At 43.7% G+C, this 70,545-nt stretch overlaps 4 protein-coding genes across 10 annotated transcripts; 1 reads left to right on the forward strand and 3 right to left on the reverse strand.

The window, feature by feature from the left end:
• The first annotated feature begins 14,621 nt into the window (after window positions 1–14,621).
• On the forward strand, window positions 14,622–27,691 carry si:dkey-166k12.1 (solute carrier family 22 member 13). 3 transcript variants are annotated; one of them, XM_055876496.1, is made up of 10 exons: window positions 14,626–15,855; window positions 16,086–16,189; window positions 17,762–17,916; window positions 18,282–18,450; window positions 20,376–20,490; window positions 20,569–20,669; window positions 21,699–21,910; window positions 23,152–23,260; window positions 23,345–23,557; window positions 23,878–27,691. In XM_055876496.1, the coding sequence occupies exons 1-10, from the start codon at window positions 15,478–15,480 to the stop codon at window positions 23,969–23,971; spliced, it is 1,650 nt and encodes a 549-aa protein (XP_055732471.1). In that variant the 5' UTR covers window positions 14,626–15,477; the 3' UTR covers window positions 23,972–27,691. The 3 variants fall into 3 exon arrangements, with proteins under 3 accessions (XP_055732473.1, XP_055732472.1, XP_055732471.1); XM_055876498.1 differs by lacking the exon at window positions 23,878–27,691 and having other exon boundaries at window positions 14,622–15,855; window positions 23,349–23,442; XM_055876497.1 differs by lacking the exon at window positions 17,762–17,916 and having other exon boundaries at window positions 14,625–15,809.
• Window positions 27,530–36,640, reverse strand: LOC129819861 (digestive cysteine proteinase 1-like). 2 transcript variants are annotated; one of them, XM_055876495.1, is made up of 11 exons: window positions 36,529–36,640; window positions 34,391–34,450; window positions 34,110–34,202; window positions 33,431–33,603; window positions 33,091–33,352; window positions 32,804–32,999; window positions 32,476–32,669; window positions 32,151–32,242; window positions 28,672–28,833; window positions 28,307–28,496; window positions 27,530–28,012 (listed from the first exon to the last, which is right to left on the reverse strand). In XM_055876495.1, exons 1-11 carry the CDS (start codon window positions 36,551–36,553, stop codon window positions 27,825–27,827), a joined length of 1,635 nt encoding a protein of 544 aa, XP_055732470.1. In that variant the 5' UTR covers window positions 36,554–36,640; the 3' UTR covers window positions 27,530–27,824. The 2 variants fall into 2 exon arrangements, with proteins under 2 accessions (XP_055732470.1, XP_055732469.1); XM_055876494.1 differs by lacking the exon at window positions 36,529–36,640 and adding an exon at window positions 35,612–35,768.
• Window positions 36,641–37,552: 912 nt separating this feature from the next.
• Window positions 37,553–48,018, reverse strand: sytl1 (synaptotagmin-like 1). Of its 3 annotated transcripts, none has more exons than XM_055876501.1 (15): window positions 47,661–48,018; window positions 47,025–47,467; window positions 45,795–45,943; window positions 45,609–45,720; window positions 43,021–43,084; window positions 42,896–42,929; window positions 42,701–42,756; window positions 42,472–42,573; window positions 39,223–39,389; window positions 39,002–39,104; window positions 38,687–38,848; window positions 38,408–38,486; window positions 38,187–38,286; window positions 37,824–38,029; window positions 37,553–37,754 (listed from the first exon to the last, which is right to left on the reverse strand). In XM_055876501.1, the coding sequence occupies exons 2-15, from the start codon at window positions 47,141–47,143 to the stop codon at window positions 37,612–37,614; spliced, it is 1,596 nt and encodes a 531-aa protein (XP_055732476.1). In that variant the 5' UTR covers window positions 47,144–47,467; window positions 47,661–48,018; the 3' UTR covers window positions 37,553–37,611. The 3 variants fall into 3 exon arrangements, with proteins under 3 accessions (XP_055732476.1, XP_055732475.1, XP_055732474.1); XM_055876500.1 differs by having other exon boundaries at window positions 47,025–47,147; window positions 47,335–48,018; XM_055876499.1 differs by having other exon boundaries at window positions 47,025–47,147; window positions 47,661–47,892.
• A 2,238-nt stretch (window positions 48,019–50,256) lies between these two features.
• cd164l2 (CD164 sialomucin-like 2) lies at window positions 50,257–66,260 on the reverse strand. Of its 2 annotated transcripts, XM_055876503.1 has the most exons (5): window positions 65,809–66,260; window positions 61,784–61,870; window positions 61,535–61,612; window positions 61,273–61,305; window positions 58,990–60,582 (listed from the first exon to the last, which is right to left on the reverse strand). In XM_055876503.1, the coding sequence occupies exons 1-5, from the start codon at window positions 65,894–65,896 to the stop codon at window positions 60,428–60,430; spliced, it is 441 nt and encodes a 146-aa protein (XP_055732478.1). In that variant the 5' UTR covers window positions 65,897–66,260; the 3' UTR covers window positions 58,990–60,427. The 2 variants fall into 2 exon arrangements, 1 of the variants encoding a protein (XP_055732478.1); XR_008754130.1 differs by lacking the exons at window positions 58,990–60,582; window positions 61,273–61,305; window positions 61,784–61,870; window positions 65,809–66,260 and adding an exon at window positions 50,257–51,136 and having other exon boundaries at window positions 61,535–61,699.
• Window positions 66,261–70,545: the final 4,285 nt, after the last annotated feature.

The following is a 70,545-nucleotide window of genomic DNA, read 5'->3' on the forward strand; positions in this document are numbered from 1 at the left end:
CAGAAGATACTTTATAAATCAGTAGACCACTAGAACATGCTGATAGTGCACTTGGCCTCCTGCCAACCAAACATGCAATGGACAGACCATGGGCACATAGTCCCAGATGGTCCCAGATCTGTTTGTGCTGTCTTCTCAACTCCTATGGTCATTGTCACACAGCGTGAGGAGTTGGCAAGACAGCACAAACAGATCTGGGACCAGGTTAGTACAGTACTTTGCTGATGTACTAGAATATCCATGTCTGCCTACCACTCTATTTCAGACTGCAGATGGAGAGAGTAGAGAGGTGAGCAGAGGTTTCATCTGAACAGCTGGCTACAGTCACACCACACACACACACACACACACACACACACACACACACACACACACACACACACACACACACACACACACACACACACACACACACACACACACACACACACACACACACACACTCACTCACACCTCGCAGCATGTAACATTCTCATTAAAAACGACATCACATCCCTCAAGTCATATCATTCAACTAACTAACAATCAATCAATTCAGAAGTCAATCACTCAGTACATTTCAGGCAATGTCATTCCAAACATGTTACATTTCATCTATTATTCACTGGTTCCTATTTCCTCTAGGTGATATATGTTCTAATGTAATTAATGCAGCAGCTGGCAGTGACGTCGTCACCATAAAGTCTCAGTAATGTTTTTACTATACTAGGCTCTGTAATGTTGTTATTATTTGTATTTATTTTATTTATTTCACCTTTATTTAACCAGGTAGGCCAGTTGAGAACAAGTTCTCATTTGAAACTGCGACCTGGCCAAGATAAAGCATAGCAATTCGACACATACAACAACACAGAGTTACACATGGAATAAACAAAACATACAGTTAATAACACAGTAGAAAAAAGAAAACAAAAAAGTCTATATACAGTGAGTGCAAATGAGGTAAGATAAGGGAGGTAAGGCAATAAATAGGCCATGGTGGCGAAGTAATTACAATATAGCAATTAAACACTGGAATGGTATATGTGCAAAATATGAATGTGCAAGTAGAGATACTAGGGTGCAGAACAGCAAGATAAATAAATAAATACAGTATGGGGATGAGGTAGATAGATGGGCTGTTTACAGATGGGCTATGTACATGTGCAGTGATATGTGAGCTGCTCTGACAGCTGGTGCTTAAAGCTAGTGAGGGAGATAGAAGTCTCCAGCTTCAGTGATCTTTCCAGTTCGTTCCAGTCATTGGCAGCAGAGAACTGGAAGGAAAGGCGACCAAAGGAGGAATTGGCTTTGGGGGTGACCAGTGAGATATACCTGCTGGAGCGCGTGCTACGAGTGGGTGCTGCTATGGTGACCAGTGAGCTGAGATAAGGCGGGGCTTTACCTAGCAGAGACTTGTAGAGAACCTGTAGCCAGTGGGTTTGAAGCGAGGGTCAACCAACAAGAGCGTACAGGTCGCAGTGGTGGGTAGTGTATGGGGCTTTGGTGACAAAACGGATGGCACTGTGATAGACTGCATCCAATTTGTTGAGTAGAGTGTTGGAGGCTATTTTATAGATGACATCGCCGAAGTCGAGGATCGGTAGGATGGTCAGTTTTACGAGGGTATGTTTGGCAGCATGAGTGAAGGATGCTTTGTTGCGAAATAGGAAGCCGATTCTAGATTTAATTTTGGATTGGAGATGCTTAATGTGAGTCTGGAAGGAGAGTTTACAGTCTAGCCAGACACCTAGGTATTTGTAGTTGTCCACGTATTCTAAGTCAGAGCCGTCCAGAGTAGTGATGCTGGATGGGCAGGCAGGTGTGGGCAGTGATCGATTGAATAGCACGCATTTAGTTTTACTTGCATTTAAGAGCAGTTGGAGGCCACGGAAGGAGAGTTGTATGGCATTGAAGCTCGTCTGGAGGTTAGTTAACACAGTGTCCAAAGAGGGGCCATAAGTATACAGAATGGTGTCATCTGCGTAGAGGTGGATCAGAGAATCACCAGCAGCAAGAGCGACATCATTGATGTATACAGAGAAGAGAGTCGGCCCGAGAATTGAACCCTGTGGAACCCCCATAGAGACTGCCAGAGGTCTGGACAACAGGCCCTCCGATTTGACACACTGAACTCTATCAGAGAAGTAGTTGGTTAACCAAGCGAGGCGATCATTTGAGAAACCAAGGCTGTCGAGTCTGCCAATAAGAATGTGGTAATTGACAGAGTCGAAAGCCTTGGCCAGGTCGATGAATAGAGCTGCACTGTAATGTCTCTTATCGATGGCGGTTATGATGTCGTTTAGGACCTTGAGTGTGGCTGAGGTGCACCCATGACCAGCTATGAAACCAGATTGCATAGCGGAGAAGGTACGGTGGGATTCGAAATGGTCAGTAATCTGTTTGTTAACTCGAAAACTTTAGAAAGACAGGGTAGGATAGATATAGGTCTGTAGCAGTTTGAGTCTAGAGTGTCACCCCCTTTGAAGAGGGGGATGACCGCGGCAGCTTTCCAATCTTTCGGAATCTCAGACGATGCGAAAGAGAGGTTGAACAGGCTAGTAATAGGGGTTGCAACAATTGAAGAGTGAAGAGGAGGAGGAGGAGGAGGAGGAGGAAAGCCGTTACAGAACCACCCACCTATATACGACCAAGCAGCTTGGGGGAGCGCAACAAAAGAACCAGGACTCGTGGACATGGGAGGAGATATTGGATGGTAAGGGACCCTGGGCTCAACCAGGAGAATATCGCCGCCCCAAAGCTGAGCTGGAGGCAGCGAAAGCAGAGAGGCGGCGATATGAGGAGCTAGTTCGGAGGCAGGAAAAGGATCTGGGCTACACTACGTGGGAGAAGATCGACAGGTGGGCGATCAACCCAGTGCGAGTGCCGGAGCCCGCCTGGGATTCTCTGGCGCAGTGCGAGGAGGGATACCGGCGTATGGAGGCAGCACGACGAAGCGGTAGGAAGCCTGTGAGAAAACCCCAAAAATGTCTTGGGGGGTGGGGGGCTTAAAGGGAGAGTGGCGAAGTCAGGTAGGAAACCTGCGCCTACTCCCTGTACTTACCGTGGAGAGCGAGAGTACGGGCAGACACCGTGTTACGCAGTAGAGCGCACGGTGTCTCCTGTACGTGTGCATAGCCCGGTGCGGGTTATTCCACCTCCCCGCACTGGCAGGGCTAGATTTTGTATTGAGCCGGATGTCATGAAGCCGGCCCTACATATCTGGCCACCAGTGCGTCTCCTCGGGCCGGCTTACATGGCACCAGCCTTACGCATGGTGTCCCCGGTTCGCCTACATAGCCCGGTGCGGGTTATTCCACCTCTCCGCACTGGTCGGGCAACGGGGAGCATTCAACCAGGTAAGGTTGGGCAGGCTCAATGCTCAAGGGAGCCAGTACGCCTACACGGTCCGGTAGTTCCGGCGCCACCTTCCTGTCCCAGCCCAGTACCACCAGTGCCTACACCACGCACCAGGCTTCCAGTGCGTTTCCAGAGCCCTGTTCCTCCTCCACGTACTCTCCCTATGGTGCGTGTCTCCGGCCCAGTGCCTCCAGTTCCGGCACCACGCACTAAGCCACCTGTGCGTCTCCAGAGCCCTGTACGCACTGTTCCTTCTCCCCGCACTCGCCCTGATGTGCGTGCCCTCAACCCAGTACCTCCAGTTCCGGTACCACGCACCAGGCCTATAGTGCGCATTGAGAGTCCAGTGTGCCCTGTTGTTGTTCCCCGCACTAGCCTGAAGGTGCGTTTCCTTAGCCTGGTGCCTCCAGTTCCGGCACCACGCACCAGGGCTACAGTGCGCCTCATCCGGCCAGAGCCATCCGTCTCCCCAGCGCCATCTGAGCCATCCGTCTGCCCAGTGCCGTCTGAGCCATCCGTCTGTCCCGAGCCATTAGAGCCGCCCGTCTGTCCCGAGCCGTTAGAGCCGTTAGTCAGTCAGGAGCCGCTAGAGCCATTTGTCAGTCAGGATCTGCCGGAGCCGCCAACCAGACAGGATCTGCCAGAGCCGCCAACCAGACAGGATCTGCCAGAGCCGCCAACCAGACAGGATCTGCCAGAGCCGCCAACCAGACAGGATCTGCCAGAGCCGCCAACCAGACAGGATCTGCGAGAGCCGCCAACCAGCCATGAGCGTCCAGAGCCGTCAGCCAGCCATGAGCGTCCAGAGCCGTCAGCCAGCCATGAGCGTCCAGAGCCGTCAGCCAGCCATGAGCGTCCAGAGCCGTCAGCCAGCCATGAGCGTCCAGAGCCGTCAGCCAGCCATGAGCGTCCAGAGCCGTCAGCCAGCCATGAGCGTCCAGAGCCGTCAGCCACCCATGAGCGTCCAGAGCCGTCAGCCAGCCATGAGCGTCCAGAGCCGTCAGCCAGCCATGAGCGTCCAGAGCCGTCAGCCAGCCATGAGCGTCCAGAGCCGTCAGCCAGTCATGAGCTGTCCCTCAGCCCAGAGCGGCTATTTATCCAGAACTGCCCCTCAGTCCAGAGCTGTCTCTCTGTCCGGAGCTGCCCTTCAGTCCGGAGTTGCCCCTCTATCCTGAGCTACCTCTCTATCCTGAGCTACCACTCTATCCTGAGCTATCCCTCTGTCCTGAGCTATCCCTCTGTCCTGAGCTATCCCTCTGTCCTGAGCTACCTCTCTATCCTGGTGCTGCCCCTTGTATCGATGTTACCCAAAAAATTAAGTGGGTGGAATAGGAGGGTGGTCAGTCGTAGGGGGAAACGTAAGCTGGGATTGACTATGGTGGGGTGGGGACCTCGCCCAGAGCCTGAGCCACCACCGTGGTCAGATGCCCACCCAGACCCTCCCCTAAACTTTGTGCTGGTGCGCCCGGAGTTCGCACCTTAAGGGGGGGGTTATGTCACGTTCCTGACCTGTTTCTGTTAGTTTTTTATGTGGTAGTTGGTCAGGACGTGAGTTTGGGTGGGCAGTCTATGTTTTCTGTTTCTATGTTTGTTTAAGGGTTGCCTGGTATGGCTCTCAATTAGAGGCAGGTGTTTGGCGTTTCCTCTAATTGAGAGTCATATTAAGGTAGGTGTTTTCACACTGTTTGTTGTGGGTGGTTGTCTCCTGTGTCTGTGTATGTCGTTGCCCCACACGGGACTGTTAGTCGGTTTGTTTGTATGTTCGTTCTTTTATGTAGTCAGTTTTCCCTGTTCATGCGTTCTTCGTGTTTCATGTAAGTTCGTCGTCCAGGTCTGTCTACATCGTTTATTTGTTTTGTAATTATCCAAGTGTATTTCGTTTCGTCTTCGTCTTGTAAAATAAATCATCATGTCATATCACAACGCTGCGTTTTGGTCAAATCCCTGAAAAAAGAAAGCCGTTACAGTAATTCTGTTACTATAAAGGCTCTCTAATGTAATTACCATAAAGGCTCTGTAATGTTGTCACTATGAAGGGCTCTGTAATGTTGTTAATATAAAGGCTCTGAAATGTTGTCACAATAAAGGCACTGAAAAGTTGTCACTATAAAGGCTCTATAATGTTGTTACACAAAGGTTCTGTCATGTCATTACTGTAAAGGCTCAGTTACGTTATTACCATAAAGGCTCTGTAATGTTGTCACCATAAAAGCTCTGTAACATTGTTACATAAAGGCTATGTGATGCCTCCCGGGTGGCGCAGTGGTGCGCCACCAGAGTCTCTGGGATCGCGCCCAGGCTCTGTCGCAGCCGGCCGCGACCGGGAGGTCCGCGGGGCAACGCACAATTGGCCTAGCGTCGTCCGGGTTAGGGAGGGTTTGGCCGGTAGGGATATCCTTGTCTCATCGCGCTCCAGCGACTCCTGTGGCGGGATGGGCGCAGTGCGCGCTAACCAAGGGGGCCAGGTGCACGGTGTTTCCTCCGACACATTGGTGCGGCTGGCTTCCGGGTTGGAGGCGCGCTGTGTTAACGAAGCAGTGCGGCTTGGTTGGGTTGTGCTTCGGAGGACACGTGGCTTTCGACCTTCGTCTCTCCCGAGCCCGTACGGGAGTTGTAGCGATGAGACAAGATAGTAATTACTAGCGATTGGATACAACGAAGATTGGGGCGGGGAAAAAAATAATAATAAATTAATTAAATTTAAAAAAAGGCTATGTGATGAGGTTACAGAAACGCTATGTAACATTGTTACATAAAGGCTATGTGATGAGGTTACAGAAAGGCTATGTAACATTGTTACATAAAGGCTATGTGATGAGGTTACAGAAAGGCTATGTAACATTGATACATGAAGGCTATGTGATGAGGTTACAGAAAGGCTATGTAACATTGATACATAAACGCTATGTGATATTGTTAATATAAAGGCTCTCTAATGTTGTTACTATAAAGGCTCAGCAATGTTGTTACTATAAAGGCTCAGCAATGTTGTTACATAAAGGCTCTTTAATGTTGTTACTATAAAGGCTCCGTAATGTTGTTAACATAAAGGGCACTGCAGTGTTGTTACATAAAGGCTCTGTAATGTTGTCAACATAAATGTTCTGTAATGTTGTCACTATAAAGGCTCTGTAATGGTGTTATCATAAAGGCTCTGTAATGGTGTTATCATAAAGGCTCTGTAATGGTGTTATCATAAAGGCTCTGTAATGTTGCTACTATAAAGGGCTCTGTATTGTTGTCACTATGAAGGGCTCTGTAATGTTGTTACTATACAGGATTCTCTAATGTTGTCAACATAAATGTTCTGTAATGTTGTCACTATAAAGGCTCTGTAATGTTGTCACTATAAAGGCTCTGAAATGTTGTCACTATAAAGGCCATGTAATGTTGTCACTATAAAGGCTCTGAAATGTTGTCACTATAAAGGCCATGTAATGTTGTCACTATAAAGGCTCTGAAATGTTTTCACTATTAAGGCTCTGTAATGTTGTTACACAAAGGTTCTGTAATGTTGTCACCATCAAGGCTCTGTAACACTGTTAATATAAAGGCTCTGTAACGTTGTTATTATAAAGGCTCTGTAATGGCTTTACTATAAAGGCTCTTAAATGTTGTCATTATAAAAGCTCTGTAATGGTGTTACCATAAAGGCCCTGTAACGTTGTCGCTATAAAGGGCTCTGTAATGTTGTCACTATGAAGGGCTCTGTAATGTTGTCACTATGAAGGGCTCTGTAATGTTGTCACTATGAAGGGCTCTGTAATGTTGTCACTATGAAGGGCTCTGTCTTGTTGTTACTATAAAGTATCAGTAATGTTGTCACTATAAAGGGCTCTGAAACATTGTTTCTATAAAGGCTCTGTAATGCTGTATCTATAAAGGCTCTGTAAAATTGTTACTATAAAGACTCTGTAATGTTGTTACTATAAAGGCTCTGTAAAATTGTTACTATAAAGGCTCTGTAAAATTGTTACTATAAAGGCTCTCTAATGTTGTTACTATAAAGGCTCTCCAGTGTTGTTACTATAAAGGCTCTCTAATGTTGTTACTATAAAGGCTCTGTGATGTTGTTAATATAAAGGCTCTCCAGTGTTGTTACTATAAAGGCTCTCTAATGTTGTTACTATAAAGGCTCTCCAGTGTTGTTACTATAAAGGCTCTCTAATGTTGTTACTATAAAGGCTCTCCAGTGTTGTTACTATAAAGGCTCTCCAATGTCATTACTATAAAGGCTCTGTAATGGCTTTACTATAAAGGCTCTTAAATGTTGTCATTATAAATACTTGGAAATGTTGTTACTATAAAAGCTCTGTAATGGTGTTACCATAAAGGCTCTTTAATGTTGTCATCATAAAGGGCTCTGTAATGTTGTCACCATAAAGGCTCTGCAATGTTGTTACTATACAAGGCCCTGTAATGTTGTTACTATAATGGGCTCTGTAATGTTGTTACTATACAAGGCCCTGTAATGTTGTTACTTACTATAAAGGCTCTGTATTGTTGTTACTTACTATAAAGGCTCTGTATTGTTGTTACTATAAAGGGCTCTGTAATGTTGTTACTATAAAGTCTATGTAATAATGTTACTATAAAGGCTCTGCAATGTTGTTACTATACAAGGCTCTGTAATGTTGTTACTTACTATAAAGGCTCTGTATTGTTGTTACTATAAAGTCTCTGTAATAATGTTACTATACAAGGCTCTGTAATGTTGTTACTTACTATAAAGGGCTCTGTAATGTTGTTACTATGAAGGCTATGTCTTGTTGTTACTATAAAGGATCTGTAATTTTGTTACTATACAGGATTCTATAATGTTCTCACTATAAAGACTCTCTAATGTTGTTACTCTAAAGGCTCTCTAATGTAATTACTATAAAGGCTCTGTAATGTTGTAACTATACAGGGCTCTGTAATGTTGTAACTATACAGGGCTCTGTAATGTTGTTACTATAAAGGGCTCTGTAATGTTGTTTACTATAAAGGGCTCTGTAATGTTGTTACTATAAAGTCTCTGTAATAATGTTACTATAAAGTCTCTGTGATGTTGTTACTCTAAAGGGCTCTGTAATGTTGTTACTATAATGGGCTCTGTAATGTTGTTACTATAAAGTCTCTGTATTAATGTTACTATAAAGTCTCTGTGATGTTGTTACTATAATGGGCTCTGTAATGTTGTTACTATAATGGGCTCTGTAATGTTGTTACTATAAAGTCTCTGTAATAATGTTACTATAAAGTCTCTGTGATGTTGTTACTCTAAAGGGCTCTGTAATGTCGTTACTATAATGGGCTCTGTAATGTTGTTACTATAAAGGGCTCTGTAATGTTGTTACTTACTATAAAGGGCTCTGTAATGTTGTTACTTACTATAAAGGCTCTGTAATGTTGTTACTATAAAGTCTCTGTAATAATGTTACTATACAAGGCTCTGTAATGTTGTTACTATGAAGGCTCTGTCTTGTTGTTACTATAAAGGACTCTGTAATTTTGTTACTATACAGGATTCTCTAATGTAATTACTATAAAGGCTCTGTAATGTTGTAACTATACAGGGCTCTGTAATGTTGTAACTATAAAGGACTCCGTAATGTTGTTACTATAAAGTCTCTGTAATGTTGTTACTATAAAGGCTCTGTAATTTTGTTACTATACAGGATTCTCTAATGTAATTAATATAAAGGCTCTGTAATGTTGTAACTATACAGGGCTCTGTAATGTTGTAACTATAAAGGATCTGTAATTTTGTTACTTTAAAAGGATTCTCTAATGTTCTCACTATAGAGGCTCTGTAATGTTGTTACTCTAAAGGCTCTCTAATGTAATTACTATAAAGGGCTCTGTATTGTTGTCACTATGAAGGGCTCTGTAATGGTTTTACTATACAAGGCTCTGTAATGTTGTGACATAAAGGCACTGTTATGTTGTTACAATAAAGCCTCTGTAATGATGTCACAATAAAGGCTCTGTAACATTGTTACATAAAGGCTCTGTAATGTTGTTACATAAAGGCTCTGTAATGTTGTTACATAAAGGGCTCTGTAATGTTGTTACATAAAGGCTCTGTAATGTTGTTACATAAAGGGCTCTGTAATGTTGTTACATAAAGGCTCTGTAATGATGTTACTAAACAGGGCTCTGTAATGTTGTTACTATGAAGGCTCTCTAATGTTATTACCATAAAGGCTCTGTAATGTTGCCTCTATAAAGGCTCTACAATGTTGTCATTATAAATGCTCTGTAATGTTTTTACTATACAAGGCTCTGTAATGTTGTTACTTTAAAGGCTTTGTTATGTTGTTACAATAAAGCCTCTGTAAAGTTGTGACATAAAGGCTCTGTTATGTTGTTACTATATAGGATTCTCTAATGTTGTTACTATAAAGGCTCTGAAATGTTGTCACTATAAAGTCTCTGTAATGTGGTCACTATAAAAGCTCTGAAATGTTGTCACTATAAAGTCTCTGTAATGTTGTCACTATAAAGGCTCTGAAATTTTGTCACTATAACGGTTCTCTAATGTTATTAGTATAAAGGTTCTCTGTTATTACTATAAAGGCTCTATAATGTCGTCATTATAAATGCTCTGTAATGTTGTTACTATAAAGGCTCTGCAATGTTGTTACTATACAGGATTCTCTAATGTTCTCACTATAGAGGCTCTGTAATGTTGTTACATAAAGACTCTCTAATGTTGTTACTCTAAAGGCTCTCTAATGCAATTACTATAAAGGCTCTGTAATGTTGTTACTCTGAAGGCTCTCTAATGCAATTACTATAAAGGCTCTGTAATGTTGTTACACCAAAGGCTCTGTAATGTTGTTACTATAAAGGCTCTGTAATGTTGTTACTCTAAAGGCTCTGTAATGTTGTTACTATAAAGGCTCTGTAATGTTGTTACTCTAAAGGCTCTGTAATGTTGTTACTATAAAGACTCTGTAATGTTGTTACATAAAGACTCTCTAATGTTGTTACTCTAAAGGCTGTGTAATGTTGCCTCTATAAAGGCTCTATAATGTTGTTACTCTAAAGGGCTCTGTAATGTTTTTACATAAAGGCTCTGTAATGTTGTTAATATAAAGGCTCTGTAATGTTGTTACTATGAAGGCTCTTTAATGTTATTACCATAAACGCTCTGTAATAATGTTACTACAAAGGGCTGTGTGATGTTGTTACTCTAAAGTCTCTGTAATGTTGTTACTATAAAGGGCTCTGTATTGTTGTCACTATTAAAGGGCTCTGTATTGTTGTCACTATTAAAGGGCTCTGTAATGTTTTTACATAAAGGCTCTGTGATGTTGTTCCTATAAAGACTCTGTATTGTTGTCACTATAAAGGGCTCTGTGATGTTACTATAAAGGCTCTTAATGTTGTTACTATAAAGGGCTCTGTGATGTTGTTCCTATAAAGACTCTGTAATGTTTTTACATAAAGGCTCTGTGATGTTGTTCCTATAAAGACTCTGTAATGTTGTCACTATAAAGGGCTCTGTGATGTTGTTCCTATAAAGACTCTGTAATGTTTTTACATAAAGGCTCTGTGATGTTGTTCCTATAAAGACTCTGTAATGTTGTCACTATAAAGGCTCTGTGGTGCTCCTATATTATAAAGGCTGACGCATAGAGACACTGCAACCTTGGGATGTCTCTCTCTCTATGCAGTAAACCTATACACTACAGGTAGATCCTGCAGTCACATTACAGTTTACAGCTTTGTTCAAACACACACGTACACAAGAACTCACGCACAAACAAACGCAGACACTACAATACTAATGTATGATATGAATTTGGCTGTAATTTCCCTGGTAATACCCCAGTCCATGTTTACATAAGCTGATGTGAGCTAGGGCAGGGGGATAAATATGAAAAATGCTTTGGGCCAAGCTAAGGAGAGATGGAGGAATAGAGAGATGGAGAGAGGGGGGGATTACAAGTCACACATTTTATCACACTCTCACTGACCCTGTCTCCCCTGATTTACTAACACTCAGTCTGCCCTATAGGTTTTTGTTCTCCATATTGCTAGTAATGATAGACCTACCTATCTAATCCTTTGTAGTTTAATGGATCCAGTTCCCTAGAGGTAGGAGCAAGGGGTTCAAGTGGCATTGGTCAGAAAAGCTTCTAGAATCACTGCTCTGTAATCAGTCAGTTCTCTCCCCTAGAGAATGAATAGGCTGACCCTATGACTGTTCCATATGGGACATAGTGTTCAGGTAGAAACACCTAGTATAGAACACACATGATCATTCTCTGTCATGTAAAATTAATTGTAGCAGTTCTACCACATACATCTCTGTCTACATCATTGATCCACAAAAAGCCGCTCCATAGGCCAACATTTACCTCATATACTATCCACTGCCTATTATAAACCCGCTATGATTTTACATCCCGCTTTACATCCGCACTGTACCCACGCTGGGTGTGGCCACTGCCCGGATACATCATGACGTTACGTGCGCGGATGCAGTGTGCTCTCTCCCCTCTCATTGCATAAACAAAGCCAACGATGTGTAGGTGACATGTTATCACAAAAACCCAGTTGACAACAAAAATACAACGTCTCTTAGAATACCTTAACCGTTATTGTACCCCGCAATGCCACGTTGTACGTTGTTAGTAAACAAATATGCTTCATTAGGGAGTATAAAACGCTTACTCACCGCACAATCAGGATTCAAGAAATCCAGTCGATTATAGCCGATTTCCCCTCGTATATCAAGACCAACCGGGTGGGGAACTATTGTAGTAAATGTGGAATGTGGGATTTTATTCTGTGCTGCAAGGGCACACGGTAAAATCCAGGGTACGGTATGGAGAAGAAGCGTAAAACGGTAACGTCAAACACTGGAACTTTTCCTACCGGAAAAACGGCCGTTATGTCAGTTGATCAAGATGATGGATATGTCTGTCTAGTCAAGGTCATCTCAGATTTACTCGTTTCTTCTATTTCCGTCCGCTTTCCCATGCCAATAGCCATCTCTCTCTATCTCTCTTTCTCTCTCTTGCTCTCCGTCCAGCTCTTACCGAAAAACACCGACCGCACTGTACCGACTGTGACGTCACGAACGTCCACAGCTGCTGCAGGATGAGAAATGTATATTAAAGCCTGTGGTTTAAATAAGCAGAAATAGTACCACCTTGTTATCAAATTAGTACTGTCACTATGAACAAAAATCGTATACGTGGTTATGGATGGATAAAATAAAAAAACGAGGCTAACTCTGGCTTTAAAAAAAAAATGGTATCATAAAATGAGCGTGGATGTTTAATATGATTTTGAAATAGCCCACATTCTGTTTGCAATGAGTGAATGTTGAGGGAAAATAGACAAATGCCTAAAGGATTGTAGATAGCCCAAGCATGCTTCATGAAAATCTAAGGCCTCATTTTGATTTTGGCAATAGTCCTATGCCACAGTCACAAATAGGCCGAACAGATTTTCAACCCACTGACAGGCACATGACGTGCCCACTGGTACACTCTTCTAACTGACTAAGCTGTGTGTGTGTGTGTTTTATTTAATGTAACCAATGTATTTTAATAGGTCAATTGACTGAAAATGCATTCTCATTTAAAGCAACAAACTGGGGGATAGTTACAAGGGAGAGGAATGAGCCATTTGGAAACTGGGGATGATTAGGTGGCCATGATGGTATTAGTGCCAGATTGGGAATTTAGCCAGGACGCCAGGGTTAACACCCCTACTCTTACATTAAATGCCATGGGATTTTTAGTGACCACAGAGAGCCAGGACACTCATTTAACATCCCATCCGAAAGACAGCACCTTACACAGGGCAATGTCCCAATCACTGCCCTGGGGTATTTTTTTTTAGAGCAGATGAAAGAGTGCCTCCTACAAGCCCTCCAACACCACTTCCAGCAGCATCTGGTCTCCCATCAAGGGACCGACCAGGACAAACCCTGCTTAGCTTCAGAGGAAAGCCAGCAGTGGGATGTAGGGTGGTATGCTGCTGCTGCTGCTGCTGTTGGTCTATGTGCGTGTGTGTGCGTGAGTGTGTGTGTGTTTGATGAACTGTGTGAGTTGGGGACACAGAGGCCCCATTGTCTCTAGGGAAAAATTAACAGCTATTGGCTGAGTTTCAATCCAGAACGTTGATCCCTCCCCTCTGCCCTTGTTTCCTGTCCTTCACAACAGCTGAGATAACAGTGTGTCCCAATAGTCGGAAGTGGTTTCCTTTCCCCATCTCTCCTTCATCTGAACTCAATTTAACATCCTATCTAGAGAACGGTACACTTTGGAGGGCAGTGTCCCCATCACTGATCATGGGCCTTGGAGTCTCCACTTCCAGCTGGACCTGGTCTCCCAGTCTTATCCAAGGATTGACTAGGACTACTCTGCTTAGCTTCATAGGCCACCCTGTATACATAGTAGTATTCATGGCTACTATGTTGATCACTCTATCTTGACCTCTGATTGGCTAGGTGGTTTCCACCATATTGTTAGAATCCATTCAGTTTTGGGATTGTTTTGCGTCTTGGCGTATGTGGGGTTTTTTGGACTACATCAAGGTTCAGGTCCCCGTTTTAAGTGAACGGAGGGTCCTGCAGCACCACATGTGAACACAGAGCGTCAGTATAGCGCCACTGTTGAGGATTTCCTAAATGTGACACCAACGTCCATCACGAGTGCAGTGTGTGGACTTTGTCACCAGAGTGAAAGGTCCGATAGTTCTAATGTAAAGTAGCCTAAACAAATAAGCTAATAGTAAAAGCGATTCAGCACAACTGAAGTGGAAAGAATCAGAATCAGAATTACTAAATTTAGCCCCACCAAACAGTGGACATGGATGGTCACAGGTTCAGCATCTAGGGCTGCGTTTAGACAGGCAACCCAATCTTATCTTTATGTCACTAATTTATATTTTGACCAATTACATCAGATATTTTCACATCTGATCTTTTTCAGAGCTGATCTGATCGTTCAAAATACCAAATAGTTTAAACAAAGATCAGGATTGGGCTGCCTGTCTAAACGCAGCCTATTAGGCCTAGGCCTATACTCTCGATTGTTAGCATATGTATTACCTAACAACTAGTAAATGAAGTGAAATTAAAGAAGACAGACTAGACTACATCCAAACACAAACAAACCACTCGGATGATGATAAATTAATCATGCTCCAGCGTTTATTGTTCATAGACTACCTATCTATAAAGTGCGCGTTCATGTCTCTCCGCGCTCTGCTATTGGTCCGCTCGCGCGGTTTCCCGTGGTTCAACAGTTTTGTAGCAACAGCTCCTTCACCCCAACCACCACCCCCACAAAACACCGTATTTATAACATCCACCCTCGGGGACGCGCACGCGACACTGGCTTTCACTGATGCATATTATTTTGTTGGACAATGTTCTGCGTCATGTTGGACAATGTTCTGCGTAATTTGTGCGTTTGGTTGACTGTTTATCTGATTTCCAGTTCACTTATGATTTGAGGTGCATGTTGAGGTGCAAAAGATTGTTGCGCCGTTCAGGGTTTCGGAAGGGCTTGTTCAGAGGGACTCTGCCCGAAGCGCGATTCTGAGGATTTGTTTTATTGACGATTTTCTGAGAGAAGGTTTTGATTGTAATATACAACTGTGCTCACTTGGATGTGAGAAACTATTAGTTATAGTTGTCTACCATATGCATTGTAAGGAAAAGGGAAGATAGTCTATTGCAACTGATTTTTAGATAAGAGGGGTTTTTAAGAGGGATTTTGTAAGGGGCTCAGCCAGGACATGTGAGAAGAACAAAACCATGTCCCTCACTGACGGACGAGAGCGGACACCGGACACACGCACCTGTCTGCCCACTGTCACACCGTGGCACATGGTGGTGTGTTGTTGTCTGGTTTTCTCTCTCGGAGAAATGTGATTTACAGCCTTTTGCTGGCTATAGTGATTCGGTTTATTTGTGTCCAATCTATAGCCTAGTACAATGGGATACAATAGGAGATACTTGGACCCAAATATATTCGTTTTTTAAATTTGTATTTATTCAGATCACTTTAATCTCAGATAAAATCTATTTTGCAAACGAGACTTGGTCGAATAGCAGCAATGGGCCTAATGTCTCATTGAGATTTTAATAATCCCTTCTTCAATAGAGCATTGAATTGATTGAAAATGAATTTCGACCAGATTCTAACAGCTGTAGGAGGGTTTGGAAAGTACCAGAAGATTCTGTATGTGTGGATCTGTCTGCCTCAGATACTACTGGGTTTTCACATGATGGCCAGCATCTTTACCGGGGCTACACCAGGACATCGCTGCCGGGACAGCCCGAGCTCAGGCCCCGGTAATAACGTTCATAATGGTAGCCTGGCTTTGACTTCATCCGTTACTGTTACTGCAAAGCTGAACCTCAGCATCCCGGTGGAGCCACAAGTGGACGACTCCTGCGTCCTCATGGACATTCTAACAGAGAACGGGACTGCGCGCGCGCCTTGCGAGCACGGGTGGGTGTACAGCCAGGAGATTTATCAAAGCACTACCATCACCGAGGTAAATAATGCCTTTCCCTTATATTGTGTTCAGATTAATGGGGTTACTAGGAAAATGTTAGTCTCATCTGTTCACTTCCCTACTACAGCGCCATGGTGAACAGGGTACCATGGATGGAGACTAGGTGGAACCTCAGCTGTGCTAGGGGAAGATGTTATGAACAGTTCTCTCATCAGACCTGTTGTTCCCTGTCTCACCACACTCACTCACACACTCTCTCTCTCCTACAGTGGGACTTGGTGTGTGACAAGGCATGGCTCAACAGTTTGGGGTCTTCTGTCTACATGTTGGGTCTGCTGGTGGGAGCAGTCATCTTTGGAGCTATGGCAGACAGGTACATAACATAACCCTTGACCCCAGACCTCTAACCTCTGTCCCTCTTTACATGTTGGGTTTGCTGGAGGAAACTGTTGTCTTTGAAGCTATGACAGACAGGTATAGATGTAGGTTCTTAATTTGAGACAGTTTACTACAGCAAGGAAAAAAAATCATACAGCAACAGGAATTTGAATTATTATGTGGATTATAATTAATTGACATTTTTGTAGGGGTTGATACATTTTTTGTGGAAAACACAAACTTCAGAATCATTTTTATACATCAAATGCACTACAAGTGTTTCTTCATTGCGGGAATGTTCTCTGGCAACAGGGTGATCAGATTAAGATCCTACATCTGTAGAATCTTCAATACCCCTTGCCCTCTACCACCAGACCCTAAACCAGCCATACTCCCAGAACGGGTTCAATACGGACCACAGGTCCTGACTTAAAGGAACTAAGTCGGACTTTCAATTTAATGCTGTTATGAGTTGTAATAGTAAAATACACAAGGTGCAAATTCAAAATGTGGTAATGTATGTGTAACAGTATAACTTTAAACCGTCCCCTCGCCCCGACACGGGCGCGAACCAGGGACCCTCTGCACACATCAACAACAGTCACCCACGAAGCGTAGTTACCCATTGCTCCACAAAAGCCGCGGCCCTTGCAAAGCAAGGGGCAACACTACTTAAGTCTCAGAGCAAGTGACGTAACTGATTGAAATGCTACTAGCGCGTACCCGCTAACTAGCTAGCCATTTCACATCCGTTACACTCACCCCCCTTTCAACCTCCTCCTTTTTCCGCAGCAACCAGTGATCCGGGTCAACAGCATCAATGTAACAGTATAACTTTAAACCGTCCCCTCGCCCCGACACGGGCGCGAACCAGGGACCCTCTGCACACATCAACAACTGACACCCACGAAGCACGGTCGTTACCCATCGCTCCACAAAAGCCACGGCCCTTGCAAAGCAAGGGGCAACACTACTTAAGTCTCAGAGCAAGTGACGTAACTAATTGAAATGCTACTAGCGCGTACCCACTAACTAGCTAGCCGTTTCACATCCGTTACATTTGGGCAGTTTCCTCTTGTTATGTCATTCACTGACAGACCTTAGAGAGAGCTATTTATAACCTGTCAGGAATGTACAGTTTATTAAGAACCAGCCCATGTTAGCTAGGTAGGATGTTAGCTAGGTAGGTAAGTTAGGCTAACTAAGCAGCTATCTAAATCTTGTAGTTACCATGTCCAGATTATGTGCCCATGGGGGCCTCCATGCCCCATGGCAAAATGTATATAATTGCAGGAACTTATCTTTAAAACTACAAAATGTTCTCTCAACCAAAAAGAGGGGTGTGAACAGTTTGGGGTCGCATGGGTCGCGAGGTGGGGGTTTGTTTCTACGCCGATAAATGACAATATCCATCCGGACCTTAGCCACCTAGGAAATTTCAGTAACTCTGACCCCTACCTAAAACCTAACCCATGGTCAACATGAATTTATAACTTCAATGTCATACATTTTGATAAATACTCACAGTCTCCCCCCCCCCCCCCCCCCCCTCTCCCTCTCTCTGTAGGATTGGTAGGAGGTATGCCCTGCTCCTCTCCCTAGCACTACAGACAGTGTTTGGAGTGGCTGCGGCTTTTGCTCCAAACTTCCCTGTGTATGTCCTGCTGCGATTTATTCTGGGGACTACTATCTCTGGAGTCATCATCAACGCCTTTGTACTGGGTACACACACATGTATACCCCCCCAAAATGTTAACTGTAATCGATATGATTGCTATTTACACACGACTGGAATTTACATGAAACCATTCTGCCAAACATTCAATCCATTATTAGAATTTAAACAGTACAACAATGACATCACCTATATTCCTTCTTTCCAACCCCAGAACACACATTATTCCTAACCCCTGACCCCTAGCTCTATTGTCAGAAACCTAAACCCCTTAGTTCCTCACCACCCGATCCACTCAAACCTTAATCTCCCCTTCCCCTTAACCTAACCCTTATTATACCTCTCCTTCCTTTCTCTGCTTTCCTTCCACCCTTTCCTCCCCCTCTCCTTCCATCCCTCCTTCTCTCCACAGGTACAGAGTGGACGTGTGCCCAGCGTCGTATGTTAGCTGGTGTCTTCACTGACTACTTCTTTGGCCTGGGCTACATGCTAATAGCTGGACTAGCCTACCTCATACGAGACTGGAGAAAACTACAGCTGGCTATGTCTGTTCCTGGCTTTCTGTTCATCTTCTATATATGGTGAGGACACACACACACTTATGCTTGGCCGGTTGCTCTTCACTATTCATGTCTCTTCCTCTCTCCCAGAAGAAAAAAGTCAAAGTCGTCAGGTCAAAGTCGTCAGGTCATCATACACCACTGTGAAACACACCTACCTAAAAAACCTCTAGATGCATTAACATCTGGTCACTTGAATACATATAATACTTTAACCTCACAATAAATATTACACAGTAGACATGATGGAAAAACATAAATACATTTTGTTTTGTATCCATGTAAATATACAGTGCCTTCGGAAAGTATTCAGACCCCTTGACTTTTTCCACATTTTGTTACTTTACAGGCTTATTCTAAAATTGATTAAATTAAATAAATCCTCAGCAATCTACACACAATACGTCATATTGACAAAGTAAAAACAGGTTTTTCCGAAATAAAAACAGAAATACCTTATTTACATAAGAATTCAGACCCTTTGCTATGAGACTCGAAATTGAGCTCAGCTGAATCCTGTTTCCATTGATCATCCTTGAGATGTTTCTACAACTTGATTGGACCTGTTGTAAATTCCACCTGTTGTAAATTCAATTGATTGGACATGATTTGGAAAGGTACACGCCTGTCTATATAAGGTCCCACAGTTGACCATGTATGTCAGAGCAAAAACCAAGCCATGAGGTCAAAGGAATTGTCCGTAGAGCTCGGAGACAGGATTGTGTCGAGGCACAGATCTGGGGAAGGGTACCAAAACATTTCTGCAGCATTGAAGGTCCCCAAAGAACACAGTGGCCTCCATCATTCTTAAATGGAAGATTTTTGGAACCACCAAGACTCTTCCTAGAGCTGGCCGCCCAGCCAAACTGAGCAATCTGCAGAGAAGGGCCTTGGTCAGGGAGGTAACCGAGAACCTGATGGTCACTCTGACAGAGCTCTACAGTTTCTCTTTGGAGATGGGAGAACCTTCCAGAAGCACAACCATCTTTGCAGCACTACATCAATCAAGCCTTTATGATAGAGTGGCCAGACGGAAGCCACTCATCAGTAAAAGGCACGACACCACTCTTGGAGTTTGCCAGAAGGCAACTAAAGATTCTCAGACCATGAGAAACAAGATTCTCTGGTCTGATGAAACCAAGATTGAACTCTTTGGCCTGAATGCCAAGCGTCATGTATGGAGGAAACCTAGCATCATCCCTACGGTGAAGCATGGTGGTGGCAGCTTTATGCCGTGGGGATGTTTTTCAGTGGCAGGGACTGGGAGACTAGTCAGGATCGAGGCAAAGATGAGCAGAGCAAAGAACAGAGAGACACTTGATGAAAACCTGCTCCAGAGCACTGGGGACCTCAAACTGGGGCGATGGTTCACCTTCCAACAGAACAACAACCCTAAGCACACAGCCAAGACAATGCAAGAGTGACTTCGGGACAAGTCTCTGAATGTCCTTGAGTGACCCAGCCAGAGCATGGACTTAAACCTGATTGAACATCTCTGGAGAGACCTGAAAATAGCTGTGTAGCGATGATCCCCATCTAATCTGACAGAGCTTGAGAGGATCTGCCGAGTAGAATGGGAGAAACTACCCAAATACAGGTGTGCCAAGCTTGTAGCGTAATACCCAAGAAGACACAATGCTGTAATCGCTGCCAAAGGTGCTTCAACAAGGTACTGAGTAAAGGGTTTGAATACTTATGTAAATGTGATAATTCTGTTTGTTTAAATAAAAAACTATTTTTGCTTTGTCATTATGGGGTATTGTGTGAAGATTGATGAGGGATTTGTTTAAAAAAAAAACATTTTAGAATAATGCTGGAAAAAGTCAAGGGGTCTGAATACTTTCCGAAGGCACTGTAGGTGTGCAATAGATTAAACAAATGGGTGAGACAAATGGTCAATCATTTTGTATAGAATATGATATTATATACTCTCTCTCTACCCTCAGGGTGCTTCCTCAGTCAGCTAGGTGGTTGCTAGCCAATGACAGGAGAGAGGAGGCCATTGTTCTACTACGCAAAGCTGCTACAGTCAACGGACGTGTATTACCACCTACTATACAGGTACCACACAGACACATCTTGTGTTTTTCATAGTGTTTGAGCATGCAAATAAAATATTTTATGTGTGTGTATGTTTAGGTGGACAGGTGTGACTTGGAAGGTAGAAGGAGACACTCAGCTGCAGATCTCATTAGAACACCCCAGATGAGGAAAAGAGCTCTTATCCTTTTCTATGTCTGGTAACTAAGAAGTGTGTGTGTGTGGACGTGTTTAACTATACATGTGGGGACCAGAAGTCTCTACAAGAATAGTAAACAAACTAAAATTTGACCAACTGGGGACATTTTGTTAGTCCCCACAAGGTCAAATGCTATTTCTAGGGGGTTTCGGGTTAAGGTTAGAATTAGTGTTAGGGTTATAATTAGAGTTAGGGTTAGTTTTTCGGGTTACAGGCTGACTACACAGCTCGCGTCGCGTGCGCGAGCGTTGCAAAATAAATTTAGAAATCTATATTATTCAATTATTGCACCTACACTGCTCGCTCGCGCGCGCCAACGAGCGTCTGCGTTGCCAAGGGCTAAAACAGAAGTCAGTTCTATTTCTGAGGCAGATCGAGCTGCAAGTCCTGCCTCTCCCATCTCCTCATTGGTTTATAGAAGCAGATACCCACGTGCCATCTCCTCATTGGTTATACCCACTTGGGTGACTGAAAAACGAACGAGGTCGGTAATGCACCTAATTTATGAAAGTTGCCAATCGCAATATAAAGTCAAGAGAAGAAAAAGCCTAGAAGGAGGAGAGGTGACTAGAAACAATTCGTTTGACCGTTTTATGTGTGGATTCATTGTCGGAGTAGACGACCTTGTGCATTTCAGGTAAAATAACTCAATGTTTATATCCTAGGACAACTTAGCTAGCAACAGCAAGCTAGCTAAATAGGACAGATTAGTTAGCAAGTGCAAGCTAGCTAGCTAAATTGCCATAAAGGTTTCATGCTTTTCAACCTGTCCCCAAATTAATGTAATTGGTTCAGAGTTTGTTTTGATATTTTAACCTGCGTTTGGTGTGGGGGGACAAAAAACATTTATGCGCGCAGCCGGTTTGGGTTACTTGTTAGGGTTTGAGTAAGGGTATAGGTTAGGGTTAGGTTTAGGGTTAGGGTTAGGGAAAATAGGATTTTGAATGGGACTGAATTGTGTGTCCCCAGAAGGTTAGTTATACAAGACTGTGTGTATGTGTGTGTCTAACCCTGCTCTTTCTCTCTCTAGGTTTGTGAATGTATTGGTATATTATGGACTGTCTCTAGGTGTATCTAAACTGGGCTCAGACCTCTACCTGACTCAGTTCATCTTTGGATTGGTGGAGATCCCTGCCAGGTCATTGGTCCTCCTGTTCCTCCCTTGGAGCAGACGCCTATCCCAGAGTGGCTTTCTGGCCCTGGGGGGCGTGGCCTGTCTGCTCACTCTAACTGTACCTACAGGTGTGTGTGTGTGTGTGTGTGTGTGTGTGTGTGTGTGTGTGTGTCTCTCAGGAGACTCCTCGGAGGAGGAAGGTTATCCTTTTTAGATAAAACTATATTAAATATAATCACGTCACCAAATAATTGATTAAAACACACTATTTTGCAAAGAAGGTCTACTGTAGCATCAACAGCACTCTGTGGGGTAACACCATGGTGTAGCCGGAGAACAGCTAGCTTCCGTCCTCCTCTTAGTACAATGACTTCAATACAAAACCTAAGAGGCTCATGGTTCTCACCCCCTTCCATAGACCTACACAGTAATTATGACAACTTCCGGAGGACGTCCTCCAACATATCAGAGCTCTTGCAGCATGAACTGACATGTTGTCCATCCAATCAAAGGATCAGAGAATTAATCTACTATTGAAAGCTTAAGCTACAGCTAGCTAGCACTGCAGTGCATAAAATGTGGTGAGTAGTTGACTCGAAGCGAGAGAAAGAAAATAGTTGAACATTTATTCCTCAATGAAGGAGAAGCAAGAGAAATAGAGAGAGAGATTATCATTTTGTTCAGTTTCACTTATTTAGCTAGTAAATGCAGCTAGCTAGTTTAGCCTACCGAAACACACTGCTCAAACAAAGGGATGCTATGTTAGCTAGCTGGCTATGACTATCCAACACAACACTGAAACTCCTAAAGTCAAGGTAAGCTTTTGGTTTTACTAATTTATTGCCACTGGGGCCCGCTGGTGTAACTGCTTACTGGCTGTACACTGTAACATTACTACATTATTGTAGCGGATTTACTAACACATTAGTTCTATTAGCTATGCTAATATAACTATGACGTTACTTTAGCTAATAAGGTGATAACGATGTAGGCTATGTGTAGCGGTTTGGCTTGGAAAGTTTTTTTCAGCTGATGTTTTGTGCATTGAAGTCCTCAAGCGAAGGGAAGAGGTGAAAGCAGGAGAGCGCATAACCAATACGCTGTAATAGAAATAAGGCTATGCTCATGAAAAATTGTCCTCCCTGAAACGGCACTGACCGCCACTGGTGTGTGTGTGTGAGTGGGGGGGGGGGGGGGGGGGGGGGGGGGGGTTGTAACATATTGGGTACACAAAACAGCTGTTAGTCTGTCTATAAAACACCACGGCAGGTAGCCTAGCGCTTAAGAGTGTTGTGCTAAATGACAAAATCATGTAATAAACATTCTCTCTCTATCCCCTTCTCTCTCTCTCTCTCTCTCTCTCTCTCAGACCATCCCAACTTGATAACAGGTCTAGCCATGGTAGGAAAGTTTGGTATCACTGCTTCCTTCGCTGTTATCTATGTTTATACTGCTGAGATCTTCCCTACTGTACTACGGTAAGAAGTGTGTGTGTGTGTGTGTGTGTGTGCACATTCATTTGTGTGATTGCTAACTTCTATTACCAGTGTGTGTGTCTACAGGCAGACAGGGATAGGTGTGTCCAGTATGTTTGCCCGTGTAGGGGGTGTGTTAGCCCCCCTTATCAACATGCTCCATACCAGAAGCCCCTCTCTACCCATGCTCATCTTTGGATGCGCCCCCCTGCTTGGCGCAGTTCTCGCCCTGGCACTGCCAGAGACTGCCAACAGACCACTACCGGATACCTTAGAAGACGCAGAGAACTGGGATACTAGGTACTATATCTACTGACAGACAGACACACAAACACACACCAGGGTTGGGGTCAATCCTATTTCAATTCCAGTCAATTCAGGAAGTACAATGAAATTTAAACTCCAATTCCAATTATGTTCCAATGCTTTTCAATGAGAAAAATGTGGAATTGGAATTTGGTTAACATTCTGAATTAACTGGAATTGACCCCAACCCTGACACACACACACGCGCACACACACAATCAAGTCCACAAACGAACCCCTATTGCCAACCATAACCTGTGTGTTTGTTGACTGTTTCTGTTTAAAACGTTTTATGAGTTTGTTTTCTACTTCAGGTTTCCTCCAAAGAAGGGCCAAGGAGAGGACATTATCCAATCAGCAAGCAGCACAGAGGGGCAGGAACTACAGCGCCTAGCAACGGAGTCTTGACCACTCACACACATGCACACATCCCAGCAATCCGCACACAAACACACATACAGTTGAAGTCAGAAGTTTACATACAACTTAGCCAAATACATTCAAACTCAGTTTTTCACAATTCCTGACATTTAATCCAAGTAAAAAAATCCCTGCCTTAGGTCAGTTAGGATCACCACTTTATTTTAAGAATGTGAAATGTCAGAATAATAGTAGAGAGAATGATTTATTTCAGCTTTTATTTCTTTCAATACATTCTCAGTGGGTCAGAAGTTTACATACACTCAATTAGTATTTGGTAGCCTTCAATTTGTTTAACTTGGGTCAAACGTTTCGGGTAGCCTTCCACAAGCTTCCCACAATAAGTTGGGGAAATGTTGGCCCATTCCTCCTAATAGAGCTGGTGTAACTGAGTCAGGTTTGTAGGCCTTCTTGTTCGCACACACTTTTGCAGTTCTGCACACACATTCTCTGTAGGATTGAGGTCAGGGCTTTGTGATGGCCACTCCAATACCTTGACTTTGTTGTCCTTAAGCCATTTTGCCACAACTTTGTAAGTATGCTTGGGGTCATTGTCCATTTGAAAGACCCATTTGCGACCAGGCTTTAACTTCCTGACTGATGTCTTGAGCTTCAATATATCCACATCATTTTCCTGCCTCATGATGCCTTCTATTTTGTGAAGTGCACCAGTCCCTCCTGCAGAAAAGCACCCCCACGACATGATGCTTCCACCCCCGTGCTTCACGGTTGGGATGGTGTTCTTCGGCTTGCAAGCCTCCCCCTTTCTCCTCCAAACATAACAATGGTCATTATGGCCACCAGTTCTATTTTTGTTTCATCAGACCAGAGGACATTTCTCCAAAAAGTACAACCTTTGTCCCCATGTGCAGTTGCAAACCATAGTCTGGCTTTTTTATGGCGGTTTTGGAGCAGTGGCTTCTTCCTTGCTGAGCGGCCTTTCAGGTTATGTCGATATAGGACTCGTTTTACCGTGGATATAGATACTTTTGTACCGGTTCCTCCAGCAACTTCACAAGGTCTTTTGCTGTTGTTCTTGGATTGATTTTCACTTTTCGCACCAAAGTACATTCATCGTCTACTTTCTGAGTGGTATGACAGCTGTGTGGTCCCATGGTGTTGATACTTGCGTACTATTGTTTGTACAGATGGATGCGGTACCTTCAGGCATTTGGAAATTGCTCCCAAGGATGAATCAGACTCGTGGAGGTCTACAAATTTTTTTCTGAGGCCTTGGCTGATTTCTTTTGATTTTCCCATGATGTCAAGCAAAGAGGCACTGAGTTTGAAGGTAGGCCTTGAAATACATCCACAGGTACACCTCCAATTGACTCAAATTATGTCAATTAGCCTATCAGAAGCTTCTAAAGCCAAGACATAATTTTCTGGCATTTTCCAAGCTGTTTAAAGGCACAGTCAACTTAGTGTATGTAAACTTCTGACCCACTGTAATTGTGATACAGTGAATTTATAAGTGAAATAATCTGTCTGTAAACAATTGTTGGAACAATTACTTGTGTCATGCACAAAGTAGATGTCCTAACCGACTTGCCAAAACTATAGTTTGTTAACAAGAAATTTGTGGAGTGGTTGAAAAACGAGTTTTAATGACTCCAACCTAATTATGTAAACTTCCGACTTCAACTGTAGTAGAATCCACGAGGCAACCTCTCACTCGTTACAAGATTCAAAACCACATACCATACAGAAGGTCTGTATAGAAGCACTATGCAATGCAAGTAGCAGACCAACATGTGCACACACACAATAAGGGGGTCATTCATAAATCCTACAGTAAATGAATCGCCCTTGTTTTCCTATACATAAACACTCAACTTTTTAGCGCTCTTCATTCAAACATGTAACATTTGTTTTGGTTTTCAGAAACTTGATAACATTACTGGGGTGGTAAAAACAAATGAATAACCCCAAAACACACAAACGTGCCAACAACATTTTAGGTTGTTTGGTGAAACATGCTCATGTGATGAGTAACCTTGTCTGAGACCTGAAGATTTGCATTAACTCCCTGAGCAAATGCCTAGGCTTTAGTTCAGTAGGCTATACCTTTTATTGCGCACTGATGACCTGTCAACCTTTCTAAAACATTTTTATTTTTGAGAAGCCAATTAACTATTTTCATGGTACTGTATATCTATGTCATTACATATCTAAATCGTATGTGGTATATCTATGCAATATGTCTTTGTCTATCTATGCCATTTAGGTACTTACTATCTTATCTTCTTTTCCAGATAACTGTTACTCGAGAATGCTAGCTTGAGAGTACATCAGAATATTGTTCATGAATGTGAACACATGCACTAGCTTTTTACAATACCCGTTATGTAGCTCTTATAAAGTCTATTATGCAGGTATAATTCAGAGGTTTGCAAGCGTTTTGGTTGATTGTAATAATATTTGTGTTTTTGAAATGTAGTACATCTAACTGCTATAGCCTTTTTTTGGCTGTGTATTTTGTTCTGAGAGCATCATTGACAATTGGCAAAGGTTAGATTTGATCCATAGCTATATACACTACATCACCAAAAGTATGTGGACACCTGCTTGTCAAACATACATTCCAAAATCATGGGCATTAATATGGAGTTGGTCCCCCCTTTGCTGCTATAACAGCCTCCACTCTTCTGGGATGGCATTCCACTAGATATTGGAACATTGCTGCAGGGATTTGCTTCCATTCAGCCACAAGAGCATTAATGAGGTCCAGCACTGGTTGGGCAATTAGGCCTGGCTTGCAGTCGCCGTTCCAATTCAATCCAAAGGTGTTCAATGGGGTTGAGGTCAGGGTTCTGTGCAGGCCAGTCAAGTTCTTCCACACCGGTCTCTGCATGGATCTCACTTTGTGCACAAGGGCATTGTCATGATGAAACAGGAAAGGGCCTTCCCCAAACTGTTGCCACAAAGTTGGATGCACAGAATCATCTAGAATGTCATTGTATGCTGTAGCGTTAAGATTTCCCGTCACTGGAACAGCCAGAGGCATTGTGTAACTCGGTGAGTTTTGCAACCGAGGCCAGGATTTTTTTAACACGCTACGGCGGTGCCATTCTGTGAGCGTGTGTGTACGGCTGAGCCGTTGTTGCTCCTAGGATGTTACCACTTCACAATAACGGCACTTAGTTGACCAGGGCAGCTCTAGCATAGCATCAATTTGACAAACTGACTTGTTGGAAAGGTAGCATCCTATGACGGTGCCATGTTGAAAGTCACAGTTCCTCAGTGAGACCATTCTACTGCCAATGTTTGTCTATGGAGATCGCATGGCTGTTTGCTCGATTTTATACAACTGTCAGCAACAGGTGTGGCTAAAATAGAAGAATCCACTCATTTGAAGGGGTGTCCACATACTTTTGTATATATAATGTACATGTGGTGCTACTGCTAGCAATAGCAAGGCATACATGTATTCATCATGTGTTTAGAACGACCGAGTGTGTTGGGAAGAGTAAGGTCTTATTTTTCACGAGTTAGCAAAACACTAGAGTCACAGCATGATGAACAAAAAGAAAATAGAGCAGCAAGTACAAAAACATTCCACATTTATTGAGATGATTTCACGATTCCAGAGCACAAGTGTGTGTATAGCATGATTCAGTGTGTGCGCACGTTTGTGTGACAAAGTGTGTATATGACAGTGAGAGGAAGGCACTGCGCGCCGACCAGCAATAAACATATCTAAAAACCTTACTGCCTAAACGACATTACTTCATCCCATGCACCACACACACTTCCGATATTATTTCAATTTCAAATACCCTCCTATCATTTAAAAAGGAGTCGTAACTCCTGTGCGTGCGTTTCATGTTTCTCTCTAGCTCTATGCCAGCGTAACATACGTAGCATCAGTGGTAACACCACAGTTGTTATCCTTCATAGACATCAGTATGTACCCGTCGTTTCCCCAGTAGGTTGACCAGGAGTTCTTCACCAGCCAGTAAGGCTCCGCCTCCATGACACCATAACCCACTGCAAGCACCGCGTGGTCCAGGGAGTCAGTTGTGTTTCCTAGGCATGAGGGAGAAGAGATTGCGTGAGTGATCGCGAGAGAGAACAAGAGCCCTGGGGAACACCTCAGATGTGAAGAATAGCTGTGTATGTTTACCCTATAGCAGGTGTATTCAACTCTTACGCTATGAAGTCTGGAGCCTGCTGGTTCTGTTCTACCTCATAATTAATTGCACCCACATGATGTCCCATGTCTAAATCAGTCCCTGATTAGAGGGGAACACTGAAAAACCGCAGTGGAACTGGCTTCGAGGTCCAGAGTTGAGTTTGAGGGCACTATAGTATATAACTCACCACATTTGGGTTCATAGTAGACCCCGTGGCTGTAGAAGACAAAGGACCTATGTCCTGCGTCAATACTGATGGCCACTGGACCGTGTTTAAACAGCGCCACCTTCAGAGCCTCGGCGTCACCTGACGTCACGTTGGTGTAGCTCTGGACACGAGCTGTCAGCTGGGAAGTGTTGACGTGGCACAGGCCGTTCTGTTAGGAGAGAGTCATACACTAGCTTCAAGTATAGTATATTGTAAAGATTTACATGTCCTGTTTGTCAGAGTATGAGTTTATAAACAAGTGTGTGTAAGATGTGAAAAGGAGCAGGCAAAGCATAGAGCCCTGTGGATTACCTCTAGACAAGCCATCTCTGTGTGTGTCTCACCATGCCCATGTAGGAACCATAGGTCTCCGTAGTAGCGATGCCTCCGTGTTTCATGATCCACTCGTAGGCCCTCCACTCCTCTCCTCCGTCACATCCATTATTACCAAAGCCCCAGCTACAATCTACCAACATCTGCTGGGACAAGACCTGGAGAGACCCTGACTACAGGGAGAAAAGAGAAGAATTGACAATTATAACTGGGTGAGAAACATTCTACTTCTCCGGGGCAATAAATAAACCTAACAGAAGACTGGAAATGAAGAGTTGAGGGGGGCCCCCCCGAGAGACCAATTATTGTTTTTTCACAGCAACTTCCACAGCTGCATCTGTGGGTTGCTAGGAGGTCAGAGGGGAAGAATCTGATTGGCCCCCTGGGAAGTAGTATGTTTATGAACCTGCCAATGCGGCAGGACACAGCACCTCCTGGTCACTTCCTACTGAGAGGACAAGCTCATTTCCTTAGAGCTGGCAGAGGTACAAAGGAAGACCACCGACTAGACTAATAACCATCAACTCACACCGCTCAACTCTCCCAAATAAGTCCCAACTTCACCTTAAATAGCCTCCTATGTAAGTTCAACAAACTCCTTGAACCACCGCACGTGGCTCATTAAAAAGCTCCTGAACTGCCATCAGCTACTACTGCTAATGAGTGTGTTGGTCAAGGGAATGGTGAATCCTCAGCCCATAATAAACCTGTCTTGAACATTTCTAGAGTTGCTAGGCAACACCAGTGAGGACAGAATGCCTGTGGATTATGGGGTGCAGGGAGACCAGAGATGGTGGTGATACATGCAAGTATAAAACCTCAACCACATAATTATCAAATGCAAATACGTGAGAGAAAATAGTGTTCACAAGCTACAGCTAATTGTGAACAACAAGTTGATATTCCATTTATTTTCCTCCATTGACAAACTTCCAAGTCATTAACATAATGTGTAGGAATATAAGATAAATATACAAAGCAGAGGACTAGAGGTCAAGAGGGAATTAACGGTCAATAGAAATAGTAGTGTCAGTTCGACATCTGAGTATGGGGTTCCAGTCAGGGACTCAGCTACATGTGGCAAATTCTCATTGGTCCAAACATCGAGCCTGGGATACTTGGTATTTGGCCAATTTTACTGCAAGATATTCTAAATTGGTCAAACACAGTCTAGGCTTGAGTATAAACTACATCCCGTCTCTTTGATAAGTGGAGAAACATTGAGGACATGGAAGAATAAACATCTACTTTCCAGCATAACAACTGATTTGTTCTTGGAATATATTTCTCTCCCTGATTTGCTTTGGGGTCTGTTATTGAAGAACATCAACCGCTAACAAATGCAAATACGTGAGGGGAAAAATAAAGTTGACATCCTATTTATTTTCATCCATTTTACCTTCTGAATAAAAGGACAATATTAATGATCATCCTCCTTAGGGATGAGCTACAGCGCTGACTGTTGATATGGGTAGAAAATCCAATTGCCATCATTTATTAAGTTGTTGGATAATTTAGAACCTTTCAGTGCAGCCTAAGATGTTATTGAAAAAAAGCTAACTTGTTATGGCTTTACTTCACCTGTTCTGAAGATGGAGGGTGTGTTATAAAAAGTTGATTTTTGTGTATAACACAGATCAACTCTACTTGACCATATCACCGGACAGCAATATGGTCAAGTGCAGCAAAGAAAGACCTAGCAAAGCTACAGCTGGCTCAAAACAGAGCAGCATGCCTTGCCCTTAACAGCACTAACATGCTTGATAGTCTTTCCTGGTTGAGGTTGACGAGACATGAAATGCGTCACTTCCAGTTATGAGCCATATTACTGTGATGAAAATTCCAGAATGTCTGCACAAGCAAATAACATTCAGCTCAGACACCCATACCCAAGTCCGAAACACATTCACAGCAACGCACAGGATTCAGAGAAAATTACTCAAGCAAACAGCAAAATTCCCTTGAAAAAAAAACTGATTAAAAGATGTCATGGTACACAAACAGGGTTTTATAATTTACTGGAATTAAAATTGGCCTGTGTGCATTTTACTTATCAAACAATTATCACAAGCGCACAGCATACACAGCCTAGTTTGAGTGAGATTTCTCCTGCAGCTTCTCTGCTGGAGTAAAACATGTGCTTTGAGCCCATTCATTGCACAACATTTTTAATATGCAATAATGTTTTAGTTATGGTGCATGATTTAAAAAAAAATATAGCTATTTGTATCTAAACTGGTAATTGAAGCACATCTCCCATTCACCATCAAGTGCAGGCAACCTACCATCAGTGCGTCACCCACCACTTTACAACGTGAGCTGGAGCTGCATTTTGAAAACATACTTAATTGTTTGAAACCTGAATGTTTGTCTTACCTTGCGTCAAAGTAGCCTATACGCTAAATCTGACCATGGCAACATGGAGGCAATTTCATAAAAAAATAAAGTTTGGGGAAGCTTACAATTTATCCTACTATTCTGCATGCCAGTTATGATTTTCAGATTTTTCATGGAAGTACCATTTCAATAATGTTTTTCATTTCTCAAAATCATTGTCACGTGCTTAATCATAAAATCTTAAGGCCAGGTACTTCTGTGTGCACAGGCGCACGCACCCTCAACATTATCGCGAGAGAGGAACCAGACATGACTATTGTTCATTGTCTTTTTGTTTGAAGCGCTCAATGAAACAAATCTCTTAAAAAGGTTATTAAAAACCTAAACTTGTTTCTCACCAGTGTAGCAGGTTCTGAACTCTGCAAAGAACATTGTAAATTACTAATTAATCTAACCAACTGACAAGGATTAACAGTACATTTACTACTGGTGACAATCCCCATTACAACATTTTTAAATAATCTCAAAGGGCGAACAATGAATGAGCAAGAATTGGCAGGAGACAGGTGAGCCATTCTGGAGAGACTGGCCTATATCTACGCCACACATCCCTCCCCTTGTCACATTTAAAATTATACTCGAGACATTATCGTCACACATTTGAGATGTTTTTCACTGACGCCCCTTTGTCCAGAAGACAAAGGCAACATCCTAGTCATATTAGCAACCCATCCTAGTTATGCATCTTTAGATTTCCTCCATCACCCCCCCAATTCTAATTTTAAAAGATTTTAATCTTTAACATGCCCTGTTTAGAACTGGGTTTTTCCAGGTGCCCTGTTCAGAATTGCATTTTGGCAAACATTTGAAATTGACATTTTATTGGCTGCTTCATTAAATTAGTTGCATGTTCTGTTAAGATGCATTAACATGGTCCAGGGCCACCTTTTCCAAACAGAAACCCTGGCAGACACTTTGTTGTATCGTTTGTATATCGTTGTATTTTACATTTATGTGACTGTCCTTTGTCTATCAGTGTGTTTTTGTGGACCCCAGTGAGAATAGTTGCTGCAAAAGCTAATGGGGATCCAAATAAACAGCTATAACACATGCCAACTGAAGTTATTCTAAAAATCACTGTGTGAGATATTACTTTCAGGAAGAGAGCGCCCTCTACTGCTCCAGTGGTGGCAAAGCTCCAACATGAACCACAGATGGCCTGGTCCTTCACCGGAGTCACAGCACCTAGAAAATACACACAATGTTGTCACACACGCATGCACACGCACATGGAAGCTGGTGGGTGGAACTATAGGAGGACGGGCTGAGTAGTCTCTGGAATAGAATAAATGGAAGGGTATCAAACAAACATATGGAAACCACGTTTGACTCCATTCCATTCAGTTCATTCCAGCAATTACAATGAACTCGTCCTCCTATAGCTCCTTCCACCAGCCTCCTCTGCTCCACACACACACCATAGAGCCTCCAGTCCAGCTGATCAGGGACCTGTACACCAGTGTATAGGTGCATGGGGAACGGCAAGCCGTTGTTGGGCCTCTTCCCTCCATTTCTGCCCCTCATAGCAGACAGCTCCGACATGGAGAGGTCAGACAGAGAGTTGACCGCCAGGGAGAACGACAAGCCAGCACGGTTCATAGAGTGGACATACCTGGGAGAGGGAGTGATGGAGGGAAGAGCGAGAGGGAAATAGAGGAAGACAGAATTTGTAACCAAATTATATTCACCTAGAACTCTTTCAATCACTCATTTGTTGCTCTTGCCCTCTCCCCCCAGCACCCTTACCGGAGGTTGTGAACGAATGCGTGCTCCCTCTTCTCGTGCTCCCTCTCATCACCATAACGACGACCAAACTGCTCCTTGAAGTGGCCGAACAACCGCTGGGCGTGGCCTAACGAGGAAGTGTGAATCAGATCTTTCATCGGATTGGCCAGCAGGTGGTCCTCCACCCCTGGACCAGGAAATGAACCACAGCTCATCCCTGAAGAGAGATATGACCGACAAAAAAGTGATTAAGATTGTTTGCTAATTGTCACATGGCTTGAGAGCTGTGTGTGTGTGCGCATGCGGACCATCAGGCAGGGCGAAGACTTTGGGGTCAAACTTTGAGCTGAACTCCTTGTAGTCGACCAGATATTTATCATAATGGGACCCCAGCAGGGTGTTGTAGCCCATCATCTCGTAGTGTAGGGGCGTGGTCAGCTCAGCTCCTCCCATAACTCCTCCTTCAGGGCGTGTCACCCAGAGTGTGTAGGTATTCTTCTTGTGTCCGACTACTGTCACATTCTGCCAGACCTCACAGAGCACACCTCCATAGTACTCCATCCTGAGGAACTACACACAAAGACCATTTATAACAAATAACTTTTCAAAACTACCTGTATTAATTGAAAAACTCAACCACACACACACCATGAAACCCTGGAGGTCAGGTAGGGATCCTTGAGGTGTGACTGGCTCTTCTTTTGTGCCATTGACCTGGAAACACTTCATAATGTTTAGCTCCACCTCTGTGGTCTCAGGAGTGATCTTATAGGATGATCCCCAAGGAAGCTCCATCCCCATCTGGTACGTCGACACCTGACCTGCGGGTCACCATGACAACACAGAAAATAAGAACTGAAGTTGACTGCGTGTTAGTGCTGGACTGTAACAAAAGTCTGCACACCCTAGAATAGAGTTAGAGATCCCTGGTCTTAGTGGCCCACTCCTCATCTCCAGGATTTTATAGCGTGATTTAAAAGACGCTGTAGTTGACAAGTTTCACTGTCTAGAAGTGCTGAGGTTTCAGTCTACTGACCTTGAACAAAGGCCTCAGTTGCACACGTGATTCACTGACAGTGCGTCTCAAATGACATCCACTACAACCCTGCTGCTAACATGCACTATTTCTGATCAAAGCTGCAGCACAGGGTACTCCTCAAAAGGATCTAAAAAACAGGTCCTGTACACCCAAGAACAACCCCTAGCCACTTGTTAAAATCTGCAAGGATTTTATAGACATAAGCAATATGGTGGATATTCCAGCTTGCCTGAGAGAACATGGAGCCATATTGCTTGACTGTTGTACAGCTGGTGTGTAAATAGTTACCGTGGTAATAGTCGATGCGGCTGGTCCTCTCCTTCAGGTCGAACCAGGCCTCAAATGGTTCCTTTATCTCAGCATAGGGCAGTGAGATCACACCTGATACACAAATGTAATTAATAAACTAACTAACTGTAATTCACTCTGGATAAGAGTGTCTGTTAAATTATTAAAATGTAAATGGTGTAATCTTGTAGTTACTGACAAGTCATGCAAAAGTACAGGATATATTATTACCATACATTAAGTGACCACTCCTCAGTTCAATAACAATAGGTCTCACTCACCTTTGACATGGTATGCCTTCCCAAAGTCTGGGACTGAAGGGAGAGCTTTTCCCTCTGTGGCTGTGGAGAAAGAGCATGTCAATGCCAGAGGTGTATGAAGAGGTCATATTCCAGTCTACCCTTAACCCTTCTCATACTATTACTGCTAACATTACCCCTCCACTGTGACCTAAGAGAAAAAAGTGGGTTACAGATGTGGAGTGGGGTTTGTGCTTGTTGCAGGACTACAAAGTAAACAACACATAAGATAACAGTAGAGACCAGGTGTGTGACCACCACGTGCCAAAGTCTCACGCTGGTGGTGTGATTGGCTGGATGACCTTAGAGGACTTATCAGACTGGGCAGAGACTGAGATATGAGGTTTGCTTTTCTCACTCACTATTGTTGAAAAATAGTAAATGTGTTGCCTACTCTAGTCAGAAGCAACGCGAGCCAACAGTCGAGGTCCACAGATGGTATTTTAATATATATATATATATATCCTTTTATTTAACTAGGCAAGTCCGTTTAAGAACAAATTCTTATTTACAATGACGGCCTACGCCGGCCAATGCTGTGCGCCGCCCTATTCGACTCCCAATCACGGCCGGATGTGATAAAGCCTGGAATCGAAAAAGGGATTGTAGTGACTGAGATGCAGTGCCTTAGACCGCTGCGCCACTCGGAATACACGAATCCAGTTTAGAGATAGTGTTCATTTTAGCCAAATTACAGTGAGTTACTCGAAAAAAAAAAAAGTTTATCACGATGTTGTACCTAAATCAGTTTGACATAGTAAACTACTTAGGCTACATAGAGCTAGCGTTAGCCGACTAAACGCGTCTGGGTTCATTCCCCATGGATTGGAGTTTAGTCAACTACAACAGAGCATTATCCTACCCGTGAATCAGAATCAATATTTGTTTTCCAGTGCTACATGCAGGGTCTTTTCACAGAAGTTACTATAATTTGAACCCGCTCATTCCAAGATATTTGACTGGGAGTTTTAGCAGTGCGGTCGGGTTGCCCCGGTGTCACGAGATCTGTACAGGCGCGGCAACAGTTGTGTTCCCAATTAGCATTTTATCCAAAACACAATTCAGTTCATACAATAACACTACAAATAATTGTATAGTAGGCCTACATTTGGTTGAGTAAAGAGGACTCATCGAATACACAAAACGATCAGAATCTATCACCTTTTAATTAACTGTCTTAACAAAAACATCTCGAGATCTTACCTACTACGCTCCACAATAGCACAGTTACAATGTACCAGTCCCTCATAGCTTCTTTTCGTAAGTTGTTCTGCGTGTATATGAGCGCAGTCAGAAAGACATAAACATATCGTATTGCGTTCTGCAACCATTTGAGTGATCCAAAATGTATCGAATTTAAGTCCATGCTGTTAATGATTGGCATCTATGTTGGCCAATCAGATGGAAGTCCTGATAGAAGCCCTCCAATCACATGACAGGGGTGGGTGAATTGGGCAAGTCATGCGATTTCGGTCGTATGAGGATTTTTGGTATTTATTGTGCATTTCTACAGATATTTTGGCATTATTCAGCATCTTTAGAGTCTGTCAGAGAGAAAATGGCATAATCATGTGCATTTACTGTCAGGGCTTTTATCGCATTTGATAACATTCCCCTGGCTGTATTCCGCAGTGTGGCAGAATGCCATTGCCTCATAAAACGACAAATACAATTGCGAACCTGCGACACTATGTGGATCCATGTTCTTACTGTCAGTGACTATATGTGAGAAGGACACTATTTCGGAAACACATAACTAAAATTGTGCGTAATTGAGTCAGATAACAAATCAGTAGTGTACTCTGTCCACGAGATTACAAAACTGTAGTTTAATCGAGGTACTGATATTTAATTGATAATGTACAATATCATTATTACACAGAAACATTCATAAAGGTTGATTCGTACAGTTAATTTAACTTCACAACAGAGAACCGGAACTGCGTCATAATATATTAGTCAAATACCTGAGTTGGGCTTGAAGTCTAAACGGTGGAGGTGTCAGAATAACCACAAAACCCAAACAGGGAATTGGTTTCAATCATATTTACACCATTCATTTTTTCCATAGGGGATTTTAGAGACACTTAAAATAAGGGCTGTGTTTCGTGTAGGCTTACCGTGGCGTGATGTTTTGATAATCATGTAAATCTCTCCTGGCCAAATTGACTTGTCAATATATTCCACTCAGATACGAAAATGCACATTAGCATAAAAGTAAACATGCAAGACTACAAATCCCTACAAGCTCCTGCATTTTATCCCTAGCTGTCACCTTTGCTAACAGGTAATGTGCCATTAAAAACTTGCACAAGACAGTTCACAGAATATGTCAATTTAAAGAAATGTAGCCAATTTATTCATTACTACATTTAGCCAACGTTAGATCGTTAATCCCTTAGATTCTTATCATTGCCTCGATTTGGCAGTCTCATCCAGATCATCATGGCATTTGTAGTTCTTTATGACACCCACATTAGCAACTAATTATCATTTCATTTTTGGGGGGGTAAATTCAAGAAAATATATTGATAAAAGTCACCTTGTCCGAAAGAGATTTAGACGGTTATCAAGACATTACGCCAGGGTAAATCTACACAAAACACAGCCCTTATTTTAAGTGTTTCTAAAATCCCCTATGGGAAAAATAATTGGTGGAAAAACAATTGGAACCATTTCCTTGTTTGACAGCTAGGTTATCGCTATTATGACTCATACTGTGGAATAGTCCAAAAAGTACCAACTCCAAGCTAAATTAAGTGCAGCTCAAATACTCTAAATTGTTTACTTGACATATGTATGACACAAGTTTTTAGATTACACATTTTATACAGCAGTTTTAACATAACAAAGACATTAACTCATCATGTTAACTAACACACTGTCATATGCATTTCCTCCCCCTAGTTTCCTCTTTCTAGTTCCTTATTATTGTGCAATTCAACCGTGATCGATTGGGCATTTATAAACCACTAGCTAGGCTTGAGGAAGTATAGCTGACCCTATCCTAATTTAAAACAATAGCCCTACACTGCCCTAACTGAAATGAATTTGATTGATCTGGGTCTCTAAAACTAGCCCTCCAGGTAGGCTAAAACTATACCCATACGTATCCTACTGTAGGCAACAAAACCCAACACATACTACCAGCAGCACTACCTTTTATATGTACAGATTCTGGTGGGAAGTGTAGTGTGTGTGTGTTATTCTGGGCGGTCAGCCAGGTTAGTTCTGATAGGTAGTGTAGTATCCATCCAGTGGTTGGGGTTCAGGATCATGGAGTTCCACACAGATGCTTCTTCCTCTGTTGAATCCATCCAACACACTGCCACTCCGTAGCTCAGACCTGTAACACACACCTTATTACAATGTCATCTGTGCATACACAGTGCGTATCTATCTGTGTGTATCTCACCTGTCCCACGGCTGAGTCGGACCCCTCCCAGCAGGTGTGTTTTTAACCCTTCACGGTGCCAGACAGTCAGCTCAGCACAGGCCTCTCTCAGGTCAGCAGGCTGGAACCCGTCATACACCATGGTGTGGTTGTAGGTCGGACTGACCGACCGCTTAACCACGCGTGTCTTCTGACCGCTTGACCGGCTGGTGTCCGGCAGCACGTAACTTGGATTAAAGTCAAAGTAGGGTTAAAGAACAGTTATTATACTGTAAACACAGTCGTATCCCTCTAACTCTAGACCCCCGTTCCACAAATCCAGGCCTTGAGAACGGCCACAATGCGGGTTTTCTTCCTACTCCTGACCTCTGAGCTCTAACCCACCTCTTGATGAAGGAGTCCACGGCACCCCCTTTGGTGGAGAGAAGACCCTGCGCTTCCCGCAGCCAGATGTGTAGCTCCCCTGTTAGAGGTAGACCTCCACCTACACAGAATACGTTCAGAGTAAGTTCAGACAGAGAGAGTGAGTGAGTATGAGAGAGAGAAGGAGAGAAAGTGAAAGAAAGTGCTGGGTGTGTGTGACGAGCGTAGTGAGCTCAGTTTACCCTCGGACCCTACTGGGATGAACTTGATAGAGAGCAGGATGTTTCCTCGACTACTGATAGACTCTGGACTACACTGGACCTGAGAGAGAGAGAACAGAAAAAGAGGAGAGCGGGAGATTGAAGAGAAGAGAGATTAGGTTAGAAGGGTTACATAAGAGTTAGTTGAAATTCTCAGCACCTTCTCTTCTCCTGGCCAGTTAAGACCACATACAATGCAAGACTTACTGCATGCTGTGTTGTCTTGTGTTGTGTTGTGTGTGTGTGTATACCAGCTCTTACCCGTGGCTGTAGCTGGTACCAGTCAGAGCGTGTATGTTTCCAGTCCCAGTGAGCCAGCTCAAGCTCCACCTCTCCTAGGAACAGGTTTCTGCCCAGGGGGGCAGCGTGCCACACAGACAGGTTCAGAGTCCTTCCACGCACCTCTGACACACTGATCTTATACTGAAACAAACACAATTATACTGAAAGACACAAGTGATTCATACATTCACATGTACATCAGACAAGACAGACCGGCAAGTAGACAGAGAGAGGTAACAAACAAGACAGATGCTGAGGGAAAGGAATCGAGAAAGAGAGTGTGTGTGCTCTCACTTTCAGTGTCTGGTCAAAGACTGGGTTGAGAGTCTTTTTCTTCACTGATGTTTTCTTCTTACTGTGAGATGACTTATCAGGCAGGAGATATGCCTTCACATACCTACAACACACGCACACACACACACACGTCTTAACACAAAATAAGTGCTTCTCAAAGGGATAGTTCACATCAATGATGCCTGTAAGCATCCTCGAAACAGCAACCCTACTTTACTTACGGGTCGGAGTGGTTCTTGCGTGCGGCGGCCAGGTCTTCACAGCGACACACTCTGATCTGCAGCTCCTCCCTCTGAGTGTCATAGTCCAATGAGAATAGGACACGCCCTTTCACCTCCACTGCTCCGAACTCCCCCGAACTGAACAGACTCATCATACTGCCACTCAACTACATAGACACACACACATACACACGTGTTTTGTATGTATGTATGTACAGTTGAAGTTTGAAGTTTACATTTTATTTTATTTTTTATTTTATTTAACCAGGTAGGCAAATTGAGAACACGTTCTCATTTACAATTGCGACCTGGCCAAGATAAAGCAAAGCAGTTCGACACATACAACAACACATAGTTACACATGGAGTAAAAACAAACATATAGTCAATAATACAGTGAAAAAAAAATAAGTCTATATACAATGTGAGCAAGTGAGGTGAGATAAGGGAGGTGAAGGCAAACAGATATATGTATAAATAAATAAAAATATAAAAAGGCCATGGAGGCGAAGTGAGTACAACACAGCAAGTAAAATAAAAACTAAAGAAAACACTGGAATGGTTGGTTTGCATTGGAAGAAAGTGCAAAGTAGAGACAGAAATAATGGGGTGCAAAGGAGCAAAATAAATTAATAAATAAATACAGTAGGTAAAGAGGTAGTTGTTTGGGCTAAATTGTAGATGGGTTATGTACAGGTGCAGTAATCTATGAGCTGCTCTGACAGCTGGTGCTTAAAGCTAGTGAGGGAGATAGGTGTTTCCAGTTTCAGAGATTTTTGTAGTTCGTTCCAGTCATTGGCAGCAGAGAACTGGAAGGAGAGGCGGCCAAAGGAAGAATTGGTTTTGGGGGTGACTAGAGAGATATACCTGCTGGAGCGCGTGCTACAGGTAGGTGCTGCTATGGTGACCAGCGAGCTGAGATAAGGGGGGACTTTACCTAGCAGGGTCTTGTAGATGACCTGGAACCAGTGGGTTTGGCGACGAGTATGAAGCGAGGGCCAGCCAACGAGAGTGTACAGGTCGCAGTGGTGGGTAGTATATGGGGCTTTGGTGACAAAACGGATGGCACTGTGATAGACTGCATCCAATTTATTGAGTAGGGTTTTGGAGGCTATTTTGTAAATGACATCACCGAAGTCGAGGATTGGTAGGATGGTCAGTTTTACAAGGGTATGTTTGGCAGCATGAGTAAAGGATGCTTTGTTGCGGAATAGGAAGCCAATTCTAGATTTGACATTTACATACTTAGGTTGGAGTCTTTAAAACTCGTTTTTCAACCACTCCACAAATGTCTTGTTAACAAACTATAGTTTTGGCAATCTACTTTCTGCATGACGCAAGTAATTTTCCCAACAATTGTTTACAGACAGATTATTTCATTGTATCACAATTCCAGTGGGTCAGAAGTTTACATACACTAAGTTGACTGTGCCTTTAAACAGCTTGGTGTCACGTTCTGACCATAGTTCTTGTGTTTTGCTTGTTTTAGTGTTGGTCAGGACGTGAGCTGGGTGGGCATTCTATGTTGTGTGTCTAGTTTGTCTGTTTCTATGTTAGGCCTAATATGGTTCCCAATCAGAGGCAGGTGTTTTGTGTTGTCTCTGATTGGGAATCATATTTAGGTGGCTTGTTTTGTGTTGGGGATTGTTTCCTGTCTTTGTGTTTTCTCTGCACCAGATAGGGCTGTATCGGTTTGCCACATTTTGTTATTTTGTATTGTTGTAAGTGTTCACGTTATTCGTAATTAAACATGTTGAGCACTGGCTACGCTGCATGTTGGTCCGATCCCTGCTACACCTTCTCTTGAAGAGGAGGAAGGCTGCCGTTACACTTGGAAAATTCCAGAAAATGATGTCATGGCTTTAGAAGCTTCCGATAGGCTAATTGACATAATTTGAGTCAATTGGAGGTGTACCTGTGGATGTATTTCAAGGCCTACCTTCAAACTCAATGCCTCTTTGCTTGACATCATGGCAAAATCAAAAGAAATCAGCCCAGACCTCAGAAAACAAAATTGTAGTCCTCCACAAATCTGGTTCATTCTTGGGAGCAATTTACAAATGCCTGAAGGTACCGCGTTCATCTATACAAACAGTAGTACGTAAGTATAAACACCATGGGACCACGCACCCGTCATACCGCTCAGGAAGGAGACTTGTTCTGTCTCCTAGAAAATAACGTAATTTCGTGCGAAAAGTGCAAATCAATCCCAGAACAACAGCAAAGGATCTTGTGAAGATGCTGGAGGAAACAGGTACAAAAGTATCTATATCCACAGTAAAACGAGTCCTATATATTGACTTAACCTGAAAGGCCGCTCAGCAAGTAAGAAGCCACTGCTCCAAAACCGCCATAAAAAAGCCAGACTACGGTTTGCAACTGCACATGGGGACAAAGGTCGTACTTTTTGGAGAAATGTCCTCTGGTCTGATGAAACAAAAATAGAACTGTTTGGCCATAATGACCATCGTTATGTTTGGAGGGAAAAGGGGGAGGCTTGCAAGCCGAAGAACATCCCAACCGTGAAGTACAGGAGTGGCATCATCATGTTGTGGGGGTGCTTTGCTGCAGGAGGGACTGGTGCACTTCACAAAATAGATGGCATCATGAGGAGGAAAAATTATATGGATATAATGAAGCAACATCTCAAGACATCAGTCAGGAAGTTAAAGCTTGGTCGCAAATGGGTCTTCCAAATGAACAATGACCCCAAGCATACTTCCAAAGTTGTGGCAAAATGGCTTAAGGACAACAAAGTCAAGGTATTGGAGTGGCCATCACAAAGCCCTGACCTCAATCCCATAGAAAATTTGTGGGCAGAACTGAAAAAGCGTTTGCGAGCAAGGAGGCCTACAAACCTGACTCAGTTACACCAGCTCTGTCAGGAGGAATGGGCCAAAATTCACCCAACTTATTGTGGGAAGCTTGTGGAAGGCTACCCGAAAAGTTTGACCCAAGTTAAACAATTTAAAGGCAATGCTACCAAATACTAATTGAGTGTATGTGAACTTATGATCCACTGGGAATGTGATGAAAGAAATAAAAGCTTAAATAAATCATTCTCTCTACTATTATTCTGACATTTCACATTCTGAAAACAAAGTGGTGATCCTAAACTGACCTATGACAGGGAATCTTTACAAGGATTAAATGTCAGGAATTGTGAAAAACTGATTTTAAATGCATTTGGCTAAAGTGTATGTAAACTTCCGACTTCAACTGTAGGTATGTATGTGTGTATGTAGCTCACTGTGTAGTTAGACTGTAGACTGCTGACTGAGCTCCCAGGCCTTAGAGGTGTCGGATCAGCATCTGTCACACCACTGGACACCGAGTTTGTGTCCTCTGAGTCCTACACACACAGATGGGAATACACACCCACACACACACACACAGTCAGCATGTTTCTAGAACAGAAAGAGGCAATAGTAGAATAAAACGTTATCCCCAAACAAGGTTTGAGTGTCTGTAGACTGTACCTGCAGTGTTCCCTCCCCTGTCTCCTCTCTGTGTACATTCCTCCTGCTGTAATACTCTGGAAGGCGCAGACACAAACACATTAATCAGACAGTATGGGAGAGGGAGAGTGCAGTGGAGGAGGGCGAGAGAAATGAACAGGGGGGGGGGGGGGGGGGGGGGGGGGGGTGAAGAGAGAGACAGGGAGGAATATGTACCTGAAGATGAGATGCTGTTGCTGTCCTGGAGACTCTGGAAGAGAGGAGAGAGATTACCTCTCCACAACTAGACAGACAATCCTCATCCTTCTACACACACACACACACACACACACACGACTAACCTGTGTGTTTGGGCTCCTGCTTCTGGGTATGGGTGTAGGTGTGAGATGATTTTGACTCCTGTAACTGAAATTTTAAAACTAAAACGACATACATTAAAACCACATACAAGTACTCCTTCAACCATACATGCACTTCTTTAAGCATTATCTTTACATATCTGATATTTTTGTTTGAAAGTCCACACTCAGTTCTACATGTGAATCATATCAGATTTGCACATTCACACTGATGTAACCTCTCAAATAGCACACAGATGCAATGCTCCTGCTTCTTGAAAATGTTGGATGGTTGACAAATACAGTACTAGTTTGACTTTTCAGACATTTAAAAAAAATAAGAGGGTGACGGGAATGTGGTATGACTCAGAACTCAAAAGATCAGATTCTACGTGCTGTTTGCTGTTTACACATTGGGGAAAAGATCAGATACTGTATGTATCACATATTTCAATACATCAGAATTGGGGTGGATGTGTAAAAACACAAACACACAAACATACAGTTGAAGTCGGAAGTTTACATACAGCTGAGCCAAATACATTTAAACTCCCTTTTTCACAAATTCTGACATTTAATCCTTGTACAAATTCCCTGTCTTAGGTCAGTTAGGGTCACCACTTTATTTTAAGAATGTGAAATGTCAGAATAATAGTAGAGAGAATGATTTATTTAAGCTTTTATTTCTTTCATCACATTCCCAGTGGGTCAGAAGTTCACATACACTCAATTAGTATTTGGTAGCATTGCCTTTAAATTGTTTAACTTGGGTCAAACGTTTCGGGTAGCCTTCCACAAGCTTCCCACAATAAGTTGGGTGAATTTTGGCCCATTCCTCCTGACAGAGCTGGTGTAATTGAGTCAGGTTTGTAGGCCTCCTTGCTCGCAAACGCTTTTTCAGTTCTGCCCACAAATTTTCTATGGGATTGAGGTCAGGGCTTTGTGATGGCCACTCCAATACCTTGACTTTGTTGTCCTTAAGCCATTTTGCCACAACTTTGGAAGTATGCTTGGGGTCATTGTTCATTTGGAAGACCCATTTGCGACCAAGCTTTAACTTCCTGACCGATGTCTTGAGATGTTGCTTCATTATATCCATATAATTTTTCCTCCTCATGATGCCATCTATTTTGTGAAGTGCACCAGTCCCTCCTGCAGCAAAGCACCCCCACAACATGATGATGCCACTCCTGTACTTCACGGTTGGGATGTTCTTCGGCTTGCAAGCCTCCCCCTTTTTCCTCCAAACACAACGATGGTTATTATGGCCAAACAGTTCTATTTTTATTTCATCAGACCAGAGGACATTTCTCCAAAAAGTATAATCTTTGTCCCCATGTGCAGTTGCAAACCGTAGTCTGGCTTTTTTATGGCGGTTTTGGAGCAGTGGATTCTTACTTGCTGAGCGGCCTTTCAGGTTAAGTCAATATATAGGACTCGTTTTACTGTGGATATAGATACTTTTGTACCTGTTTCCTCCAGCATCTTCACAATATCCTTTGCTGTTGTTCTGGGATTGATTTGCACTTTTCGCACGAAATTACGTTATTCTCTAGGAGACAGAACAAGTCTCCTTCCTAAGCGGTATGACGGGTGCGTGGTCCCATGGTGTTTATACTTGCGTACTATTATTTGTACAGATGAACGTGGTACCTTCAGACGTTTGGAAATTGCTCCCAAGGATGAACCAGACCTGTGGAGGTCTACAATGTTTATGAGGTCTTGGCTGATTTCTTTTGATTTTCCCATGATGTCAAGCAAAGAGGCACTGAGTTTGAAGGTAGACCTTGAAATACATCCACAGGTACACCTCCAATTGACTCAAATTATGTAAATCAGCATATCAGAAGCTTCTAAAGCCATGACATAATTTTCTGGAATTTTCCAAGCTGTTTGAAGGCACTGTCAACTTAGTGTAGCGGCAGCCTTCCTCCTCTTCGTCTGAAGAGGAGGTGTAGCAGGGATCGAACCAAGACGCAGCATAGCTCATGTTCAACATGTTTTTAATAAACAAGACGAAACTGTGAACACTTACAAATAACAAACGTGGCAAACCGAAACAGCCCTATCTGGTGCAGAGAAAACACAGAGACAGGAAACAACCACCCACAAAATCCCAACACAAAACAAGCCACCTAAATATGATTCCCAATCAGAGACAACACAAAACACCTGCCTCTGATTGAGAACCATATTAGGCCAAACATAGAAACCTAGAAACAGACAAACTAGACACACAACATAGAATGCCCACCCAGCTCACGTCCTGACCAACACTAAAACAAGCAAAACACACAAGAACTATAGTCAGAACGTGACACTTAGTGTATATAAACTTCTGATCCACTGGAATTGTGATACAATGAATTATAAGTGAAATAATCTGTCTGTAAACAATTTTTGGAAAAATTACTTGTGTCATGCACAAAGTAGATGTCCTAACCGACTTGCTATAGTTTGTTAACAAGAAATTTGTGAAGTGGTTGAAAAAACGAGTTTTAATGACTCCAACCTAAGTGTATGTAAACTTCAAACTTCAACTGTACATATAACAGCACAATCCAACCCCTCTTTATTATAAATGCCTTTACCTTCTCTTGTCATCCTCGTCTTTCTTGTCATTTATCTGAGAAGTTGGGTCTTTGTTGTTAGTGGGAGGAGCATCTTCTGTCTGCCCGTTAAACACCCCACTCAGAGGCAAATCTGTCAATCAATAAATTAATCAATACCAGATGTCCTGCTTCTTGGTTATTATTGGTGTGTGTGTGTAGTCTGACCTGTTCTTGGCTTCCTGCGTCGTATGGAGGCCTGTACGATGTCAACGCCGTTCTTCGTGTCTCGGTGGCGTTTGCTTCTCTCCTCATTAAACCACACCCCTGACAGTGACCTCAAACGCACTGGGTCTGCCTCGTTCTGCTGCAGGGCCCTGAAGGTTAAACATCATGTTCCCTATATTTAAGCAATAAGTGTCACGTTCCTGACCTATTGTTCCTTTTTTCTTTTATTTATTTAGTTGGTCAGGGCGTGAGTTGGGGTGGGTTGTCTGTGTGTTTTGTCTAGTTTAGGGTGTGTGTATTGTTTAGGGGGTTTTGTAGTATATATGGGGTAGTGTTCAGTGTAGGTGTTTAAGAAAGTCTATGGTTGCCTGATTTGGTTCTCAATCAGAGACAGCTGTTTTATTGTTGTCTCTGATTGGGAGCCATATTTAAGGCAGCCATAGGCTTTAGGTGTTTGTGGGTAATTGTCTATGTCTATGTGTAGTGTTTGTGTCAGCACTATTTGTCATATTAGCTTCACGGTCGTCAGTTTGTTATTTTGTTAGTTTATGTATAGTATTCGTTTCGTGTTTTTTTCCTCTCTCTTCTAAATAAAAGAAGATGTATTTTGCACACGCTGCGCCTTGGTCCAATCTCTCACAGCAAGACGATCGTGACAATAAGGCCCAAGGGTGTGTGGTATATGGCCAATATACCACGGCTAAGGGCTGTTCTCAGTCAAGACGCAACGCGGAGTGCCTGGATAAATCCCTTAGCCGTGGTTATTGCTATTATAAACCGGTTACCAACATAATTAGAGCAGTAAAAATAATTGTTTTGTCATACCTGTGGTATATGGTCTGAAACACCACAGCTGTCAGCCAAACAGCATTCAGGCTCGAACCACCCAGTTTATTATAATATCTTTAATATTACCACTTATTAATGAAGGTTACTTGCAATGACAGTCAGATGTGGTTGTTTTCACAACCAAACTTAGTTGAATGCACTGACTGAGTCATCTTAGAAAAATGGGTCTGATAAATGACTAAAATGTCAAATAAAACAATGTTTAGTTATATGAATCAAATGAATCAAAAAAAAAGCTTGCACCCACACTGGCCCTCTGTGTATAACATTAACAGACCCTGGGTTTGACAGACCTCTATATTTGGAAAAACGTCACTCAATCAATCAGTCAACTTGATGCCCATAAGGGACCTAAAGGGTTAAATCATAATCACCTCTTACCTTAAACGACCTTCATCACGGGAACGCAGCTCAGAGTCCCTTAGCAACACTTCCAAGATGGAAGACTGCTCTGCCTCTGACAGGTGACTCAGGTCCAATAACTCCCCTTCTCCCTCCATCACCCTGAGAGAGAGAGAACGAGAGAGATTACCTTGTAAAGTACAGTACTACTAGTATGACAGAATGCCTGACACAGGGATCGGTTTACTACGTTTATCAGTTGGCACTTCCTCCTAAAGTGAGGCTATGGTAGAATCTCTATCGTGTGTTTGTACTGTATGGTATGACAGCATGTAAACGGTGGTCTCACCTGGGCGATTAGTGCATGCGCTCAGAGCTTCCGTGTGTTTTTTGAGGTTTGTTTTGCAATCAGGATACAAAGCGCAACATCCGCGGCGCGCGAGCTTTCCACAGTACAACACTTCCCCAACAGACTGTTTTAACTTGTTAGTAAAAAGTATGTTAGGCACCTGTGACCTCGGTACACACCTTCTAAAAGCAAACATGCAGAATACACATAAAACAAACAGTGCGAGAGAAGGCTACCTGTCCCAACTTGCTCTTAAACTGGAATGAAACTGGGAAAAAGTTTCCAAACACGCTGGGGAAAAAATACAAATAACAGTTCATACTTACATCAATGATGTCCAGTGTTGGTGGATATTTTCTCCAGGAGAAGTTTGGTGTCTGAAAAGTCCAAGCGGTGTGGTGGAACTTGGCGAGGTTGACGCGACACGGTAGACTGTTGAATAAACTCGAACACGCCTTCTCTTTCAGGCAGGATGCAAAACACGAACTGGAGCTAAAAAATAAATAGCATCAGATAAACCTGTAGGCTATTAGAGTGTTATACGAAGTTTACAACACATTTATATAATGGGATGTTGTAGACACGTAGCCTATACATATGCTTACGCGCATCTTGCTCTTTATTTACGCGAAATCGGTGTAGGCTTAATAATAATCAATAATCGGATCCGACAGGAGCAGTTTGTGTGAGCCGATTAATTTGCTTAGTTGCATTTGCATAAAAAAAACACAGCGTCTCAACTGTGGTGGTCACAACAGCCCAGAACTCTATTCATAATATTTAAATAAACATAGTCAAAGTTGAATTAGTTGCGGAAAAGAGAGGGAAATTGAAGAGGGTGGTAGAGACAAAGCTGATGTGGCTTGCTGTGTGTATATTTTTTTGGTACATCATGATAAGTGTAATCAGACAGTATCGTGCTGTGTTTGATAAAAAGGTGTGTGTGTATGTGTGTGTGAAAGAGAAAGAGAGAAATAGTTGTATTTGATAGAGGTTAGAACATTTCCTTCAGATATATCTGGCCAAATGGCTAGGTGGGGTACTTTACAGTAGCTGCCCCACCTTTTAAACACACATAGGTAAGCCTACACAGTCTCAAACACACAGAGAAATCGATACACTTACACAGTCTCACACAAACACAGCTACACCAGTACAGACCAGTGTGTACTGACAGTCTGTGTGGTTTAAAGAGAGAGTGTGTGACTGTGTTTCAGAATGAGAGGGAGAGAGACTGTGTGTGTGTGTGTGTGTGTGTGTGTGTGTGTGTGTGTGTGTGTGTGTGTGTGTGTGTGTGTGTGTGTGTGTGTGTGTGTGTGTGTGTGTGTGTGTGACTCCAGCACTAAGCCTTTTGTCAGTGTGTGTGATTTTGAGAGAGAGAGAGTCCAGCATTCAGTCCTTTGTCAGTAGAACTGGAGGACAGCCAGTTTGTTTGTGGGATTTCAGTTCACTGAGTTGGGAGGTTTTATAACCAATCAGAGCAGAAATTACATTCTGTCTGAACAACCCAAAACAGCCCCAACCAGCCATCTAATCAACCAACCAACCAGCCAATCAGCCAACCAACCAATAGCACCAGGACTGGGTCATGTTCAGTGGGCACTAAATGGGATAAAGTGTTTTGAAATGGAATGAAACAGGGAGGTACCAACTGGACTTTCTACATTTTGTCCAACTGAACCTGGCAACTGTTCCCCGATCCAGGCTCTGTTCCCTCTACTATCCTCATGTTGAGGAACCCAGACACACCCAGCTCTACTAGCCTCATGTTGAGGAACCCAGACACACCCAGCTCTACTATCCTCATGTTGAGGAACCCAGACACACCCAGCTCTACTAGCCTCATGTTGAGGAACCCAGACACACCCAGCTCTACTATCCTCATGTTGAGGAACCCAGACACACCCAGCTCTACTAGCCTCATGTTGAGGAACCCAGACACACCCAGCTCTACTAGCCTCATGTTGAGGAACCCAGACACACCCAGCTCTACTAGCCTCATGTTGAGGAACCCAGACACACCCAGCTCTACTAGCCTCATGTTGAGGAACCCAGACACACCCAGCTCTACTATCCTCATGTTGAGGAACCCAGACACACCCAGCTCTACTAGCCTCATGTTGAGGAACCCAGACACACCCAGCTCTACTATCCTCATGTTGAGGAACCCAGACACACCCAGCTCTACTAGCCTCATGTTGAGGAACCCAGACACACCCAGCTCTACTAGCCTCATGTTGAGGAACCCAGACACACCCAGCTCTACTATCCTCATGTTGAGGAAACCAGACACACCCAGCTCTACTAGCCTCATGTTGAGGAACCAAGACACACCCAGCTCTACTATCCTCATGTTGAGGAACCCAGACACACCCAGCTCTACTAGCCTCATGTTGAGGAACCCAGACACACCCAGCTCTACTAGCCTCATGTTGAGGAACCCAGACACACCCAGCTCTACTAGCCTCATGTTGAGGAAGCAAGACACACCCAGCTCTACTATCCTCATGTTGAGGAACCCAGACACACCCAGCTCTACTATCCTCATGTTGAGGAACCCAGACACACCCAGCTCTACTAGCCTCATGTTGAGGAAGCAAGACACACCCAGCTCTACTATCCTCATGTTGAGGAACCCAGACACACCCAGCTCTACTATCCTCATGTTGAGGAACCCAGACACACCCAGCTCTACTATCCTCATGTTGAGGAACCCAGACACACCCAGCTCTACTAGCCTCATGTTGAGGAACCCAGACACACCCAGCTCTACTAGCCTCATGTTGAGGAACCCAGACACACCCAGCTCTACTAGCCTCATGTTGAGGAACCCAGACACACCCAGCTCTACTATCCTCATGTTGAGGAACCCAGACACACCCAGCTCTACTAGCCTCTTGTTGAGGAACCCAGACACACCCAGCTCTACTATCCTCATGTTGAGGAACCCAGACACACCCAGCTCAATGTCACTTCATATCCGTATCATCACATCTAAACACACACACACTCCTTTTTAACTCACTCTCTTTATTTCTCTCTCTCTCACACACACACACACACACTCCTTTTTAACTCACTCTCTCCCTCTTTATTTCTCTCTCTCTCTCTCTGTCTCACACACACACACACACACACACACTCCTTTTTAACTCACTCTCTCCCTCTTTATTTCTCTCTCTCTCACACACACACATACACTCCTTTTTAACTCACTCTCTCCCTCTTTATTTCTCTCTCTCTCTCACACACACACACACTCACATAAACACCTATTATTTTGCATCATCTTTATTTTCATAAACAACACAACAACAGATCAGATCCCAGATCCCTCCCTCCTGAATGCATCTCAAGCCAAACCAGTTCAACAACACAAATTAACGAACATGTTTAAACACGATTGAAAATCATTAGACATTCACATAACTACAACCCTCTAAGACAATACTATTTGCCAACTGTAAATTCAGAAGGCATTTAGGCCAACTGACAGGAAAAAGGGAATACACACACACACATGGGCACACACACACACACACACACACACACACACACACACACACACACACAAACAGGAGTTACACAACATAATGGACGGTTAGTCAAACAAACAAAACGACCGACAGGTGCACATCTGGGACACACAAACAAGTATAACACACACACTGGAGTATGGTAGATTGACGTCATACAAAGCATCGTGACAGCATGGTGAGTCACAGCTCCCCCCTCATCCCTCCCTCCATCTTTCACTGTCCTCCTCTTCTCTCTCTCTCCTCTCCTCTAGGCTGGCTGCTCTCTGTGGAGGGGAGAGAGACAGAAAGAGAGACAGAGATTATTGTTCAGCCTATTATATTACTTCAGCTCTCTAGATGTCACTGTGGTGCAAACACACACACTCTCTCTCTCTCTCTCTCTCAATTTTTGAATTTCAATTTAAGGGCTTTATTGGTATGGGAAACATATGTTAACATTGCCAAAGCAAGTGAAGTAGATAATAAACAAAAGTGAAATGAACAATACAAATTAACAGTAAGCATTACACTCCAAAAGAATAAAGACATTTCAAATGTTATATTATGTGCAAATAGTTAAAGTACATAAGGGAAAAGAAATAAACATAAATATGGGTTGCATTTACAATGGTGTTGTTCTTCACTGGTTGCCATTTCAAATCAAATCAAATTGTATTTGTCACATACACAAGGTTAGCAGATGTTAATGTGAGTGTAGCAAAATGCGTGTGCTTCTAGTTCCAACCATGCAGTAATATCTAACAAGTAATCTAACAATTTCACAACAACTACCTTATACACACAAGTGTAAAGAAATGAATAAGAATATGTACATAAAAATATATGGATGAGCGATGGCCGAACGGCATAGGCAAGATGCAGTAGATGGTATAGAGTACAGTATATACATATGAGATGAGTAATGTAGGGTATGTAAATATTATATAAAGTGGCTAGTGATACATTTATTACATCCAATTTTTTATTATTAAAGTGGCTAGAGATGAGTCAGTATGTTGGCAGCAGCCACGCAATGTTAGTGATGGCTGTTAAACAGTCTGATGGCCTTGAGATAGAAGCTGTTTTTCAGTCTCTCAGTCCCAGCTTTGGTGCACATGTACTGACCTCGCCTTCTGGATGATAGCGGGGTGAACAGGCAGTGGCTCGGGTGGTTGTTGTCCTTGATGATCTTTTTGGCCTTCCTGTGACATCGGGTAGTGTAGGTGTACTGGAGGGCAGGTAGTTTGCCCCTGGTGATACGTTGTGTAGACCTCACTACCCTCTGGAGAGCCTTATGGTTGTGGGCGGAGCAGTTGCTGTACCAGGCGATGATACAGCCAGACAGGATGCTCTTGATTGTGCATCTGTAAAAGTTTGTGAGTGTTTTTGGTGACAAGCCAAATTTCTTTAGCCTCCTGAGGTTGAAGAGGCACTGCTGCGCCTTCTTCACCACGCTGTCTGTGTGGGTGGACCATTTCAGTTTGTCTGTGATGTGTACGCTGAGGAACTTAAAACTTTCCACCTTCTCCACTACTGTCCCGTCGATGTGGATAGGGGGCTGCTCCCTCTGCTGTTTCCTGAAGTCCACGATCATCTCCTTTGTTTTGTTGACATTGAGTGTGAGGTTGTTTTCCTGACACCACACTCCGAGGGCCCTCACCTCCTCCCTGTAGGCCGTCTCGTCGTTGTTGGTAATCAAGCCTACCACTGTAGTGTCGTCTGCAAACTTGATGATTGAGTTGGAGGCGTGCATGGCCACGCAGTCATGGGTGAACAGGGAGTACAGGAGAGGGCTGAGAACGCACCCTTGTGGGGCCCCAGTGTTGAGGATCAGCGGGTTGGAGATGTTGTTTCCTACCCTCACCACCTGGGGGCGGCCCGTCAGGAAGTCCAGGACCCAGTTGCACATAGCGGGGTCGAGACCCAGGGTTAGGGTTAGGGTTTTTCGAATTCTTTGTGGATCTGTGTAATCTGAGGGAAATATGTGTCTCTAATATGGTCATACATTTGGCAGGAGGGTAGGAAGTGCAGCTCAGTTTCCACTTCATTTTGTGGGCAGTGTACACATAGCCTGTCTTCTCTTGAGAGCCAGGTCTGTCTACGGCGGTGTCATGACTGTCCTGTGAGGATCTGAATGGGTCAGATCTGATTTGCAATGGATAACTTCAACCAGACCCTCTCTCACCCACAGAGGGTGGAAGGAGGGAACTGGTGGGGGGTTGACAGCCCAGAGAACATCCCTCCCAAAAATTCACACAGGAATGTGCCTTTGTTTCACAGACATTTTCCCTCCATAACTCTAACATGTTCTAAAGCGAATACTGGAACAATATTTCTAACATAGAACGTGGGGAATGGACAGAGGCGATCCAAAGACCACTAATGTCATTTGGTTGTTATTTTGTGATGTCATTAAAAATGTCATAAAGGAAATATTGTAACTTGAAAAGTAGACACTATATGTGTGAAGTTTCAATCCTCTACGTTGTGTATGAAATAGGAACAATTATAAAGTGTTTTTGTTTAGAGAGGGATGTGATCTTAGAAACTATAAGAGGAAATTGTTTCTATAACTTTGTACAAGTAAGTAGTCACCACCCCCTTGAGTGAGGTCAGAGAGCGTGTCAGCCTCATGAAGCACCCCTTTTGAACAAACTGTATAAAATGATGAGTTAAGAATTAACATATCAGACCAGAAAGACGTTGCGCTGCAGCTCACGTCCAGAGTGGTTAGAACTCTGAAATCTCAACACGAGGTAGAGACGATGAAGTCACCTCCCAGACAATCACTGGTATGGCTGATTAGCTGTCCTAAGTAAAATATCTTGAAAAGCTCATTGAAGTGGGAACATTCTACTACTCTCTTCAAACTACCGTAGTATGCTACTTTCATCACCCCACTGAGAGCCATTGACACGGCTAGCTAGCCTATCTTCAAAGAATCATCTTCCAAAGCAAGTGGAAGTAGAGTGAGCTCTGTAGCTCTGTTCAGGACTACACGACTGATCGCCAGATACCGGACGACAGCAGAGGAGAACAACAGTAGAAGAGATGGGTGGGGACCCCTTTTGGACAATCAGAGCTTTACAAGCGTGCCACAAAAAGTTCCAACACCTTTTCCAAGAAGGCCTGGTTCCATCAGAAATACACAGTGAAACAAGGCATTTACACGTAAATACATTCATGATTTCTTACTCCAAACAGGCGGCAATTTGTGTGCAAAGAATATGATTACTTTGAGAGTAGTTTCTAAAATGTACCAAAATTAAGTGTCTTTATCTCTTGCTCTCTCCATGTCTTTTGTAACAAGCCGGCATATTGTGTCAGTCCACTAGGGATTTGTTTCTAATGTATTAAGTGTGTATGTTTATATTTTAGTTAGCTAGTAAATAAATAATTAAACCAATTTATGTAGTATTGAATCATAAGTAAGGCCGGGTATTTTCAGATGCAAGGAGGATACAAAGTTATGATTAATAAGTTAACTGTTTATGGATGTGATAGATAAAGACCTTAAAAGTTTAATTCGGGAGATGGTAACTCTTTAAAGAACCACTCTCGTGGTGATCCCAAATCCTAATGAGTTAATAGTTACATGATTAATTTAATTGGGTAACAATTAAACATAGTTAGTTGATTAGATAAATAACAGTCATCAGATTAAAGAAAGTAAAGTCACGACAGCGGCCTTTCTCAATAGCAAGGCTTTGCTCACTGAATCTATACATAGTCAAAGCTTTCCTTAAGTTTGGGTCAGTCACAGTGGTCAGGTATTTTGCCACTGTGTACTCTCTGTTTAGGGCCAAATAGCATTCTAGTTTGCTGTGTTTTGTTGTTAATTCTTTCCAATGTGTCAAGTAATTATCTTTTAGTTTTCTCATTATTTGGTTGGGTCTAATTGTCCTGCTGTCCTGGGGCTCTGTGGGGTCTGTTTGTGAACAGAGCCCCAGGATCAGCTTGCTTAGGGGACTCTTCTCCAGGTTCATCTCTCTGTAGGTAATGGCTTTGTTATGGAAGGTTTGGGAATCGCTTCCTTTTAGGTGGTTGTAGAATTTAACGTCTCTTTTCTGGATTTTGATAATTAGCGGGTATCGGACTATTTCTGCTCTGCATGCATTATTTGGTGTTTTACGTTGTACACAGATTATATTTTTGCAGAATTCTGCATGCAGAGACTCAATTTGGTGTTTGTCCCATTTTGTGAATTCCTGATTGGTGAGCTGACTCCAGACCTCACAACCATGAAGGGCAATGGGTTCTATAAATGATTAAAGTATTTTTTAGCCAGATCATAATTGGTATGTCGAATTCTATGTGTCAGGTGTGCTCCCTCCGGCCTCTAGGTCACCAGGCTGCTCGTTATGGTGCACACTTGTCACCATTGTTACGCACACCTGGACTCCATCACTTCCCTGATTACCTTCCCTATAAATGTCACTCCCTTTGGTTCCTTCTCCAGGTGTTATTGTTTCTGTTTCATGCCTGTGCGTGGATCTTATTTTGTATTACGTTGTGTTTATTTATTAAAACACTCACTCCCTGAACTTGCTTCCCGGCTCTCAGCGAACAACGTTACAAAATAACGTCTCACCTAAGGGAAGCATCAGTATAAAGGTTTTCTTCCAGGGGTGAAGGAGAGGACCAAAGTGCAGCGCGGCTAGTGTTAAACATGTTTAATATAAACACAAGTGAAACACTACAAACAACATACAAAATAACAAATGTGCAAAACCGATACAGATCTATCTGGTGCAGAACACAAACACAGAGACAGGTAACAAACACCCACAAACCCCCAACACAAAACAAGCCTCCTATATATGAGTCTCAATCAGAGACAACGACTACCATCTGTCTCTGATTGAGAACCCACACCAGGCTGACATAGAAACAGACAAACTAGACACACAACATAGAATTCCCACCCAGCTCACGTCCTGACCAACTAAACACATACAAAACAACAGAAAACAGGTCAGGAACGTGACAATCAGGGAGTATTTTTTCCCTTCCCCCCAGCGGGAATGACGTCGGGTCCGGGAACCGCTACAGGCTCTCATGCCTCGGACAGATCGCCACGCTCCCTTGCTTCAGCCGGCTCGCCAGGATCCCCTGCCTCAGCCGGTCTGTCAGGTTCCCTCGCATCAGCAGGGGTGACCAGTCCGCTTCTGATCCCCGGGATCATCCCTTTGGTTAGCGTCCTGTGGCTGGAGCCGAACGCGCCGGGGAGGGGGTACCGTCACGTATGCTTTCTCTCCAGGGCTCTGGTCGCCATGCTCCCGCTTCTCAGCCGGACTGACAGGTTTCCCGCGCCTCAGCAGAGGTGACTGGTCCGCTCCTGATCCCCGGGATCGTCATTTTGGTCGGCGTCCGGCAGCTGGAGTCGCTCGTAGAGGAGGGGGTGCTGTCACGTGTGCTCCCTCTCCGGCCTCTAGGTCACCAGGCTGCTTGTTATGGTACACACTTGTCACCATCATTACGCACACCTGCGCATCATCAGACTCGCCTAGATTCCATCACTTCCCTGATTACCTTCCCTATATATATGTCACTCCCTTTGGTTCCTTCGCCAGGCGTTATTGTTTCTGTTTCATGTCTGTGCGTTGTTCGTGTTTCTTATGTTGTATTATGTTGTGTTTGTTAAAACACTCACTCCCTGAACTTGCTTCTCAGCTCTCAGCGCCCAATGTTACATTATGTTCCTTTTGATGGCATAGAAGACCCTTCTTGCCTTGTCTCTCAGCTCATTCACAGCTTTGTGGAATTTACCTGTGGCGCTGATGTTTAGGCAGAGGTATGTATACTTCTTTGTGTGCTCTAGGGCAACAGTGTCTAGATGGAATTTGTATTTGTGGTCCTGGCAACTGGACCTTTTTTGTAACACCATTATTTTTTGTCTTACTGAGATTTACTGTCAGGGCCCAGGTTTGACAGAATCTGTGCAGAAGCATCTAGGTGCTGCTGTAGGCCCTCCTTGGTTGGGGACAGAAGCACCAGATCATCAGCAACAGTAGACATTTGACTTCAGATTCTAGTAGGGTGAGGCCGGGTGCTGCAGTCTGTTCTAGTGCCCTCGCCAATTTGTTGATATATATGTTGAAGAGGGTTGGACTTAAGCTGCATCCCTGTCTCACCCCACGGCCCTGTGGAAATAACTTTTAACCGCACACTTGTTGTTTGTGTACATGGATTTTATAATGTCGTATGTGTCATGACTCTCTCTCTCCTTGGTGAGGATCAAAAGGACCCATCAACTAGGCAAATGTTTGAGGAGAGGAGAGGGGGGGAGTTTGGCCTGTTTTATGACTTAAATACCTTGCAGACACTTTCTCTTTGGCTCTGCAGTATGGGAAGACCGAAAATTCTTTGTTAGACAGAGAGACTTTGCCGCCAAAATTTCAACATCAAACAATGGACACTGGGACAATATATTTCAACATCCGAATGATGAGAGATGGAATATGGAAAATGAATGTATATTTTGTGATGTCATTAAAATGATCACGGAAATATTGTAACTTTAAGAGCTTTCACACTGTATATGTCAGATTTACAGCTACATGTTATAAAAAATTACATGATTAAATATGAAACTATTTTTGAAAATATAGAAATGTGATTTTAGCCTTCTAAATGAGATAATTACTTTTTATATAAACATAGGCCCAGTCAGTAACCACGCCCACGTGAGCACAGACATTGTGTCGGCATGTTGGAATGCCCCTAAGACCAGAGTGCTTAAAAGGACTTAACAAAATGTATATTAGACCAAAACATGCCGGGTTGCTGTGGTCCTAGCTGTACCCTGAATAATCAACCATTGAGACCAGAGAACGTGAGGCCGTGGTTCACACGTTGAAATGTTTAGAACTTTGTAAACTAGACCAAAACATGCACCGTCTGCAGCCGTGCATGTAAAGTAGTCTAGGACATTTTGACCAAAGACAAGAGAGAAGAAGGGGCGGCAGATAGCCTAGGGGTTAGAGCGTTGGGACAGTAACCGAAAGGTTGCTAGATTGAATCCCCGAGCTGACAAGGTAAAAACCTGTCGTTCTGCCCCTGAACAAGGCAGTTAACCCACTGTTCCCTGGTAGACCGTCATTGTAATTAAGAATTTGCTCTTAACAGACTTGCATTGTTAAATAAGTAGATCCCTCAGAACACTGTGTGTGGTACATCTGAAGTACCTATTCTAATGAACACTCCAGAACAAAAGAAGTCTACAGCTAAGAAGGACATTGTGACCTCTGGTGGACAAACAGAGACTTACATCAAACCACTTCACATAGATGGATCGAGTGGTGACGACAGAGAAAGCCATCTACACGTAAATATATATTGCATTTCTGTGGTTGTTAGTGTGCTAAATATTCTGGTTACGGTGAGCACAGTTTCCATATGTATGATAAGTTGACTCTTTGTCCCTCCCTTTCCATTGCGTAACCAAACGGTCATGCTTTTGTTAGTCAACTAGGGACCTGTTTTCATTGTATTATGTATGTAATCAATAACCTATGCTGTCTGTGTTTACGTATTTGGTGTGATGATTTAGTTAGTTAATAAATAATTTAACCAATTTGTGTATCGCTGATTCATCACTTAGGTTAGAGTTCGTGCAGATATCCAAGGATTATGCGACATTCAGAATGTGACTGAGGTAATAATTAATAATGGACTATTATTGATGTAAGAGATATTTAGATCATCTTTAGAGTTTAATTCAGGAGATAGTAACTCGGTAAACAACTGTTCCCGTGGTGCCCCAAATTCCGAATGAGTTAATTGTTACATGATTAATTTAATTGAGTAATACGTCAACGTAGTTGGTAATTATTCAGTAAATAGCAGTCATCACATTAATGATAGTCACGTCACGTTTTTTCCCCAACACCACTTTCCATCAATTTGTATAGCAGACACTCATGCCCCCCAAAAAATCAACAAAGCATGAGAAGACTTCGTCTTTGTTTTGGTTTGTTTGTTTGTCAATTAGGGTGTGCATGGTGAATACGTGGTCTGTCATATGGTGTTAGTGGAATTAAATAATTCCTCTAATATACTCATTCATTAAATTCAATCTGTCTATTTATAAGAATTTGTAAGATACTTATTAACATAAAATAGACAGGATACAGTCTTATTAAAATTAGATAATAGTGTTTATTCTCGGAGCACGCTGCCATTTGATCATAAACACAGGTTTATATACAAGATATGACGTCATAGGTTACAGAATAAATCTCATTGTCCTGACAAATAGAAAACAGGTTCAAAAGTTCATTCCAACTTCACAGCACACACACATGACACATAATATAATCAATTATCCTGAAGGCTCACTATAATTTATTACCACTTTAGCAGGCAACTCAAGATAATGGAAGACCTAAAAAGTTACCCACAGCCTTATCTAAACACCTCAGGGCTAAGTTGGGTCAGTTCAACCATAGTTTAATGACCCTTTCTGCTTATTTTATGACCCACAACACAAATCTCTTTTCACCAGGCATGCAGAGTTCAATTAGTTATAGTTTTATCTAAAGCTAGAATTTGTTTTAACTATTTATTAACAAAATTCCTAACAATGGTCATTTGGTAAAAAGCCAATTTGACATTTGCTCAGTGCTTAGAGTCTGCTGTTATTTATAATGCAGAGGATTTTCCCAAGGTTGCCCTTGACGGATATCCCATGGTAGTTATTGGGGTCAAATTTGTCTCCACTTTTGTGGATTGGGGTGATCAGTCCTTGGTGTTCAAATATTGGGGAAGATGCCAGAGCTAAGGATGATGTTAAAGAGTTTAAGTATAGCCAATTGGAATTTGTGGTCTGTATATTTGATAATTTCATTGAGGATACCATCAACACCACAGGCCTTTATGGGTTGGAGTGTTTTGTATTGTGTCCTGTAGTTCATTCAAAGTAATTGGAGAATCCAGTGGGTTCTGGTAGTCTTTAATAGTTGATTCTATGATTTGTATTTGATCATGTATATTTTTTTGCTGTTTATTCTTTGTTATAGGGCCAAAAATAATGTAGAAGTGGTTTACCCATACATCTCTGTTTTGGATAGATAACTCTTCATGTTGTTGTTTGTTTAGTGTTTTCCAATTTTCCCAGAAGTGGTTAGATTCTATGGATTCTTCAATTACATTGAGCTGATTTCTGACGTGCTGTTCCTCCTTTTTCCGTAGTGTATTTCTGTATTGTTTTTGTGATTCACCATAGTGAAGGCGTAGGCTCAGGTTTTCTGGGTCTCTATGTTTTTGGTTGGATAGGTATCTCAATTTCTTTCTTAGGTTTTTGCGTTCTTCATCAAACCATTTGTCATTGTTGTTCATTTTCTTCGGTTTTCTGTTTGACATTTTTAGATTTGATAGTGAAGCTGAGGTCAAATGTACTGTTTAGGTTTTCTACTGTTAAGTTTACACCTTCAGTATTACAGTGAAACGTTTTGTCCAGGAAGTTGTCTAAAAGGAATTGAATTTGTTGTTGCCTAATTGTCTCTCACTCTCTCACACACACACACACCACACACACACACCACACACACACACACTCACACACACACTCACACTCACACGGGGTCGTAGGTGGTATCTTTCTTGAAGAAGCGCATGGCGAAGAATCCCCCAGCCTGGACACACAGCACCAGGATGATGCCTCCTATGAAACTGGACATGTCAAAGCCTGCCTGGGAGAACTCTGATGGCTCTGGAGGAGACTCATCTGGCAGGGGGAGATACAGTGGGACATTTTCGATGCAAGGGCATTGAAGATGAAACGTGGCTGGGTCTTTCAGCATGACAATGATCCCAAACACACCGCCCGGGCAACGAAGGAGTGGCTTCGTAAGAAGCATTTCAAGGTCCTGGAGTGGCCTAGCCAGTCTCCAGATCTCAACCCCATAGAAAATCTTTGGAGGGAGTTGAAAGTCTGTGTTGCCCAGTAACAGCCCCAAAATATCACTGCTCTAGAGGAGATCTGCATGGAGGAATGGGCCAAAATACCAGCAACAGTGTGTGAAAACCTTGTGAAGACTTACAGAAAACGTTTGACCTCTGTCATTGCCAACAAAGGGTATATAACAAAGTATTGAGATAAACTTTTGTTATTGACCAAATACTTATTTTCCACCATAATTTGCAAATAAATTCATTAAAATCCTACAATGTGATTTTCTGGATTTTTTCCCCTCATTTTGTCTGTCATAGTTGAAGTGTACCTATGATGACAATTACAGGCCTCTCTCATCTTTTTAAGTGGGAGAACTTGCACAATTGGTGGCTGACTAAATACTTTTTTGCCCCACTGTATATGGGGAGGGAGGGGGGGAGAAGGAGAGATATGGGAAGAGAGAGAGGGGGAAAGGGATGAGTAATAATAGAGAGATCAATAAGGGATGGATGAAGTGATGGAATGAGTCCCCTTCACCTTCTTCCGCTATCTCTATGACTAAAAACACATAAGGAAATGTAATCAATGTTATTGTTGTTTAGCAAATTGTTTTTACTCACATTGTCTATTTTGTGTGTGTGTGTGTGTGTGTGTGTGTGTGTGTGTGTGTGTGTGTGTGTGTGTGTGTGTGTGTGTGTGTGTGTGTGTGTGTGTGTGTGTGTGTGTGTGTGTGTGTGTGTGTGTGTGTGTGTGTGTGTGTGTGTGTGTGTGTGTGTGTGTGACTCACATGTGCACATGGCTGGGTCGTTTGTCACATTACAGTTCTGAGAATCATCCTGATCGGATACACACCCAGTATCATTACCTACGAGAGAGAGGAGGGAGGGTGTGTGTGTGTAGGTCAGATCCTGACACACTGAATAATTGAATAATCTGGTAAAGACCTGGAGGGTTGTCTTACCTACAGCAAGGGATCCGATTTATATTAAATGTGTGTGTGTGTGTGTGTGTGTGTGTGTGTGTGTGTGTGTCTCACTGTTCCCGAAGACCCTCCAGACACAACCAGTCAGGTTTAGGGTGGAGTCTCCGACACACAGGTCACATGACTCAGCCTGGGAGCAGTCTATCGGAGGCAACAGTTGTCAATCAATCAGCCAGGGCAGAATAACACAAATAAACACACTCAGGGCGGACCTCTGCTTTCCTCATAACAGGAATCAATGCGTCATTAAAACCCTAGACATTGAGCTAAACCCTAAGCATTGAGCTAAAACCTAGGTGTTGAGCTAAACACTAGGAATGGAGCTAAACTCATTGAGCTAAACCCGAGGCAATGAGCTAAACTCTTGGCATTGAGCTAAACCCTAGGATTTGAGCTAATCCCTGATCAATGAGCTAAAACCTAGGCATTGAGCAAAACCCTAAGCATTGAGCTAAACTCTTGGCATTGAGCAAAACCCTTGGCATTGAGCTAAACCCTTGGCATTGAGCTAAACCCTAGGGATTGAGCTAAACCCTAGGCAATGAGCTATACCCTAGGTCCTGAGCAAAACCCTAGGCATTGAGCTGTACCCTAGGCATTGAGCTATACCCTAGGCATTGGGCTAAACTCATTGAACTAAACCCTAGGTATTGAGCTAAACCCTAGGAATGGAGCTAAACCCTAGGATTGAGCTAAACCCTACACATTGGGCTAAACCCTAGGTATTGGGCTAAACCCTATATATTGAGCTAAACCCTATACATTGAGCTAAACCCTAGGCATTGAGCTAAAACCTAGGTTTTGAGCTAACCCCTAGGTATTGAGCTAAACCCTAGGCATTGAGCTAAATTCTAGATATTGAGCTAAAACCTAGGTATTGAGATAAACCCTAGGCATTGAGCTAACTCATTGAGCTAAACCCTTGGCATTGAGCTAAACCCTATGAATTCAGCTAATCCCTAATCATTGAGCTAAATCCAAGGCATTGAGCTAAACCATAGACATTGAGATAAACCCCAGGAGTTGAGCTAAACCCTAGGCATTGCGCTAAGCCCTAGGTATTGAGCTAAACCCTAGGAATTGAGCTAAACCCTAGGATTGAGCTAAACACTACACATTGAGATAAAACCTAGGTGAAGAGCTAAATCTGAGACAATATACGCAACCCTATATATTGAGCTAACCCCTAGGAATTGAGCTAAACCCTAGGCATTGAGCTAAACCCTAGACATTGAGCTAAACCCTAGGCATTGAGCTAAAACCTAGGTATTGAGCTAAACCCTAGGTATTGAGCTAAACCCTAGGTATTGAGCTAAACCCTAGGCATTGAGCTAAACCCTAGGTATTGAGCTAAACCCCAGTCATTGAGCTAACCTCATTGAGCTAAACCCTTGGCATTGAGCTAAACCCTACGAATTGAGCTAATCTCTAATCATTGAGCTAAATCAAAGGCATTGAGCTAAACCCTAGACATTGAGCTAAACCCTAGATATTGTGCTAAACCCCAGCAGTTGAGCTAAACCCTAGGCATTGAGATAAAACCTAGGTGAAGAGCTAAATCCGAGACATTGAGCTAAACCCTAGGAATTGAGCTAAAACCTAGGTGTTGAGCTAAACACTAGGAATGGAGCTAAACTCATTGAGCTAAACCCTAGGCAATGAGCTAAACTCTTGGCATTGAGCTAAACCCTAGGATTTGAGCTACTCCCTAATCAATGAGCTAAAACCTAGGTGTTGAGCTAAAACCTAGGTATTGAGCTAAACCCTAGACATTGAGCTAACTCATTGAGCTAAACCCTTGGCATTGAGCTAAACCCTATGAATTCAGCTAATCCCTAATCATTGAGCTAAATCCAAGGCATTGAGATAAACCCCAGGAGTTGAGCTAAACCCTAGGCATTGAGCTAAACCCTAGGTATTGAGCTAAACCCTAGGAATTGAGCTAACCCCTAGGAATTGAGCTAAACCCTAGACATTGAGCTAAACCCTAGGCATTGAGCTAAACCCTAGGTATTGAGCTAAACCCTAGGCATTGAGCTAAACTCATTGAGCTAAACCCTTGGCATTGAGCTAAACCCTACGAATTGAGCTAATCCCTAATCATTGAGCTAAATCAAAGGCATTGAGCTAAACCCTAGACATTGAGCTAAACCCTAGACATTGTGCTAAACCCCAGGAGTTGAGCTAAACCCTAGGCATTGAGATAAAACCTAGGTGAAGAGCTAAATCCGAGACATTGAGCTAAACCCTAGGAATTGAGCTAAACCCTAGGCAATGAGCTATGCCCTAGGTTCTGAGCAAAACCCTAGGCATTGAGCTGTACCCTAGGCATTGAGCTATACCCTAGGCATTGGGCTAAACTCATTGAGGTAAACTCATTGAGCTAAACCCTAGGAATTGAGCTAAACCCTAGGATTGAGCTAAACCCTACACATTGAGCTAAACCCTAGGTATTTGGGCTAAACCCTATATATTGAGCTAAACCCTAGGCATTGAGCTAAAACCTAGGTATTGAGCTAAACCCATGGAATTGAGCTAAACCCTACGAATTCAGCTAATCCCTAATCATTGAGCTAAATCCAAGGCATTGAGCTAAACCATAGACATTGAGGTAAACCCCAGGAGTTTAGCTAAACCCTAGGCATTGAGCTAAACCCTAGGTATTGAGCTAAACCCTAGGAATTTAGCTAAACCCTAGGATTGAGCTAAACCCTACACATTGAGAAAAAACCTAGACGAAGAGCTAAATCCGAGACATTGAGCTAAATCTGAGACATTGAGCTAAACCCTAGGAATTGAGCTAAACCCTAGGTATTGGGCTAAACCCTATATATTGAGCTAAACCCTAGGCATTGAGCTAAACCCTAGGCATTGAGCTAAATCCTAGACATTGAGCTAAACCCTAGATATTGAGATAAATCCTATGCATTGAGCTAAACCCTAGTTATTGAGCTAAACCCTAATTATTGAGCTAAACCCTAGCCATTGAGCTAAACCCTAGCCATTGAGCTAAACCCTGGGAATTGAGCTAAACCCTGGGCGTTGAGCTAAACCCTGGTTATTGAGCAAAACCCTGGGCATTGAGCTAAACCCTACATATTGAGCTAAATCCTACGCATTGAGCTAAACCCTAGGCCTTGAGATAAACCCTAGGTATTTATCTAAACCCCAGTCATTGAGCTAAACCCTAGGCATTGAGCTAAAACTTAGGGATTGAGCTAAACCCTAGGCATTGAGCTAAACCCAAGGTATTGAGCTAAACCCTAGAAATTGAGCTAAACCCTAGGCATTGAGCTAAACCCCAGGCATTGTGCTAAACCCTAGGCATTGAGCTAAACCCTAGGAATTGAGCTAATCCCTATGCATTGAGCTAAACCCTAGGCATTGAGCTAACCCCTAGATATTGAGCTCAAACCTAGGCATTGAACTAACCCCTAGGCATTGAGCTAAACCCTATGTATTGAGTTAAACCCTGGGCATTGAGCTAAACTCATTGAGCTAAACCCTAGGCATTGAGGTAAACTCATTGAGCTAGACCCTAGGTATTGAGCTAAACCCTAGGTATTGAGCTAAACCCTAGGCATTGAGGTAAACTCATTGAGCTAGACCCTAGGTATTGAGCTAAACCCTAGATATTGAGCTAAACCCTAGGCATTGAGGTAAACTCATTGAGCTAGACCCTAGGTATTGAGCTAAACCCTAGGTATTGAGCTAATCCCAACACTAGACATTGAGCTAAACTCTAGTTATTGAGCTAAAACCTAGGCATTGAGTGTAACCCTAGCGGTTGAGCTAAACCCTAGGCATTGAGCTTAACTCATTGAGCTAAACCCTAGGCATTTAGGGGGTCTGAGCATTGTTTACCAAACTAACAATGTTTAATTTGCTTACACATATCATGTCATTTTAAATGAGATGTCATGAAGAATAGGAGACAAGGGAAGGAGTCGAGGGAAGGTTGGAAACAATACTATAAATGGAAGTGGGGCCAAAAAGAACAGAGGGGCCAAAGTTGAGAATCAGAAAGTTCAAAGGGTGACAGACCACACACACACAAACATGCTCCCATACATACCTACCTGAAGAGTCCGACTGACAATGAGAGGTGCTCACCACTGAGAGGACCAGCAACGCTGCACCGGGGGCCTTTAGCTCTAACCCTCGCATCCTGACCACTACAGACCAGTTCAGACTAGTACAGACCAGCAAAGACTAGTACAGACAGGTAGAGACCACAGACTAGTCAGAGAAAAACAAAAAAATAGCTTCAGTTCCTCAGGTGGCTTCAAGATGTCAACAGGGATCATAAGATTCTAAACGGTTCCAGAAGGTTCCAGAATGTTTCAGAATATTCCAAATGGAGGACTAAGTACTTTTCAGTTGGTTGTAGATTGCTTCCCTTGCAGAGGACTCAAACTCAACAAAACATAAATGGGGTTCTAGCTTTAGAAAATATTAAATGAAGAGGAGAGGAGTTATCTGCATTTGGGAAAGAGAGAGACAGGAACCGGTGTAACTCGACCCTAGTCTACTTGGTTACCTAGCCATCCCCCTCCCCTTCCCCTTCCCCACCACCCTGAAACCCACACCACTGAGACAGATTGACACCTTTTTACCTCAGAGCCCCAGGACACACACACATACAAAAGCATGCTCGCAAGCACACACACAGGCACACAAACACACACTCATATGCCCGCACACACACACACACACACACACACACACACAGGAATGTGCACACACACACGCTGTGCCCACAAACGCTGATTATCATTCCAACACAGATATTACAGGAACTGTATAGACACTGTCACACAATGACATGTGTATTTTGTCAAATGCGTATTTATGTGGTGTATATATACAATGTGTTGTTAATTCCTGTCTATACATGTAACGACCGGGGTGTAGTTGGTGAGAAGTCAGGCGCAGGAAGCAGAGAGTTCAGGTTAGTGCTATACTTTTTAATGCACAAAAAACGATGAACATAAGCCAACCCCCCGAACCAAAGGGCGCACACCTTAACAAATGCCCCAAACACGGAGAACTTAAACAGTCCAGCAAAACCCATAAAAATGAGAAACCCGTAACACACAGACGTGTACACACGTACACCAAACAATCGCGCACAACCAGTAGGCGGGCCTGCTGGTAAATAAAGCCTGACTAATCAGCCTAAAACACAAACAGGTGAAACCAATAAACAGAAAGGGGAAAAAGGGATCAGTAGCAGCTAGTAGGCCGGTGACGACGACCGCCGAGCGCCACCCGAACAGGAAGGGGAGCCACCTTCGGTAGGAGTCGTGACAGTACCACCCCCTGACGTGGGGCTCCCGCAGCGCGGCGACACGGAGGGCGAGGCGCAGGGCGATCCGGAAGGAGGCGATGGAAATCCCTCAACAGTGACGGGTCCAAGATGTCCCCCACCGGTACCCAGCACCTCTCCTCCGGACCGTACCCCTCCCAGTCCACGAGGTACTGCAGGCCCCTCACCCGGCGTCTCGAGTCCAGAATGGCCCGTATCGTATACACCGGGGACCCCTCGATGTCCAGAGGACCTCCGGTACCTCACCGTCCTGCAGGGGACCAGCTACCACCGGCCTGAGGAGAGACACATGAAACGAGGGGTTAATGCGATAATAGGAAGGGAGTTGTAATCTATAACACACCTCGTTTATCCTCCTCAGGACTTTGAAGGGCCCCACACACTGCGGCCCCAGCTTCCGGCAGGGCAAGCGGAGGGTAGGTTTCGGGTCGAGAGCCACACCCTGTCCCCCGGTACAAACACGGGGGCCTCACTGCGGTGGCGGTCAGCACTCCTCTTCTGCCGTCCACTGGCTTGTTTGAGGGATTCCTGGACGGCTCTCCAGGTCTCCTTGGAGCGCTGTACCCACTCCTCCACCACAGGAGCCTCGGTCTGACTCGAATGCCAAGGTGCCAGGACCGGCTGGTAGCCCAACACACACTGAAATGGTGATAGGTTCGTCGAGGAGTGACGGAGTGAGTTCTGGGCCAACTCCGCCCATGGGACGTACCTAGACCACTCCCCTGGCCGGTCCTGGCAATACGACCTCAGAAACCTACCCACCTCCTGGTTCACTCTCTCCACCTGCCCATTACTCTCGGGGTGATAACCGGAGGTCAGGCTGACCGAGACCCCCAGACGCTCCATAAACGCCCTCCATACCCGGGACGTGAACTGGGGACCCCGATCAGAGACAATGTCCTCCGGCATCCCGTAGTGCCGGAAGACATGGGTAAATAGCGCCTCCGCAGTCTGTAGGGTTGTAGGGAGACCGGGCAATGGGAGGAAACGACAGGACTTAGAAAACCGATCCACAACAACCAAGACCGTAGTGTTCCCCTGATCGTAATGGTCGGCTATCTAGGGAGTGCACGGGGAAGGGGGAATCTATCGGCACTAACGGAACACCCAGCTTAATGGCGAGTCCGCGATCCATAAAGTTCCCAGCTGCACCTGAATCGATTAGCGCCTTATGCTGGGAAGAGGGAAAAAAGTAAAGGGAAAAAAATCAAGACAAACATGTGACCAACAGGGGGTTCTGAGTGAGTTTGGTGCTGACTCACCTGGGGTGACCGAGAAGTGTTCCGCCTGCGCTCTCGACTCCCAGAGGGGCCCCCCCAGCACCGATCGGCCGTGTGTCCTCTCCGACCACAGCTGGTGCAGGAGGAGCCTCCTCCTCCGGTACCCCTCGGCACGGCCCCCCCTCACTCCATAGGAATGGGAGCGGGAGTGCTAGGCGGTGGAACGGACAGGACCCTCTCTGAACGCCCGCGAGCAGCCAGCAGATTGTCCAGCCGGATAGACATGTCTATTAGTTCGTCCAGGGAGAGAGCGGCGTCCTGACACACTAGCTCACTGCGGACGTCCTCCCGGAGACTACATCGGTAGTGGTCTATCAGGGCCCTGTCGTTCCACCCAGCCCCAGCGGCCAAGGTCCGGAACTCCAACGCGAAATCCTGCACGCTCCTCTTCTCCTGCCTAAGATGAAACAGTCGCTCACCTGGGTAGTTCTGGGTAGTGCTCCTTCGCCGAGTCTAGACCGCGTTGGCCCACTCCAGAGCACGACCCGTCAGGCAGGAGACGAGGACACTCACACTCTCCTCTCCCGATGGAGTTGGCTTCACGGTCGCCAGGTACAGTTCAAGTTGGAGCAAAAACCCCTGGCACCCAGCCGCTGCTCCATCATAATCCCTCGGGAGCGCAAGACGGAGAGCGCCGGAGCCGGACGCGGAGGGAGGAGAAGGTGGATCCATCGATGGAGGAACCGGAGGGGCAGAGAGGAGACCACTCCTCTCCCATCGGTCCATTCTCTCCAACATTTGATCCATCGCCAATCCTATCCGATGGAGAACGGTGGTGTGATGGAGGACACGTTCCTCCATCGATGGAAGGGGGTTGGCAGCTGCTCCTGCTGACTCCATGAAGGTGCGGATTCTGTAACGACCGGGGTGTAGTGGGTGAGAAGTCAGGCGCAGGCAGCAGAGAGTTCAGGTTAGTGCTATAATTTTTAATGCACAAAAAACGATGAACATAAGCCAACCCCCCGAACCAAAGGGCGCACACCAAAACAAATGCCCTAAACACGGAGAACTTAAACAGTCCAGCAAAACCCGTAAAAATGGGGAACCCGTAACACACAGACATGTACACACGTACACGAAACAATCCCGCACACCAGTAGGCGGGCCTGCTGGTAAATAAAGCCTGACTAATCAGCCTAAAACACAAACAGGTGAAACCAATAAACAGAAAGGGGAAAAAGGAATCAGTGGCAGCTAGTAGGCCGGTGACGACGATCGCCGAGCGCCACCCGAACAGGAAGGGGAGCCACCTTCGGTAGGAGTCGTGACAATACATTGCTTTCTAACTGTATAATTAACATGTTGAGTGACACACGCACATTGCAATGAATAATGCTTTAAGTCAATAAACTAGGCAACTTCAGTTAGTGCTAAATACGGCTGCTAGAATCCTGATTAGAATCCTGACTAGAACCAAAAAACTTGATCATATTACTCCAGTGCTAGCCTCCCTACACTGGCTTCCTGTTAAGGCAAGGGCTGATTTCAAGGTTTTACTGCTAACCTACAAAGCATTACATGGGCTTGCTCCTACCTATCTTTCCAATTTGGTCCTGCCGTACATACCTACAAGTACGCTACGGTCACAAGACGCAGGCCTCCTAATTGTCCCTAGAATTTCTAAGCAAACAGCTGGAGGCAGGGCTTTCTCCTATAGAGCTCCATTTTTATGGAATGGTCTGTCTACCCATGTGAGAGACGCAGACTCAGTCTCAACCTTTAAGTCTTTACTGAAGACTCATCTCTTCAGTGGGTCATATGATTGGGTGTAGTCTGGCCCAGGAGTGTGAAGGTGAACGGAAATGCTCTGGAGCAACGAACCGCCCTTGCTGTCTCTGCCTGGCCGGTTCCCCTCTCTCCACTGGGATTCTCTGCCTCTAACCCTTTTACAGGGGCTGAGTCACTGGCTTACTGGTGCTCTTTCATGCCGTCCCTAGGAGGGGTGCGTCACTTGAGTGGGTTGAGTCACTGACGTGATCTTCCTGTCTGGGTTGGCACCCCCCTTTGGGTTGTACCGTGACGGAGATCTTTGTGGGCTATACTCGGCCTTGTCTCAAGATGGTAAGATGGTGGTTGAAGATATCCCTCTAGTGGTGTGGGGGCTGTGCTTTGGCAAAGTGGGTGGGGTTATATCCTTACTGTTTGGCTCTGTCCGGGGGTATCATCGGATGGGGCCACAGTGTCTCCTGACCCCTCCTGTCTCAGCC

Source organism: Salvelinus fontinalis, chromosome 22 (assembly GCF_029448725.1).
Source record: "Salvelinus fontinalis isolate EN_2023a chromosome 22, ASM2944872v1, whole genome shotgun sequence".
Classification (NCBI taxonomy): domain Eukaryota; kingdom Metazoa; phylum Chordata; class Actinopteri; order Salmoniformes; family Salmonidae; genus Salvelinus; species Salvelinus fontinalis.

Excerpts from the sequence above, each read along its gene's own strand:
- si:dkey-166k12.1 (XM_055876496.1), top strand. The coding sequence starts at position 15,478 with ATGAATTTCGACCAGATTCTAACAGCTGTAGGAGGGTTTGGAAAGTAC. Across the intron at positions 20,670-21,698 it reads CTTATCCTTTTCTATGTCTG|GTTTGTGAATGTATTGGTAT; the intron begins GTAACTAAGAAG and ends TTCTCTCTCTAG. Across the intron at positions 23,261-23,344 it reads ATCTTCCCTACTGTACTACG|GCAGACAGGGATAGGTGTGT; the intron begins GTAAGAAGTGTG and ends GTGTGTCTACAG.
- LOC129819861 (XM_055876494.1), bottom strand. The coding sequence starts at position 35,657 with ATGAGGGACTGGTACATTGTAACTGTGCTATTGTGGAGCGTAGTAG. Across the intron at positions 33,353-33,430 it reads CTGACCTCCAGGGTTTCATG|TTCCTCAGGATGGAGTACTA; the intron begins GTGTGTGTGTGG and ends CTTTGTGTGTAG. Across the intron at positions 32,670-32,803 it reads GCATTCGTTCACAACCTCCG|GTATGTCCACTCTATGAACC; the intron begins GTAAGGGTGCTG and ends TCCCTCTCCCAG.
- sytl1 (XM_055876499.1), bottom strand. Across the intron at positions 45,944-47,024 it reads CGTGATGAAGGTCGTTTAAG|GGCCCTGCAGCAGAACGAGG; the intron begins GTAAGAGGTGAT and ends TTTAACCTTCAG. Across the intron at positions 37,755-37,823 it reads CCGACTCAGCCGTGGGACAG|GTCTGAGCTACGGAGTGGCA; the intron begins GTGAGATACACA and ends TGTGTGTTACAG.
- cd164l2 (XM_055876503.1), bottom strand. The coding sequence starts at position 65,896 with ATGCGAGGGTTAGAGCTAAAGGCCCCCGGTGCAGCGTTGCTGGTCCTC. Across the intron at positions 61,871-65,808 it reads TTGTCAGTCGGACTCTTCAG|ACTGCTCCCAGGCTGAGTCA; the intron begins GTAGGTATGTAT and ends TGCCTCCGATAG. Across the intron at positions 61,306-61,534 it reads CGACCCAGCCATGTGCACAT|TCATAGAGATAGCGGAAGAA; the intron begins GTGAGTCACACA and ends ATGTGTTTTTAG.